Raw genomic sequence first — 72,089 nt, 5'->3', positions numbered from 1 at the left:
AAAATCCCAAAAGCACCCTGCCGACCCGGAACCGGCTTCCGGTATCGTAAGGGAATGAGCATCTGCGAGCCAGGTGGAATATCAACCGAAACTTCCGATAATGCCTGCACCTAGGCAACCGGAGCCGGTCGCCCCCAGGCGGACTGTAAGAACGCCAATTTCCGGCCCCCTGGTAGTTCAATGCAATTTTCATTGATTCTAATTAGAATGGGCATCTTAGCCAAAAAATCCGTACCCAACAGGCAAGGAACCGCCAGGGACCTTGAAATTAACACAACGCCCGAGGCCGAGACACCCCCGATAGAAATGTTAGCGTCCACCTGTCCCACAATGCCCATACTACCCCCGTTCGCAGCGATGCAGGAAGCGTAAGCCGGCCTCACGGCCCCCGGTGGGATGTTCAAAAGATGGAATATCACATCCGAAATAATGGTCGCGGACGCCCCGGAATCCACCAAAATACGTACGTCCACCCCTTGAATCGACCCCGGTACAGTGGACGACCCGGTAGCGGCCGCGACAACCCGCCGAGCCAGCTTACGCCACTGCGTTATCGAACGACAAGGCGCAGATACTGGCCTCCCGTATTTTACAACATCCGCGTCGCATACCAACGGCGATGAGTGAGGTGTCGGGCCTTGCCGGGTGTCTGGTGCGCACCGACTTGCCTGTGCCGGAGGGTCTTTCTTTGGGGCGTCCGCTGTCGAGGCCTCCTGCTGGGGCGGCCCCGGAACCCGGGCCCAGCAGTCCCTGGCATAGTGGCCCCGACGGCCGCAGCGGAAGCAGTCGACGTCGGGGCGGCGCGCAGCGGGCACCCCGTCCCGACGCGGCCGCACCGGCGGCGGAGCCCGCGGCCCCGGCCCGCTCCGGGCCGGCCACGGAGCAGAGGCAGCCGACAACTCCTTCTGGCCGGTCGCATCCGGCACGTACACGGCCTTCGTAGGGTCCCACCCTACGGCCCCCCCATCGACGACAGGACCGCCCGTCCACGCCGTCACCTGTTTCCAGCGGCGGAGATTGAACTGGGCGTCCAAACACTTGGCCGCGGTCCGGGACGTGAGTTTTTCGTGACCGCACGCCGGCATAGGAATGCCGAGATCTCGGGACAACTCCAACATCTTCCCCAAGATGAGTGGTTCCAGCAGGTCAGGCTCCGTCTCCGGGTAAGCGGCCATAGCGAGTTCCAACACGGCGCCCCTGTACGCTACAGGTGACTCTTCAGGTGCGCGTTGCCGCTGCACGAATCGGCGATGGGCGTCATCCGGTGGCTCGTACGCGTCCGCCATTTCATCGAACACCCCTCGCAGAGTTTTCTTCTTCGCAGCTTTTATAGAGCGAAAAAAACGAACGGACTCATCATCAAGAAGAGTCGGGAGCACCTCCAGTGCCTCAGCGTCCGTCCACCTTGCCGTACGTACCGCCGCCAAAAATCTACAGGCGAACGCACTCCAATCGCCCCCGATGGAGAACTCTTTGACGGTTGTAAGGTGACGACTGCGACTCCTTGGCTTGCTTCCGTCCGTCGCTGACTCTTCCGGCGGTAAGTTCAGCAAGGCGTCGCAACGCTGTGTCGCCAAGATGGCGGACGATCCTCGCGGCGGCCCCAAAATGGCGGCTTCCCGCCTTCCGTGGTGCGCCACGCCCAAGATGGCGTCTTCACGCCGCGTGGCCGATGGCGGCGCCATCGAAGACGACCCGGGCTCCTGCCGATCACCACCATCACCTTCCAACGCCGCCCTTGGCGTGACAAGGTCACACAACTCTGTGATGACGGTTTTTAGGGTTGCCAGTTGCTCCGCCATCCGGGTCCATCTTAAATCTTCGTCCTTCAACGCAGATGGGTCGGACAAAGGGGCCACCTCCTCGACGCCCGGGCCCTCACGGATCTCTCCCTCCGCCGAAGTGAAGCCGACCGCAGGAGGAAGATCGTCGTCGTCCGAAGATGAAGCCGACGCCGGGGATGGAATATTCTTTTTCCTCAGTTGTTTCGCCATGCCGTTTCACTTCTGACTCCAGTGTAATAAAAGGACTCAGACACTTCTTTCTGTCTTCGTGTCTTTTATTGGGTTCTTGTCTTCTCCCACACGGCACTCTGTTATAACTCTGTATTTGTAGCCCCCGGCTGTTCACTGCTATTATAGCTTCCTTTCCCTTCCCGCAGACTCTCTGCTTCGTCTACCGTAACCACCGTTCTCTCCCTGCAGACTCGCTGCTACCCCTATGCAGACTCCCGCTGCTACCCCTATGTGCAGACCCTCTGGCTGCTACCATATGCAGACCCGCTGCCGACTCTGTATGCAGCCCCGCTGCTGACTCTCTGTGCAGCCCCGCTGCTGACTGCAGCCTCCTCGCTGCTTCGGGTCGGTCACCGCTGGCCAACGGTGCCGATCCTCGTTCCCCCGTGTTCGTGGCGATCTCGCCACCCTCCGCTTCGCCCTTCGTGGCCTCTCTCTGTTCCTGGTTCCCCGTCACTCCCTATCCTCTTCCGGTTCCCCTCCTTCTATAGCCTAACCCCTCACCCCCCCACGTGACCTAACTCCTCCCCTCCTGACGTCACCTCCGGAGGGCCGTTTACGCCCGCATTACACAAGTATCAGAGCATTTATAGCTCGGGTTGAGCAGTTATACAGTTTACCAAAAGTACGTGTGGTTACTGGAGTTTTAATGCTTTGCTAAAGTTATTTATTTGGTATTTTAACATCTTAACACCTCCTGTTTTATTGCCAAAATGGGGAAACCCTATTTTTATTTCTCATACTTTTGATACTACCTAAAAAAGATCCCTTAGATAGAATGCTTCCAAAAGTCCATCCCCCGTCCACGTCGTAGAACCTGGGGAATAGATGGTGCGGAGCTCTGGCACAAGACTTGCAATGGCAGAACAGGCAGAAGTGGATACGTGTCATCCTCAATGGTTGGAGCAATCGGGCAGCAGCGGTGTCTCTAACATCTTAGGCAGAAGAATCTGCGCACTGGGTCAATGGCAAACGTGTTCTTTTTACGACACTCTGCGCCTCCCCTACCCAATGGAGGCAGAGTATTCTCGGTAACCCAAACGTGTAGTATAAAAATAAAACGTTACAGCACCAGGGTTTCAGGACCTAATTTAAACCGTGTCCATTACATACAACTAGCAGGCAATGTGCGGATGACTGGAATAACTGAAAGCCCTTCACTGGTGAAGGTTATGCCACGATGGAGTTGCCAGCAAGGACATCAAAACATTTCAAGCCAGACCTGCGAGCAACATTCCGGATTGGTGTCTGGAATGTGGTCACAATGAACGGGACAGGATACCAGGAGGCCATCGTAAACCAACTGGCCAAATATAATAGCATAATCGCCGATATCATGGAGGCAAGACTCACAAGAAGATATAAAGCCACTGTTGATGGCACAACCATCCTGCATTCCGGATGTCAACATCGCGTTTGTGGGGTCGCACTCATCAGCAGGTTACCTCTCAATCAATCGCTTGTATCATGGACACCCCTTTCACTACGAATCTTGCTGGCCAGGATACAGTATCGACATGGACATCTGTCGGTAATTGTTGTATATGCATCAACTGAACGGTCAAGCGCTGATGAAAGAGAACACTTCTATGATCAAAAAAGTGACTCGCTACTTTCTATCCCAAGACGTGACACAACCATGCTCCTTGGAGAGTTAAATGCCGTTACAGGCACCAACCGAAGCGGCTTCGAATCTTTCACGACAACATTGACAGACTTCTGTCCTTCTTTTTTCGGCTTATGGTATCGTAGATTAAACATTCACAAACAAACTTGGATCCCATACGATGGTCACACAACTAAATAAATAGATCATATCTTGACCAAGGACAGAATAATCTTGAAGTCATACCGGGTTTTCCGTGGAACAGAGGCACCTGCTAACATTGACCACAGGCTGGTTGTCGCACAAGTTACCCGTTCCCAACACCCACGAAATATGCAGGCGTTAAGCAGCATGATGTCAAGAGACTCAGGGACAGCCTCGATACCACAGATACATTATCCAGGGCAGTTGAGGCTTTCTTGGCAGCCTCAACCATCTCTCCAGAAGATTTTGATGTCGAATGTGCCTGGTCCCATGTACGAGACTCCATTGCACTGGCTGTTGAAGCTATGGTGGGCTTCCGAAAGCCAGTCTGTAAACCCTGGCTATCTGATGCCACCTTCCAGGCTGGTTACACCAAGGAACATCACAAGCTTCAGGGAATTTTCATAATTTGAACAACAGATGATCAACAGAAGTATCTGAACTCCCTGGCTGATTAAGTTGAGTTGGGACTGTTACACAATGACATGAGGACAGCTTTATCTGTCATCAAACGTCTCAGAGGAGGTGGAAAACATACTGACAATGCTCCTATCACTAAATCATACGGTTCTATTTGCTCATCGGTGGAAGAAGTCTTCACACGATGGACTGAACATTATGCAGCATGGCTGAACCACCAACCAGCAGATGCTTGTCCTGAATTGGCAGACACTGCAACTGCAAGCAATTTTGATTCAGACTATCAAACCAACACAGACATTCCTACATCAGAGAAAGTTTGGCATGCTGTCATGAAGCTTAAAAAATGCAAAGCAGCTGCACTAGATAGTATTTCTCCAGAACTTTTGAAAGGTGCTCTGCAGAGGGTAACATCAGCACTTCAGGAAGGTCCAAATGTCCAGCAATGTATCTGCTGATTGGAGAGACAGTATAATTGTTACTTTGTATACAGGGAAAGGATCCCGTATGGCATGCAGCAATCCTCTCGTTCTTCACCAAGCACCTGTTGTTGCCAAGATTGTCGTGGTCACAAACTAATTTTTGAAACTTTTATTAGCGCATCGTGTAGAGCTCGTCGAGAGGAATAGATTGCCGTATCGTTCGCCTTCAACAGACATAACATGTTCTTTGGTTATTTCGGTAAAGTCACGTAGAAATAAAATAAATTAAATAATAAAGTACGACGTTTCGATTGCAACACAAGCAATCGTCATCAGGTAAAACTAAATTTGAGAGAGAGACAAAATACAGACACGGAGACACACAGACAGACACACAAGCAGAGAGAGACAACACAGACACACACAGACAGACACACAACATAGACACACAGAGACCAAATGCCTCTGCAAACATATAAAGGTGTCAGTTTTTGTACCAGTTGAAAGGGTAAAAACCTATTACTACTAGGAATTGTATTATAAACAGGTTATAAACAAAAAAAAGGTGTCAGTTTTGTTGCTGGATAAAAGGGTAAAAAACAATTATCATATTTTTTCTTCTGGCAAATGAGGTTCCAATGGTGAGGTTATTCTATTGTTTAAGGCAGATGTGTATTTAAGGAACTCCCGGTCATCGCGGTGTCTGGGTGGTGGTCGTGCCCTGCATCTGCCGTGCGCTTTCAAGGAGGGAGCAGCTGATGTTGATGAACCTCCCAGGCCTCCACATTTCTGCAACCTAAAGTACCAGGGGTCTGAGGCTGTAAGCGGCTCACTGCATCAGAACCCAGAAGACCGAGGCTCTACGCTGCGCTGGTACAAGGCCAGAAGAGTTACCAGTCCTGAAGTGTCCTGACTTTATTACGCAGTTGGGTGATTCTTGGGGGTTTATTGTTTTGTGATTGTTTTTGTGTTGTGTTGAATATTAAAATGTCTGTTGTTAAAGTCAGTGGTTGTGACTGTGCTTGAGGAGTGGCTGTGCACCAAGAGCTCGGGTGGAGCGGATTTCTTCACGAGTTGGTTGGAGAGAAGTCCTGTGGGGACCCTGACGGACCCCAATCCAACTCTCATCCAGGTCCGGTTCAGACAATCTTCACTGGTGTCGGCCGTCAGTGGGAATCGAACTCGAGTCGCCAGGTTCGTCGCGCAGCGCACTAACCACTACACCACCGTTTCCCATGTGGTGAGAACACTCACATGATGACTCGAAATCGTCATATTTTCTCTGTGCTGACCCACTTTCCTGTAAAGTTAATCAGTACAAACCACACTGATTGGTGGGAATCTTTGTCAAGTGTGTCCTGGTGCTGCTGCTGCTGCGTTGGCTTTTATCTAAAAAAAATTCCGCCATTTATTGATGAGTTGTGTTATTAATTAGTATCATTATTCCCGACGAAGGAAACTGGAGCGCCAAAATGTCTCTAGATCAAAGAGCGCCATAGCGAATCAATGCTCTACGGATCTCGCTAAGCAAGATCTGCCTGCAGTGAAGCAAGATTGTCGACGCTATGATACAATCAAAAAGGACTGCAACTGAATCGCCTATCATGCAGATATTAGCTAATCAAAAAAGGGGGTGTGCCACGTGACGTTATACTAACCAATGGAATCACTCGATCCATGGATCGATTGGCAATGAATCTTCACAGCGATTAACTCACAAATTATCATTAACCTGGCATTTTTTATGTTTACTATATTCTTTTGCCCGTTTTTTATATTAATAAGGAGCAATGTATTCGGATGTCCGTTTATATATTAAACTTGAATCTGTGAGTGTATTCAAAACAAATTACTCTCCAGAACGTGTGCATATAGTTAGTTATATTTCTCTACTGCTGGATGAATGCTTCACTCTCCTAGACTTCTCCCCCCTCTCATCCACCATCAGCATCATCAGCCAGGGTCTCTCCACTGCTGAATGAATGACTCACTACCCTAGCCTTCTCCCCCCTCTAATGCACCATCGGTGTGGCACTCATCCACAAAGAACGACGCTCGGTGCTGCTCGACCAGGGAGCCGAATTCCCCCAGCGGAGCGTCCTCGTCCATGGAGACCGCCCCGTGTCTAGGAACGGTAGAGCGGACTGCTGCTGCAGGTCTCCCACCCAGTAGCTCTGCTGTTTTTACTCCATTGTCACTCAAACCATCAAACTGTCATTGTCGCCTCATCCATCACACACAACACACCCTATACCACGTGAAAAGCCACTTTGTTGAGTTATCATTTGTGGCCAGGTCGCTTCTGAAAAAGAGCTATATAGTTCAGTGGACCTTACCTGGTAAAAGAAAAAAAATATTTTAAGTTGACCCACGACCTCCTGCATACAAAGCGAGGTAGTTAACATCTCGCCACCGTGGCGCCCACAATTCTTGCCCCACAGAATGCTGATTCGTTACAGCACTGTTTGTCCTGGAGAAATTCGGGTGCTCCGGTTTCCTCACGCGTGAATAATAATAAACACAACTCCTCATTAAATGGCCGAGAACGTCTTAAGCTAAAAACCCAACGCAGCAGGACCCTGTTGACAAATATTCCTACAACACAGTGGAGCTTCCTGGATCAAAAAGGCAATTATCATTATTTAAATTCACCCAGTGAGTTGGTTTCATGAATTGAATATCACAACCTGCAGCTCTGGCCAACCATGAACTGCTGCTGCTCGTTCTGCTGACGTGGACACTAGTCGCGTGTGTAGAGTCAATATTAAACAAAGCAGATAAGTGGTGTTTCTCATAAATACCATGAATCAATGCTTTTACTGATGAACTTTACAGGAAAGTTGGTCAGCACAGAGAAAATATGACATCGTATGAGTGTTCTCAGCACATGGGGAGCGGTGGTGCAGCGGTTAGCATAATGCTCTCCAAACCTGGCGACCCGAGGTCGATTCCCTCTCACGGCCAACACCAGTGACAATTATCTAAACTGGCCCCGGGTCTCCCCTAAGTCGACTCAGTCTCAAATGAGTACCTGGTGCGTTGTGTAAAAAATCGCCACCAGGGAGACAAAGGTGGTCGGGCGTGGTGCTGACCACCCACTCCCTCGTGTGCTATGCCAGTCTTCGTAAGTGATCGCGAACAGCACTTGCCACAAAAGTCTGGGCAGGCTATATGGGGGATCTTTGTTTGGTTCTCAGCACGATTATCTGAACCGGGCCTCCCCTGGGTCAACTCGGCCTCAAATGAGTACCTGGTGCGATCTGTTAACAACGCCACTGGGGAAACAAAGACGGCTGGGCCTACGTCGTGCTGGTCAGCCCACCCCCTCGTGTACATCCCGGCTTTCGTAGGTGCTCGCTAACAACCTCTCACAGCCTGTTACGAGGCTATATGGTGGATCTTGTATTTGGCTGTTCCATGTTCGATCTGATTCACTGCATCACTAGATACTATTGCAGAGTCACTAGATACTACTGTAGAGTCAGTAGTTACTACTGTATAGTCGGTAGATACTACTGTAGTGTCAGTAGATATTACTGTACAATCTGTAGCTACTATAAAGTTAGTAGATACTACTGTAGATACTACTTATACGTGACTTTACCGAAAGAACCAAAGAGTAATTCCTGCAGTCACGAAAGCTCCAAATTAAGTTTTTACTACTGTAGAGTCGGTATATAATATTTTCGAGTCAGTAGATACTCATGTAGAGTCTAGATACTACTACAGAGTGAGTAGATACAGCTATAGAGTCCGTAGATACTACTTTAGTCAGTAGATACTACTGTAGAGTCAGCAGCTACTACTACAGTGAATAGTGACTATGATAGACTCATTAGTTACTATAGAGTCAGTATATACTACTACAGGCAGTAGATACCACTACAGTCAGTATATACTGCTGCAGAGTCAGTAGATATGGCTATGGTCAGTAGATACTGCTATAGAGTCAGCAGATACTACTATAGAGTTAATATATACTACTACATATTCAGTAGATACTGCTATAGTCATTAGACTACTGTAGAGTCAGTAGTTACTACTACAGAGTCGGTAGATGCTACCGTAGAGCTGGTAGATAGCTGATCAGTGATTTAGTCAGGTAATACAATCGTACACCCGGCAAAATCACTGATCAGAGATTTGCCAATTATAATATGATCGTACACCCGACGAAATCATCGATCAGAGATTTGCCAATTATAATATGATCGTACACCCGGCAAAATCACTGATCAGAAATTTGGCCAATTATAATAGATCATACACCCGACAAAATCACCGATCAGAGATTTGCCAATTATAACATGATCGTACACCCGGCAAATCACTGATCCGAAATGTGGCCAATTATAATAGATCATACACACGACAAAATCACCGATCAGAGATTGGCCATATCTGGAATAAAGTAGGCGTAGCATTGGGTAAAGGGGCGTGTCTTTGCCCATATATGGTGTTGTGGATTGTCAATATAAAAATGGGCATACGAATATCAATATATATTTACAGTGGAGGAATCCGATGAGCTTGAAAGCGCTTTTTCGCAGATTTCTAGTCGGGACGGGTAAGAAAGTTGCAACAAGAAAGTACACGAATGGCAAACAAATTACCCAAACACATACAAATACAACGAAACCATCCCATTATACCAGTCAACGCCCACTGAGGTATTAACTTATTTTTCATTTGGACATGTATAGCACCAAAATAATCTAAATAATGTTTAATAATTACAAAAATAATAATCTATAGAGTTAACGAACATGGATGGAGTAATTATGTGACACGCCCCCCTTCATTTGATGGGCTAATATCAGCAAGATGGGTTATTCCATCGCAAGTCTGCTTTTATTGTACCACAGCGGCGCCCAATACCGTTGCAGCGTGGTGCTGTGGTTTAAACGGTGAGAGGGTGCGTGAGTAGGTTGCTGTGTTTAGCGTTCGAATATTGATCTGCCCGTTGTTGTGCAATGTGTGTTTGTGTGCGTCAGTGTATGGGAGAGTGGTAGTGCAGAGATTGGCATGCTGCGTTACGAGCTCGGCGGCCCGAGTTCGATTCCCACTCACAGCCAACACCGGTGACGATTATCTAAACAGGCCCTGGGTCGACTGAGCCTGGTCCGATGTGTAAACATCGCCACTTGAGAGATAAAGGTGGCCGAGCATGGTGCTGGCGACCCACTCCTCGTGTGCCAAAGTGCTATCATTTGTGGCCAGGTTGCTTTTGAAAAAGAAGCGAATAGCTCAGTGTGCTTTACCTGGTAAGATAAAGCAAAAACAGATTAGCTTTATATTTTTTTAAGTGATTTGCTTACATACTCTTTGGTTCTTTCGCTAAAGTCACGTAGGTAGAAAAAAAAAGAGATCATGACGTTTCGATCGCAACACAAGCAATCGTCATCAGGTGGGACAACCACGGCAAGAAAAAACTGCTGAAGTAGGCGAAAGTTCTGCGGTGGCACGAGGTTATATAGGCCTCGGTAGTAGGGGGGGAGAGAGAGGAGGTGGGGGGAGAGAGGAGGTGGGAGGAGAGAGGGGGCGGGGCAGAAAGTGGACCCCGCGGAAGCACTTGGAGAGATCTGAGAGATCGGCTGCAGGGGGGTAGAGAGGAGTGGACCCCGCGGGAGCACCCGCATCACTAGAGTGAAGTGGACCCTGCGACAGCACTGGAGAGATCGGCTGCAGAGGGGAGAGAGAAGGGGGAGGGGAGGAGGCGGGGCAGAAAGTGTACCCCGCAGCAGCACCCTGGTCACTGGAGTACTGGAGTAGAGATCGGAGAGAGATGCACAGAGAGAGAGAGAAAGACACAGAGAGAGTCAGAAATAACAGCTGACATAGGCAGGTAGGATGGAAACATCAGTCAGTTGAGACTTTACCTGGTTAATAACGTCCTTCCAATGATTGCTCAGTTTGTACCCATCTTCTCGGTTGAAGTTGTGTCCGTGTTTATATATCTTGATGGCTTCATGAACAAATCTCTGATAATAGCCGGTGGGTTTGCAGAGTACCTTCGTCTTGGAAAAGTCAATTTCGTGTGAGCCCACAGCATTAAAACAAAGATCAGCAATGGCAGAGGTATTGGTCCTACCGTGTTTCAGATCTGCCTTGTGTTCGCGAACGCGGTCCGAGACATGTCGTTTCGTTTGCCCAATGTAACTGCTGCCGCAGCCACAACTCAGTTTATAGACACCTGGGTATTGCATATCAGGAATCGAGTAGGAATCGCATTCTTTACAGATGGGATCAAATCACGAATTTTGAGTACTGTGTTGAAACGAACCTGGATCTTGTGTTTGTTTAAGATTTTGGAAATCTTTTTGGTAACCCCTGCTATATTTGAAAAAATGATGGTATTGGTTGGATCCTCAGTTGGTTGTCTCCCCATGGCTGGGGAGACAGCTTTGTGGATTGTACGGTCAGAATATCCGTTCATCCTGAGGGCTTGGTGTACGTGCTCCAGCTCACTGGCTATGTGATACTGGTCGGAGATGTAACGGGCCCTATGGTGTAGTGCTTTGATGAGGGCATTCTTCTGGGATGGATGGTGGTGGGATTCAGGCTTTAGATAGGCATCCGTGTGTCTGACTTTCCTGTAGACAGAGTATCCCAACGAGCCATCAGGTCTCTTCTCGATCAAAACATCCAGGAATGGTAGCTTGCCATCCTTTTCCACTTCCATGGTGAATTTGATAGATGGTGTATGGAATTGATGTGGTTCAGAAATTGGTTCAATACTGGCAGGCCATGTGGCCAGTTGACGAATGTGTCATCTACATATCTCTTCCACAAGGAAGGACGTAGGGTGGATGTCTGGATGGCATCTGTCTCAAATTTCTCCATGAAAACATTCGCTACCACTGGCGATAAGGGATAACCCATTGTAGAATGTGTGGTGCCACAGCAACTGAACATGTCTGCCAGCGCTGCCATCCCCTCGCACCCCTCCACACAAATGCACGCACACCCCCACTGAACACACACATGCATAGGGTCTCGTGGGGGGGTCACCTGGTACCATGGGTTTTCACCCGAGGGGCCCCTAGTGGGGATGTCCCACGGTTTCCCAGTGCCAGGAGATTGGGTGACCCCCCCAGGCCAAATTGCATTGCCGACAGGCAACGGCCCCTCTGGAGCGCCCTGAGTCAAACTCCCCTGAGCTGAGAGAAAGTGCCGTGTGTGCCACAGAGGTCCCTGCAGAAGGAGCCAGGGACCCAGTGGACCGCCCGGCGGGCACGTAACCCACACCTCAGGGCCCGACGGGCCGCTCCGCCCGGTCGGATCCAAGAGGACGTCGGCTGTGCATTCCCGGGCCTGGATGACGAGCAGCTGAGGCAGGCCCAGCAGCGGGACCCGGACCTAGCGGCGGCAAGTGCTGTTGTGGGGTCCACTTCCTGCCCCGCCCCCTCTCTCCCCCCACCTCCTTTCTCCCCCACCTCCTCTCTCCCCCCACCTCCTTTATCTCCCCCCCCCCCTACTACCGAGGCCTATATAACCTCGTGCCACGGCAGATCTCTGGCCTACTTCAACAGTTTTATTCTTGCTGTGGTTGTCCCACCTGATTCCTGCAGTCACGAAAGCTTCAAATCAAGATTGATTTGCTTATCTTTGCTATTCTGAACTTTGCCCTCCTATCGTGTTTTGTGTTGTAACGTTCTGACCCGCGCCCCCGACTGGGCATCTGTGAACAAGAGCTTTATAGCTCATCGGATTCCTCCAGGATAAATATTGATTCTTAGGTGCTCCTCGCTAACAGCACTGGCCCCAACAGTCTGTTTAGGCTACACGGGTGGTCTTTGTCTTCGTGTTCGCGTGCGTGTGGCGGCCGAGCCCGGATAATGACAGTGCTGGGGCACAAAGCCCTTGCGAGCTGAAGATGACCCATCAAGGAATGTCTGTAAATTGTTGTCGTATCGGAATGAAAATATTTAGAATCTTCTTTTCCCATGATATCTCCTTTATTTTTCAACTTATTAAGTACAACTTTAAACTTCGTATTATGATGTTTTATTTGTATTTAGAGGCCCCCATGCACACAATGTGAGGCCCTAAGCTGTAGCATACTTCACTTCGGCCAACATTCGGCCCTGGGGTGAACGTAGTTCTTGTTGTGTGATTTGTAACGTTGACCCTTAACCCCCCGTGTTTCATACATAGTGCAGTATTAATGTGAAATGTTATTGAGGGAATGTTGTTGTCTTGGTGTGGTCTGAGACTGTTGTTGTTGCATTGCTGCCTTTCCCCAAGCTTGCATTTGTTGATGACAAATGTATACTTATGCAATTAATATAGTTATAAACTTCTGTAATTCATTTATATTTGTTTTGAGTAACTTTTGCACTCTAACTGCTTATTTGTGTATTGTGTTTGTAGTTGTAACTCGCCGACTGCGTCCCGCTACTGGACATCTGTGACAAAGAGCTTCATAGCTCTTCAGATTCCTTCTCCAGTCTACAGATTCTGATTGGCTGTGTCTCTGCGTGTCTACGTCTCCCTGTCTCCCCGTGTGTCTCTTTGTCTCACTGTCTCCCCGTGTCCCTGTGTTTCCCTGTGTCTCGCTGTGTCCCTGTGTACTGAACAAGGCCGTAATTATATATGTTGGGGGGGACACATCCCCCCAATAATCAAATATGCTAAAAATGTCCCACCAATATATTGCTATAAAAAATATTTTTAAAAATTCTAATTGCGATGCTATGTAAATAAAAACAACAATTTGCTAAACCTTGGCCACAATGTCTGGACTTGTCTTCATATAACAATGCACAGATTTATATTTATATGATTGTGTATATGATTGTACTTTATTAATCCCTAATCTCTGCCATGACATGAAACAAGAAAAGGTAAAAAATAAAAAAAAAACAGAGCACTGTAATACAATACGCTATTGGACATTATTGTTAAAAATAAATAAAAAGTCAATCCTATGTGTTAGTGAATGTTTTTATATTTTAGGCAGGAAATTCGTTTTCAAATGTAGATTTTTTTTTCTGGGGGGGGGGGGGACCCCCAGACCCCCTGGAATGTTTGGTCCCCCCCCCCCCAATGTTGACTCTGAACATCGGTGACAAAGAGCTTCACAGCGTGTCTCTCTGTCTCCCCGTGTCTCTCTGTCTCCCCGTGTCTCTCTGTCTCCCCGTGTCTCTCTGTCTCCCCGTGTCTCTCTGTCTCCCCGTGTCTCTCTGTTTCCCTGTCTCCCTATCTCCCCGTGTCTCCCTGTCTCCCCGTGTCTCCCCGTGTCTCTCTGTCTCCCCGTGTCTCTCTGTCTCCCCGTGTCTCTCTGTCTCCCCGTGTCTCTCTGTCTCCCCGTGTCTCTCTGTCTCCCCGTGTCTCTCTGTCTCCCCGTGTCTCTCTGTCTCCCCGTGTCTCTCTGTCTCCCTGTCTCCCCGTGTCTCCCTGTCTCCCCGTGTCTCCCCGTGTCTCTCTGTCTCCCCGTGTCTCCCTGTCTCCCCGTGTCTCTCTGTCTCCCCGTGTCTCTCTGTCTGTCTCCCTGTGTCTCTCTGTCTCCCTGTGTCTCTCTGTCTCCCCGTGTCTCTCTGTCTGTCTCCCTGTGTCTCCCCGTGTCTCCCTGTGTCTCCCCGTGTCTCCCCGTGTCTCCCTGTCTCCCCGTGTCTCTCTGTCTGTCTCCCTGTGTCTCCCCGTGTCTCTCTGTCTCCCCGTGTCTCCCTGTGTCTCCCCGTGTCTCTCTGTCTCCCCGTGTCTCTCTGTGTGTCTCCCTGTGTCTCCCCGTGTCTCTCTGTCTCCCTGTGTCTCCCCGTGTCTCTCTGTCTCCCCGTGTCTCTCTGTCTCCCCGTGTCTCTCTGTCTCCCTGTTTCCCCGTGTCTCTCTGTCTCCCCGTGTCTCTCTGTCTCCCTGTTTCCCCGTGTCTCTCTGTCTCCCCGTGTCTCTCTGTCTGTCTCCCTGTGTCTCCCCGTGTCTCTCTGTCTCCCCGTGTCTCTCTGTCTCCCTGTGTCTCCCTGTGTCTCTCTGTCTCCCTGTGTCTCTCTGTCTCCCTGTGTCTCCCTGTGTCTCTCTGTCTCCCTGTGTCTCTCTGTCTCCCTGTGTCTCCCCGTGTCTCTCCGACTCCCTGTGTCTCTCTGTCTCCCTGTGTCTCCCCGTGTCTCTCTGTCTCCCCGTCTCCCTCGGTCTCCCTGTGTCTCCCCGTGTCTCTCTGTCTCCCCGTCTCTCTCTGTCTCCCTGTGTCTCCCCGTGTCTCTCTGTCTCCCCGTCTCCCTCAGTCTCCCTGTGTCTCCCCGTGTCTCTCTGTCTCCCCGTGTCTCTCTGTCTGTCTCCCTGTGTCTCCCCGTGTCTCCCTGTGTCTCTCTGTCTGTCTCCCTGTGTCTCTCTGTCTCCCTGTGTCTCTCTGTCTCCCCGTGTCTCTCTGTCTGTCTCCCTGTGTCTCCCCGTGTCTCCCTGTGTCTCCCCGTGTCTCCCTGTCTCCCCGTGTCTCTCTGTCTGTCTCCCTGTGTCTCCCCGTGTCTCTCTGTCTCCCCGTGTCTCCCTGTGTCTCTCCGTGTCTCTCTGTCTCCCCGTGTCTCTCTGTCTGTCTCCCTGTGTCTCCCCGTGTCTCTCTGTCTCCCTGTGTCTCCCCGTGTCTCTCTGTCTCCCCGTGTCTCTCTGTCTCCCCGTGTCTCTCTGTCTCCCCGTGTCTCTCTGTCTCCCTGTTTCCCCGTGTCTCTCTGTCTCCCCGTGTCTCTCTGTCTCCCTGTTTCCCCGTGTCTCTCTGTCTCCCCGTGTCTCTCTGTCTGTCTCCCTGTGTCTCCCCGTGTCTCTCTGTCTCCCCGTGTCTCTCTGTCTCCCTGTGTCTCCCTGTGTCTCTCTGTCTCCCTGTGTCTCTCTGTCTCCCTGTGACTCCCTGTGTCTCTCTGTCTCCCCGTGTCTCTCTGTCTCCCCGTCTCCCCGTGTCTCTCTGTCTCCCCGTCTCCCTCTGTCTCCCTGTGTCTCCCCGTGTCTCTCTGTCTCCCTGTGTCTCCCCGTGTCTCTCTGTCTCCCCGTCTCCCTCGGTCTCCCTGTGTCTCCCCGTGTCTCTCTGTCTCCCCGTCTCTCTCTGTCTCCCTGTGTCTCCCCGTGTATCTCTGTCTCCCCGTGTCTCTGTCTCCCTGTGTCTCCCTGTGTCTCTCTGTCTACCTGTGTCTCTCTGTCTCCCTGTGTCTCCCCGTGTCTCTCTGTCTCCCTGTGTCTCTCTGTCTCCCTGTGTCTCCCCGTGTCTCTCTGTCTCCCTGTGTCTCCCCGTGTCTCTCTGTCTCCCCGTCTCCCTCTGTCTCCCTGTGTCTCCCCGTGTCTCTCTGTCTCCCCGTCTCTCTCTGTCTCCCTGTGTCTCCCCGTGTATCTCTGTCTCCCCGTGTCTCTGTCTCCCTGTGTCTCCCCGTGTATCTCTGTCTCCCCGTGTCTCTCTGTCTCCCTGTGTCTCCCCGTGTCTCTCTGTCTCCACGTGTCTCCCTGTCTCTCTCCCCGTGTATCCCTGTGTCTCCCCGTGTCTCTCTGTCTCCCCGTGTCTCTCTGTCTCCCTGTGTCTCTTTGTCTGTCTCCCTGTGTCTCCCCGTGTCTCCCTGTGTCTCCCCGTGTCTCTCTGTCTCCCTGTGTCTCCCCGTGTCTCTCTGTCTCCCCGTGTCTCTCTGTCTCCCCGTGTCTCTCTGTGTCTCTCTGTCTGTCTCCCCGTGTCTCTCTGTGTCTCTCTGTCTCCCCGTGTCTCTCTGTCTCCATGTGTCTCCCCGTGTCTCTCTGTCTCCCTGTGTCTCTCTGTCTGTCTCCCTGTGTCTCCCCGTGTCTCCCTGTGCCTCACCGTGTCTGTCTGTCTCCCCGTGTCTCTCTGTCTCCCTGTGTCTCCCCGTGTCTCTCTGTCTCCCCGTGTCTCTCTGTCTGTCTCCCTGTGTCTCCCCGTGTCTCTCTGTCTCCCCGTGTCTCTCTGTCTCCCTGTGTCTCCCTGTGTCTCTCTGTCTCCCTGTGTCTCTCTGTCTCCCTGTGACTCCCTGTGTCTCTCTGTCTCCCTGTGTCTCTCTGTCTCCCTGTGTCTCCCCGTGTCTCTCTGTCTCCCCGTCTCCCTCTGTCTCCCTGTGTCTCCCCGTGTCTCTCTGTCTCCCTGTGTCTCCCCGTGTCTCTCTGTCTCCCCGTCTCCCTCGGTCTCCCTGTGTCTCCCCGTGTCTCTCTGTCTCCCCGTCTCTCTCTGTCTCCCTGTGTCTCCCCGTGTATCTCTGTCTCCCCGTGTCTCTGTCTCCCTGTGTCTCCCTGTGTCTCTCTGTCTACCTGTGTCTCTCTGTCTCCCTGTGTCTCCCCGTGTCTCTCTGTCTCCCTGTGTCTCTCTGTCTCCCTGTGTCTCCCCGTGTCTCTCTGTCTCCCTGTGTCTCCCCGTGTCTCTCTGTCTCCCCGTCTCTCTCTGTCTCCCTGTGTCTCCCCGTGTATCTCTGTCTCCCCGTGTCTCTGTCTCCCTGTGTCTCCCCGTGTATCTCTGTCTCCCCGTGTCTCTCTGTCTCCCTGTGTCTCCCCGTGTCTCTCTGTCTCCACGTGTCTCCCTGTCTCTCTCCCCGTGTATCCCTGTGTCTCCCCGTGTCTCTCTGTCTCCCCGTGTCTCTCTGTCTCCCTGTGTCTCTTTGTCTGTCTCCCTGTGTCTCCCCGTGTCTCCCTGTGTCTCCCCGTGTCTCTCTGTCTCCCTGTGTCTCCCCGTGTCTCTCTGTCTCCCCGTGTCTCTCTGTCTCCCCGTGTCTCTCTGTGTCTCTCTGTCTGTCTCCCCGTGTCTCTCTGTGTCTCTCTGTCTCCCCGTGTCTCTCTGTCTCCATGTGTCTCCCCGTGTCTCTCTGTCTCCCTGTGTCTCTCTGTCTGTCTCCCTGTGTCTCCCCGTGTCTCCCTGTGCCTCACCGTGTCTGTCTGTCTCCCCGTGTCTCTCTGTCTCCCTGTGTCTCCCCGTGTCTCCCTGTCTCCCCGTGTCTCTCTGTCTCCCTGTGTCTCTCTGTCTCCCCGTGTCTCTCTGTCTCCCTGTGTCTCCCCGTGTCTCTCTGTCTCCCCGTGTCTCTCTGTCTCCATGTGTCTCCCCGTGTCTCCCTGTGCCTCACCGTGTCTGTCTGTCTCCCCGTGTCTCTCTGTTTCCTTGTGTCTCCCCGTGTCTCCCTGTCTCCGTGTCTCCCCGTGTCTCTCTGTCTCACCGTGTCTCTCTGTCTCCCTGTGTCTCCCCGTGTCTCTCTGTCTCCCTGTGTCTCCCTGTCTGTCTCCCTGTGTCTCCCTGTGCCTCACCGTGTCTCTGTCTCCCCGTGTCTCTCTGTTTCCTTGTGTCTCCCCATGTCTCTCTGTCTCCCTGTGTCTCCCCGTGTTTCCCTGTGTCTCTCTGTCTCTTGACGCATCCCATCAGCCCCCAAAGGACTTCTTTATACGGGGGGTGCGGTTCCTCCTCGTGACGTCGGCGCGGTCACGCGCCGCGGTTACGTCACCCGCAATGTACGGGGGAACACCCCGTGACGTCACCATCATCACGCGCCCCGGTGACGTAACCCCCGTCACGCGCGCTAGTGACGTAATCCTTGCACCCCCCCCCCCCCCCCCGTTGCGCAATCCATCATCAATATATTCCGAATGGTCGATAGCTGTTTCCCATTGGCTCCCTGGCCACACGTGATAACCACAACATAAATTAGCATATTATTATCTCGCGACCACATCTTGAGCTCTGGTTGGCGGCTCTGAGTATAAATTAACATAATGATGTTGCATGGAGCCAATCACGACACGAGCTCCGCGAATAAATTAATCATCACACACGCGCGACCAATCGGATGTCCGCAAATAAATTAACATAAAATTAACGCCTCGACCAATCACATCGCGCCGTGGTCTGCTACTGTCTGAGCTCTGGATGCGAACTGTAAGCGGCGAGTCCAGAGTCGTGAGTTCGTAGTTGTTGAGTCCAGAGTCGTGAGTTCGTAGTTGTTGAGTCCAGAGTCGTGAGTCCAGAGTCGTGAGTTCGTAGTTGTTGAGTCCAGAGTCGCTAGACGAGGTTGACGAGCGGACTTCTCTCACGACAAAGCGAGGAGCAGCAGCAGCAGCAACAAGCAGCGACATCGTTATGTCGGCGGCCATGGAGAGTATCCTGCCTCTGCTGCGGAAGTAGCGGCGCCCAGGCCTCAACAACAACACCCACAACAACTACCACCACTACAACAACAACTACCACCACTACACTACAACAACTACCACCACTACAACAACTACCACCACTACAACTACCACCACTACACTACAACAACCACCACTACAACAACAACTACCACCACTACAACAACAACACCCACAACAACTACCACTACACTACAACAACTACCACCACTACAACAAACAACACTACAACAACAACTACCACCACTACAACAACCAACACTACAAAAACAACTACCACCACTACAACAACCAACACTACAACAACCAACACTACAACAACAACTACCACTACTACAACCACTACCACAACCACATCAACAACCACTACTACTACAACCACTACTACTACAACAACTACCACCACTACAACTACCACTACAACAACCAACACTACAACAACAACTACCACCACTACAACAACCAACACTACAACAACTACCACCACTACAACAACTACCACCACTACAACAACTACCACTACTACAACAACTACCACTACTACAACAACTACCACTACTACAACTACCACTACAACAACTACCACTACAACAACCACTACTACAACAACTACCACTACAACCACTACTACTACAACCACTTACTACTACAACAACTACCACCACTACAACTACCACTACAACAACAACTACCACCACTACAACAACTACCACCACTACAACAACTACCACCACCACTACAACAACTACCACCACTACTACAACAGCTACCACCACTACAACAACTACCACCACTACAACAACTACCACCACTACAACAAATACCACCACTACAACAACTACCACCACTACAACAACTACCACCACTATAACAACTACCACCACTACTACAACAACTACCACCACTACAACAACTACCACCACTACAACAACTACCACCACTACAACAACTACCACCACTACAACAACTACCACCACTACTACAACTACCACCACTACAACAACTACAACAACTACCACTACAACAACCAACACTACAACAACAACTACCACCACTACAACAACTACCACCACTACAACAACTACCACCACTACAACAACTACCACCACTACTACAACTACCACCACTACAACAACTACCACCACTACAACAACTACCACTACTACAACAACTACCACTGCTACCACTACTACACTACTACACTGCTACAACAACTACCACTACTACAACAACTACCACCACTACAACAACTACCACCACTACAACAACCACCACTATAACTACCACCACTACAACAACCACCACTACAACTACCACCACTACAACAACTACCATTACTACAACAACTACCACTACTACAACAACTACCACCACTACAACAACTACCACCACTACAACAACTTTCGAGGGTCACAATGGCCAGCGCGATGGGTGGTGGTGATGATGCTGGTGGTGATGATGATGGTGGGTGGTGGTGATGATGATTATGGTGGTGGTGATGGTGATGATGGTGGTGGTGATGGTGGTGGTGGTGATGATGGTGGGTGGTGGTGGTGATGATGATGATGGTGGTGGTGATGATGGTGGTGGTGATGGTGGTGGTGATGATGGTGGTGGTGATGATGGTGGGTGGTGGTGGTGATGATGATGATGGTGGTGGTGATGATGGTGGGTAGTGGTGGTGATGATGATGATGGTGATGATGTCAGTCGGTGGAGCGGTAGTGTAGAGGTTGTCAGCGCGCTGCGTTACAAACCTGGCAACCCGAGTTCGATTTCCGATAACGAACACCAGACACGACGATTATCTGAATGGGTCCTGGACCTCCCCTAGGTTGACTCAGCCTCAAATGAGTACTTGGTGCGGTGTATAAATATCGCCACTAGGGAGACAAAGGCGGCCGGGCGTGGTGGTGGCCACCCACGTCCTTGTGTGCCGTGCCGGCCTTAATAGGTGCTCGCTAACAGCACTTCCTCCAACAGCCTGTTCAGGTTATACGGGGAACTTTTGTCTTTAGTGGTGTCGGTGACGGTGTCGATGATGGTGTTGATGCTGTGAGGTGCAGTGGTTAGCGTGCTGCACTACGAACCCGGCGACCGGTGCTGGGCCTCCCGTAGGTTGACTCGGCCTTAAATTAATACCTGGTTCGATGTTTAAACCTGGCCACGCGGGAGACAAAGGCGGTCTGGCGTGGTCCTATCCACACCACCCCCTCATGTTCCGTGCCGGCCTTCATAGGTGCTCGCTAACCAGCCCCAGCCATTTGTTAAGGCTCCACGGGGGATCTTTGGTGATGTGAGTGAAGTATTTTGAATGCTTACTGTGGAGAAGCTGCCATTCCTCTGTTGGGAGCTTAGTTTATTGTTTTTACCCTGTGAGCCAAGATGCTCTTAAATCGGGTTTCATCAACAAAAAACTTCACCGCCTGGAATACAGGAGGTCCCGTGGACTGGTTCTGGCTCCAGTCACTGAGTGGTCAACACCAGTCCTCCTCAGGGTAGGGAATCGCCAAACAACAGGGAGTGGCTCTGCTTCTGAACAAAAGAATGAAGGGAGTGTGGGAGCATGGGTGTGAGGTGGGAAGCTGTACATCTCGGGCTGCTGTGGGCTCGTGTTCCCATCAACAAAAGGTAGGGAGGGTGCCATGGTGGCGAGATGTTAACTACCTCGCTTCGTATACAGAAGGTCATGGGTTCGATCCCGACTCTGACACCTGTTTATTTTAAGTTTGCGTGTCTCTCCCCGTGGTGGTTTTTTTCTCCACATTTAGAAACATGCGTTTTAGAGTATTTGGCTGATGCTATGCATTGCCACAAGATTGGCCACTTCATTGAGCTGTCAATTGTGGTCATATCGCTTCTGAAAAAGAGCAAATAGCTTAAGTGGGCCTTACCTGGTAAAATAAAAAATTGTTAAGTTTAAAATAGTTCTAAAGTGACTTAACAGCGGATGCAGGTCCATGTCCTTAACACCAGGACTTACCGTGGGAACTGATCTGCCCAATTACCATCAGATTGTCATCTGTGCCTGCCTTTCTTCCACTGTGGTGGTGGGCGTCCACCTAGGACCCCATTCAAACCCACAGTGGGCTGGTTTCAGCTCGCTGGTGAAGGTTGTCAATGATATTTGTTTTCATTTACTTGCAGATGCTACCCCCTCAACTCAATATTGGTGAAGGAGCAGTTGTGGAGAGCTTTCCATACCTGAGCAGTGTGCTTATGACCAACTCCAGTTTCACAGCAGAGGTCTCACTCAGAAAATGAAGCAAGTTTGCACAGTAGGGGGCACGGGTGATGCATCTGTCGGTCATCTTAGTCAACCCATGGCACCTGGGTCTGTCCCGTCATCTCCTGTCAGTGAGCCTTCAACACTTCACGTGGCCTCAAAGTGCTCCTTGTCTGGCAACAAGCGCCGTGATGACGTCGCCGCCACTTAGTGGCGAATGGTGGCTGTTGTGGTTGTGCTGGTGTGAGCTCCATGACTGTGATGGATGGGAGTTGTGATGATGGTCGTGGTCGCTGTGGTCGTTGTGGTGGCTCTGGTGGTTGTTGCGGCTGTGGTGGTGATGGTTGTGGTGGTGGCTGTTGTGTTGACTGTGGTGGTGGTGGTTGTGGTTAGAGCGATGGTCTTGCTGATGACCGTTGACCCCTTGACCGTGACCTCAGAGCACCTTTTCAATCTGAAGTTCGCGGCGAAGGAGCTGACCCGGAGCTCCAAGAAGTGCGACAAGGAGGAGAAGACTGAAAAGGCTAAAGTGAAAAGGGTGAGGGAGTGTGCACCTAGCCTGGCATGGGATGTGGGGGGGCGGAGAGGGAGACCATGCCCCTAGCCTGGCACAAGGGCGTGTCTGTGAGTGATTTGGCGAGCAGCGTGCTGCACTACGAACCCCAAAAATTAGTACCTGGTGTAGCGGTGTGTAGAGATAATATCACCAGCAGGGAAACAAATGGGGCCAAACGTGGTGCTGGCCACCCACACCGCCGTGTACTGTTCTGGCCTTCATAGGCGCTATTCTGTCATAGCACTTGCCCCAAAAGTCTGTCAAGGCTATACGGGGAGATCTTTGCGTTGTGCACCTAGGCTGTGAGTATGTGAGCTTTCTCTTAGCCTGGCAGACACATGCGTGTCTGTGAGTGAGTGAGTGAGTGGGAGTGAGTGTGCACCTTGATGTCCTACTGGACATCTGTGAAAAAGAGCTTTATAGGTCATCGGATTCCTCTCGGATAAACAAACTTTCTGAAAGATTCAGATTCTGACCTAGCATGGCACACACGCATGTCTGTGAATGAGCGTCACCTAGACTGTCACACATGTATGCATATCTGTGTGCGAGTGTGAACATGTTACCTATCCTGGTGCACACATGAGTATATGTGAGTATCTGAATGAGTGTGCACCTAGCCTGGCGCGTGCGTGTTGTGTAGGCGATCGCGAAGGGCAACATGGAGGTGGCGCGGATCCACGCGGAGAATGCGATCCGACAGAAGAACCAATCGCTCAACTACTTGCGCATGAGCGCTCGTGTGGATGCCGTGTCGGCCCGCGTGCAGACAGCCGTCACCATGGGCAAGGTGCCAAACCCATGGACACTGCGCATGCACGCTACGTGCACGTAGAGACACATGTTCACTTACAGACACGCACTCGCGTACATACATGCACACTCACACAAAGACGCATGGAGGCACACAAAGACACATGTACAGACGCAACAACAATCGCCATTCGCCACTAAGTGGCGGTGTCGTCACCACTGCGATTGTGCCAGGCTATGTGCATGTTAAGGCCACGTGAAGTGTCGAATGCCTGCTGGCAGGAGGTCAAGGGACAGACCCAGGTGCCATGGATTAACTGACTGAGATCACTGGCAGATGCACCAGCTGCACTCAACTCCAGCCCGTGCCGTGCCCGTTTAGCCTCCTCTATCCAGCCAAACAAGCTGCTTGGGCATGCAGCAGCTGGGCATGCAGCCTACATGACCCAGCCAACACAGCCTCATCTGCAAGAGGAGCTCAATAATGGGACTGTGTCCATATCTTTCAAAGAATTGCGGGCTCCTCACACCATCGAGCCTGGTTAATACAAGGATGAATTGTTGGCGAGCCAACCTGAATGTTTCAAACCAGCAGAGAGGTTTGTTGAAAGGGGTCCACGTTTTGCAAGCATAGACAAAGGAGAGGGTATAACTGTGGCCGAGAAGACCCGGAGCTTCGTATGGAGCGACAGACCAGGTAGCTTCGACACAGCAGCGTTACGCAGCCGATGAAAAGATAATGCCGCTCGTCTGATTTGGAGTGAGACCTGCACTGCCACACCGCAATTGGTCATAAGCACACTGCCCAGCTGCAGGAACTTCTCCACTCTCCCCAAAACTGCCCCCACCACTCATGGGGAGTGGAGGGTGTGGAGTGTTTGACATAACATACCCAGGCAAGTGCTTTGTTTTGGTCAGGTTCGATGGTAAGGCCCTAACCTCTTAGTGACACTCCAGATTCGTCTGTAGAATCTCCAACTCCTCAGAATTAGCAGCAATTACCAATTCATCAGCATACATAAAATGAGTCGACCTCGGTGAGCGGGGAATTAAACTCGGGTCGTTGGGTTTGTGGCACAGTGCAATAACCACTGCACTACTTCTCCCCACACAACAAAGCAAACAATAGCCGGCACTCGCCACTAAGTGGCGGTGACATCACCATGGCTTTTGTGCCAGGCCAGGTGCATTCCGGGCCAGGTGCTCCACATATATTGATAAAGATCCTCCATTAACAAATTTTTGGGGCAAGCACTCGTGAAGGCCTGCACTGTGACACACGAGGGGGTTGGTGGCTAGCACCACACCCGGCGGCCTTTGTCTCCCAAGTGGCGATGTTTACTACACACTGCACCAGGTACTCCTTTGAGGATTTGACCTCGGAGAGGGCCAGGACCGGTTCAGATAATTGCTGTTACTGCTGTTGATCGTGAACGGGAATCGAACCCGGCTCGTCAAGTTCGTAGCGCAGCGTGCCACCCGCTACGCCACTACTCCCCACATTCAGACAATCACTCATGGCTCTGTGTCTCTCTCTGTGTATCTCTCTACCTCTCTCAGGTCACGAAGTCTATGGCTGGGGTAGTAAAGAGCATGGACGCTGCTCTGAAGAGCATGAACCTAGAGAAGGTGAGACTGCCTCCCCATGTCTCTGACTGCCTAACCATGTCTCTCACCATGTCTCTCACCGTGTCTCTCACCGTGTCTCTCACCGTGTCTCTCACCGTGTCTCTCACCGCGTCTCTCACCGCGTCTCTCACCGCGTCTCTCACCGCGTCTCTCACCGCGTCTCTCACCGCGTCTCTCACCGCGTCTCTCACCGCGTCCATCACCGTGTCTCTCCCTGTGTCTTTCCCTGTGTCTCTCACCGTGTCTCTCACCGTGTCTCTCACCGTGTCTCTCACCGTGTCTCTCACCGTGTCTCTCCCCGTGTCTCTCACCGTGTCTCTCACCGTGTCTCTCACCGTGTCTCTCACCGTGTCTCTCACCGTGTCTCTCACCGTGTCTCTCACCGTGTCTCTCACCGTGTCTCTCACCGTGTCTCTCACCGTGTCTCTCAACCGTCTCTTATCACGTCTCTCTCACCATGTCTCTTCCTGTGTCTCTCCCTGTTCCACACCGTGTCTCTCACTGTGCCTAACCATGTCTCCCCGTGTCTCTTACCGTATCTCTTACCATATCTCTTACCATATCTCTCCCCGTGTCTCTCACTGTGCCTCACCGTGTCTCACTGTGTCTCTCACCGTGTTTCTCACCGACTCTCTCACCGTGTCTCTCACCGTGTCTCTCCCTGTGTCTCTCCCTGTTCCACACCGTGTCTCTCACTGTGCCTAACCATGTCTCCCCGTATCTCTTACCATATCTCTCCCCGTGTCTCTCACTGTGCCTCACCGTGTCTCACTGTGTCTCTCACCGTGTTTCTCACCGACTCTCTCACCGTGTCTCTCACCGTGTCTCTCCCTGTTCCACACCGTGTCTCTCACTGTGCCTAACCATGTCTCCCCGTATCTCTTACCATATCTCTCCCCGTGTCTCTCACTGTGCCTCACCGTGTCTCACTGTGTCTCTCACCGTGTTTCTCACCGACTCTCTCACCGTGTCTCTCACCGTGTCTCTCCCTGTTCCACACCGTGTCTCTCACTGTGCCTAACCATGTCTCCCCGTATCTCTTACCATATCTCTCCCCGTGTCTCTCACTGTGCCTCACCGTGTCGCACTGTGTCTCTCACCGTGTCTCTCACCGTGTCTCTCACCGTGTCTCTCACCGTGTCTCTCACCGTGTCTATCACATTCACGATTGAGGGTCTCTCAAGTCAACAAGCATGATGGACAGTGTCAAAGACTTTGCTGAAGTCCAGGCAGATGACACAAACCTACTTGTTTGTGGCGACGAGGGCAGCAGTGGTGGAGCCTGAAGGGTGGAAAACAAATTTATCAGAGAAAGTCCAGGAGGGTGGCGGGTTGCGCAGACTGGGATAGATGAATGTCCTTACAGCAATCATTTCAAGCATCCTAGATAACTAGATCAAACAAGTGATGGATATTGGTCTGAAGTCAGAAAGGCTGGAAGGGGTGGACATCTTCGTTATAGGATTGATGGATTGATGGAGGCTCGCTTCAACTAGCCAGGAATAGTCGAGGAGGAGAGAGACCAATGAAATAGCTGCGCAATGGGCCGGCAAAATATCGAGGGACCAAAACAGAGAAACTGGGCTGGGGGGTTGTCGGGGCCAGTGGCTGTGTGGCAAAGCTTGTCCAGAATGGTGAATATCTCCTGCTCAGAGATGTGGTGGTTTGGGTTGGCAGCTGAAGCTGGGGACTTCCTACTGGTGAGAGTGTATGGGTGATCATGGGAAATAGTGGCATAATGGGCATTAATGGTGTGCGCAGTGATGGATGCGGTTACTTCACGTGAGTACTCATGGCGAGAGAGGCGCCGAACATTAGCCCACATCCCCTTCGCATCCAGTCCAGGATCTGCCGTGACAAGTTGCAGTGGTATTGCGACTGGTAATGTTTCTGCCGATGCGAGTTGCAAGTGCAATGGCTTCCTCAAGTGGGCCTACTCGCATCAATTTATTCTTGAGTCGCAGGTCAGCTTTCATTTCAGGTGGAACAAAAGATGGATCACGTGCGGTGAGGGTTGAAGAGCCTTCTGGGCGGAATTCATTGAGGGTAGCGAGTGCGGCGGTGTAAAAATGGTCGAAGGCTGCTTGAGTGTCGGATTCGGATGACAGGAGGAGCTGCGTTTCAAGTTTATCAGCGTTGGCAAGAAACCTGCCATGTTGAGTGGGGCCCCTTTTCCGGAAGGTGTAGGGAAATCTGGTTTTGTTGGCTGGCATTTGCGTGGGGCCAGAATGCGCGATTACTGTCAGATGGTCAGTTTTGATTACAGGCTTCACGACCTTCACGTGGCCATGATGTTTCCTGGAAACAAAGATGTAGTCGAGGATGTTTGGGCCTCTAGAAGGCTGGGTAACAATGGGTCACAAACCAGTGCACTCGGAGTTGTCTAGGGGTGAAACAAATTTCAAATCGACAGCCAGAACAATAAATGCTCGAGGATGAAGTTTACCGATGTCTGTCATGGACTTCTCGGCCACCTTGGGGGTTTAGGGTCGCTGTGTCTCCCCATACCTCCCCATTTCTCTCATTGTCTCCCCGTATGTCCTCCCTGAATCTCACTGTGTCAACTCACTATGTCTCCTCCCCGTGTCCCAGATCTCGGCACTCATGGATAAGTTTGAATCTCAGTTTGAGACCCTGGACGTTCAAACTGCACAGATGGAGGACACGATGAGCAGCTCTACCACACTCACCACTCCACAGGTACTTGCCACTCGCTCACCGCTCACCCACCAATCACTCATCACTGTCTTCGCACTCACCACATACTCACTAACCACTCACTCACCACTCACTCACTGCTCACTTACCAAATATCACTCGCCACGAATCACTCACCACTCACACACTCATCACTCTAGGACTGGTTTCGACATTCAGTGACTCATCAGCAGGGCCAGTCTGTGCCTGAGCCAGGCCAGAGCTGCACCTCTGATAGATGCGGCTCCTGGTTCAACCCTGAACTCTGCTGAGTCAAGTGGTTTCTTGTAATGGGACGACTGAAGGTGTTCGTGATGCTGTCGTGGTGCTGTAGTGGGATACTGTAGTGATGTTATAGTGATGCTGTAGTGATGTTATAGTGATGCTGTAGTTATGTTATAGTGATGCTGTAGTGATGTTATAGTGATGCTGTGTAATGTTGTGTGTGATGCTGTGTGTGATGCTTTATGTAATGCTGTAGGGATGCAGTGTGCTATGCTTTAGTGATGCTGGAGTGATGCCCTCGGGATGCTGTGTGTTATGCTGTAGTCAGGTGCATGATGATCGTGATGTAGCTGCTTTTACTAATGGTGATGTTTTGTCATTTCACAGCATGAAGTTGAAGGGCTTATGCACCAAATGGCGGACGAGGCTGGGTAACGCCATCAACACCATCATCACTAAAATTACCATCATCACCATCACTACTACCATCACCAATATTTCCACTATCGCCATCAATCTCACCATCATCACCATATTTACCACCATCATTACCATCATCATCATCATTACCACCACGATCACCGTCATCATTACCACTATCGTCATCACCAGCACCATCATCAACACCATCACCAGCACCATCATAACCACCATCTTCATCATCTCACCACCATCATCAGCAACAACAGCCGCCATTCACCACCAAGTGGCAGTGACATCACTACGGCACTTGTGCCAGACTAGGTGTGACAGTGGGTGAGCAGGGAATGGCTCTGACTCCGGGACTTCGGGCCACGTAGCTTTACCCGGGCCTGCCCATCATCCTGAAGGTTCTTAATGATCGTGAGCAGAGAGTCAGGGATCCCGAAAGCACAGAGCCCTGGCCTATTGATAGTATCATAGGCCTTGACCAGGTTAATAAAGCAAAGATGTAGGACCTACTGAAATTCCCTACACCTCTGCTGTAGCAGACGGAGATGGAAAATGGCGTCTGTGCAGGATTGCCCTGACCTGAAGCCACATTGAGGCTCTGCAAGCCTCTCCTCAGTGTGCCTGGAAAGGCGATGTTGAATAAAATATAATCCTGGCCGGGACCTTTCCCAGCACACTGAGGAGGTAGCTGCCCTGGTAGTTATTGCAATCAGTGCGGTTACCTTTTTTTTAAAATAGAGAACACCTGGGCATCCTTCCAATTATGTGGAACCCGTCCATTGGTCCAGACTGTTGTAATGATGTCATATAGGGCAGTCTGCACACAAAAGCCATCCTCCGCAGTTTGAAGCCATCTTTTCCCAGTACTTTACCAAGTCTTAGACTCTGGATATCCTTTCATACTTCCTCAACAGTTTGCACATGAAACAACTAATCGCAGGAAGCGGCTACTTTTAGGTTTTGAGGCACAGCAGCCCCAGCAGGGTCATCCCTGCTTGCCCCCATGATTTGATCTGAACTGAGGGGTTCCCTTCTCCCAAGACTTCACAGAAATCCTCAGAAAACCAGCAAACTTACCCCTAGGGGTTGGAGATCGGATCACCATTATTTCCCCTAAGATAAGTGTGGCACTGCGAGTTACTTTTTTGATGGAATCAGAGTGATATGTGATCACGAGCTACTGAGGCAGATTCCATCTCCTCTGCAACCCGCAACCCCCACTCATCCTTGCAGCATCGCATGGCTCTCCGAACCTCGGAGTGGAGGCTACGATAAACCTTATTGCAGCTGCTTGAGCCAGTCCTGAACCTCGCCCATATCCCTTCGGCATCGGGAGGAGTGGAGGACAATGCCAATCTCAGCTGCAAACGCTATTGAGTGTTTGATTGGGGTCCTATGTGAACACCCACTACTGCAGTAGAAGAATGGCAGGCACTTCTTCATACAAATGACAAGTCGATGGTCAATAGGCAGATATCTCCTCGCTGTGGAGGAGAGGCTGCCACTCCTCTGTCGGGAGCTGGACCGGTACCACCTGGACCTCTGGATTAAAAGAGGTCCGGTGGACCGGCTCTGCCTCCAGTTACTGTGAGGGGTGGACAGTCCTCCAATCGGGACAGAAAACTGACAAACAATCGGTTGTGGCTCTGCTTCTGAATAAAATAATTAATGGGAGGCGTGGAAGCGTGGAGGTGAGGTGTGGGAAGCTGTGAGTGCCAGGCGACTGAGCTCTCCTCGCCATCAGCAGGAGGTGAGGAATGATGGTGGTGGTGGTTGTCTTTGCTTACGACCCCACTGAAGATGAACATCAGTGGATGGATGCAGGCAAAGCTGATGAGTCGGATGCTTTCTATGATCTGTTGGGATAGAGGCATCCTCTTGGGTAACTTTAGTGCCGGTTTGGGTTTTGATGCAGACACCTGGGCTAGAGTGATTGAGAGGCATGGGCCAGATCGGCTCAATAACAATGGTTAGCAGGAGGCTGCAAGACTTCTGTGTAGCCCATGAGCTTGTAATCATCATCATCTTTACCATCACCATGATCACCACCACTATCACGAACCCCATCACCACCACTCCAATCACCACCGCTGCCACCAGCCATGGCAATGCAGCTGCGGCTCCGTGACTCGGTGTCAACTGTCGTTTCAGGTTGGATCTCAACATGGAGCTGCCTCAGGGTCAGGCCGGGTCCATTGGGTCAAGTGTGGCTTCCACAGAGCAGGTGAGAGTTACTAACCCACTGACCCACCCACCCACCCACTCAACCACTCGCCCACTCACCAACTCACCCACCCATGCACTAACTCACCATTCACTCACCCTCATACTCGCTCACCTACCCACTCGCTCACATGCTCACTCTCACCGATCCATTCACCCAGCCACTCATCCACCCACTCTCCCACCTACTCACCCACGTGTTAACTTGCAAACTGACCCACTCGCTCACTCACCCACCCACTCACTCAACCACCCACTCGCTTATCCATTCACGAACTCGCCCACTCACCCAACTACTCCATCACCTACTCACCCAAAGACTTACTCATCCACTCACCAACCCACTCACTAACGCACTCACTCACCCACTCATGCACTCACCCACTCATCCCCCGACTCACCCACTCACCCCCCTGACTCACTCACCAACTCATTCACCAACTCATTCACCCACTCCCTCACTAACTTATCCACTCACCCACCTACTCACCCAGTCACTTATGCGCTTAAACACTCTCTCACCCACTCACCAGCTTACTCAGGCACCCACCCACTCATGCACTCACCCACTCATTCACCCACCCACTCACCCATTTAGCCACTCACCCATTTAGCCACTCACCCACTCTCTTACCCACCCACTCACCAACTCAGTCGCATGCCCACCCACTCACTAACTTACCCATTCACGCACTCACTTATGCACTTAACCCCCCACTCTCAACCTCTCATTCAGCTACTCACCAACTCACCCGCCCACTCAACCACCTACTCACCCATTCACCCACTCTCTCAGACACTCATCCACTCAGTCACCAAGCCACTTACTCACCAACCTTCACAACCATTCACCCAATGTCACTCACTCTCTCACTCACCCATCCACTCACCCACTGTCTCTCGCTCACTAACCATATTTTTTCATTTCTGTGTCTTCAGGATGAATTGTCTCAACGTTTGGCAAAACTGCGAGACCAAGTCTGAGACACGGGGAACACACACACGGGGAACACACATACACAGGGACACACATACACAGGGACACACATACACAGGGACACACATACACAGGGACACATATGCGGAGATGGAGACATGGAGACACAGAGACATGAGAGCAAGAAAACACGAGGACTGGGAGACGGTAGACAGGGACCCAAAGCTATGGGGGCATCTATTTTATTTTTAGTTTAGAGTTATTGATTTAAAAAAAAAACTCAATATAATCTGCATGTGAATACAGAGACATGCACACACCATGTCTGTATCTGTGCATCACTTTTCTCACCGTATCTCTGTCCGTCGCTCTTGCTGTCTCTGTATCTTTGTGTGTCTCTGTGGTAGTAGTAGATGGTATTGCTGCTGCTTGAAGCGGTTGTATTTATGAGTGGGGCTTCTCTTGTACAAAAAAAATGTATGATGATGATGAAGATTATTAAAGGTCTCATCAGACTAACAGAACACCACTGGCTTGTGTCTGTGTGTGCAAGTCTGTGTGTGGTGTGTGGATATATATATATATTTACATGGTTGAGCCAGGAGACTAATTCCTTACCCTCGGGGTTTCTTCAGAAACATCAAAAAGCCACTACGGGTGGCCATGTGGAATGTTTGAATGCTCACTGCGGAGGAGAGGCTGTCACTCCTCTGTCAGGAGCTGGACTGGTACCACCTGGATCTCTGCGGTATTCAGGAGATCTGGTGGACTGGCTCTGGCTCCAGCCAGAGGTGGGCAGTCCTCTACTCGGGGCAATAAACTGCCAAACAACAGCGAGTGGTTCTTCTGACCCAAAGAATGAAGGGGGCGGCAGTGTGGCGGTGAGGTGTGGGAAGCTGGAAGCCCCAGGTTACTGTGGGCTCGCCTTCCCATCAACCAGTGTCAAGGGGTGGTAGTGGTTGTTACTTATGCCCCCACCGAAGATGAACATCAGTGGAAGGATCCAGGCAAGGCCGATGAGTCAGAAAGTGGGTGGGGCTAGAAAGGCATTGGTTTTCTGCTCCTAGCCCCGCCCTCTTCCCCCTCCCATCCAGAAGCATTCCACGCAACGCCCCCCCTTCCCTTGCTCCTCCCCCCTCTAACTTATATAACCCCTTACCACAGCGTCTCTCCCACTTCAGCTAAAATTGTCTTGCTGTAGTTTTCACACCTGATGTTGATTGCTTGTGTTGCAATCGAAACGTGAGAATTTTTCATTTTTATTATTTTATTATTTCCCTTCTACGTGACTTTACCGAAAGAACCAAGAATATGAATCCCTGCAGTCACGAAAGCTTTAAATCGAAATCTATCAGGTGTGCGCTAAAGTGGCCCCTCGGGATAGAATCATGCTGTTGGGTGACTTTAATGCCCGCGTGGGGTCATGATGCTGGCACCTAGGCTGGTGTTATGGAAGGCATGGGCCAGATCAGCTCAATAACAATGGTAGGAGGCTGCTAGACTTCTGTGCAGCCCATGGGCCTGTAATTACCAACACGCTGTTCTGGCATCGGTGCATCCACACAACATCATGGATGCATACCAGGTCCAAGCAAGAACATTTGCTGGACTAGTGACACAACAGCGGATGTGGGTCCTTGACACCAGGACCTAACGTGGAGCTGATCTGCCCACTGACCACAAGCTTGTCATCTGTAAAATGCGCCTGCCATTCTTCCATTCCGGTGGTGGGTGTACATCCAGGACCTCATTGAAACAGTGGTCTGATCTCAGCTCGCTGTGGAAGGTTGCAAGCGATAATTTTATTATTGTGGCCAGGTCGATTCTGAAAAAGAAGCTAACCCAGTTCCCTGTGATAAAGAGGTTTATAGCTCATCGGATTCCTCCAGTATAAATATTCAGATTTTGAGATTATTTAGCTGCTACTATAAATTTACATACGATAAAGCCACGTCGTTGAGCGATCATTTGTGGCCTCGTCACTTATGAAAAATAGCTAATTGCTCAGTGGGCCTTACCTGGTCAAATGAAGGAGTAAAGTTTTTAGTTTAGTCTGGATCTCTGTGTGGTCAGTCTGGTTCTCTGTGTGTTCAGTCTCGTTCTCTGGTGAGTCTGGGACCTCTGGGTCTCTGTGTAGTGAGTCTATTGGTGTGTGATGAGTCTGTGGGTCTCTCTGTAATGTGTATATAGGTCTATGTGGTGAGTCTATGGATCTCTTTGGTGAGTCTATTGATCTGTATAATGAATCTGGGTCTGTGTGGTGAGTCTATGGATCTCAGTGTCAATATATGGCTGTGTGGGAGTCTATGGGCCTCTGTGCAGTGAGTATATTAGTGTGTGATGAGTCTCTGTGTGATGCGTCTATAGGTCGACGTCCTGAGTTTATGAATCAGTGTTATTTTATTGCTGTGTGAGTCTATGGGTCTCTGTGTGATGAGTCTATGGGTATATGTGGTGAGTCTATGGGTCTGTGTGGTGAGTGTTTGGATCAGTTTGGTGAGTCTCTGGATCTCAGTGTCAGTGTATGGCTCTGTGTGAGTATATGGGTCCGTGTGTGGCGAGTCTATGGGTCTCTGTGCAGTGAGGTTATTCGTGTGTGTGATGAGTGTATGGGTCTCTGCGTGGTGAGTCCATGGATCTCTGTGGTGAGTCAGGATTGATGTGAGTATGAATGTCTGCGTGGTGAATTTAGATAAATTGGCTGGTGCTATAAATTCTAAAACATCGGCCACTCCGTTGAGCTCTTTCTGGTCAGGTCGCTTCTGAAACAGCTTCATAGGCTCAGTGGGAATTCGGGGCCGTCCATAAATGACATCACGTGATTTTGGACCATTTTTGACCCCCCCCCCCCCCCCCCCCATTCGTCACACGGCGTCACAAAAAGTCAGACCCCCCCCTCAAATATGACGTCACAAAGCTCTGCACCCCCCCCCCCCCCACAAAAAAAAACATGCTTCAAATCGCTTTAAACTATTGTCATTGTAGTGCATATTTAATGCGGCGCTGCACTCTGATGTTGTAGGAGAAAACATTAAAAAGTCTATTTAATTAGGTAGAACGTGTTGTCTATTTATTTAAAGTTGCGCATTTTTATGTGACGTCACATTTCTCACCCCCCCCCCTCGTCACACATCGTCACAAATGTCTGCCCCCCCCCCCAAATAGGTGCGTGACGTCATTATTGGACGGCCGCTTATCTCGTAAAATAAGAGTTTAACAAGTTTTGCAGTGCTGTGGGACCTCACTCAATGCAACGTAAATCCATTTGGATGCTGCCACTGGTGTCGCGGTTTAATGCTGCAATGTACCTGAGTCGGTGGGTTTATTTCAGAAACTGTTTTTCTTGCAATCTTGAAATCTGCAATTGTAACGTTGCAAAATCGGTGCAAGATTCTTAGAGTTGTGGCGCCGAGGCTGTGCATGCCGAAGTCAGGTTTCATGCATTAAATACACACGGCAGACGCGGTACCAGATGGCCTCTCCCCCAGGGAGTTTTCATCCCTAAAACTAAAATGTTTTATTTTACCAGGTAAAGCCCACTTAGCTATATGCTACTTTTCAGACGCGATCTGACAAGTGATATCTCAACCGAAGTGGCTTATCATGTGGAAATGTATACTAGTAGCCAAATAAATTTGGTTCTTTCGGTAAAGTCACGTAGAATTATTTTATACCTACGTGACTTTAATGAAAGAACCAGTCACGAAAGCTTCAAATCTAAACGCACTTTGATTCTAAATGTGGAGGTAAAAAATGGAGGACTCCCAGACAAACCCACGTGACCAAAACGGAGAGGGAGACGCAGAAACTCCAAAAATGTAGCAGCAGTCATCGTGTCGGGATGAATCCCACGACCTCCTGCATGCCAGGTAAGAGATAACATCTCGCCAAAGGGAGGGGGGTGGGGATGCAATACATCCGAGATGGTGGGGTAATCACGCATCAATCCCAATAACGGAGTGCTGAGCCATGACTCAACCACAGACCCCTGAGAGTCGAACCATTGTGAAGGTTTATTTAGTAACGCGATTGGCCTGTGGAATTCTGGGACAATGGTGGAAGGATTCATGATTGCAGGTCTGTTTGCTCCGGGGAATGCCACCAGCTGAGTATCAATGAGACACCGAGTCCACGGTACATTTACATATTAATAAAAATATACTTTTCAGGGATGGAAGTTTGCAAACGAAAGGGAGTTAAATTTCGATGGCGGTTACGCCTAAACACTACTCATCCCAGCTGGCAGCTTTGCTTCGTGGAGCTCACCAATGGGACTGTGTCCAGTTATTAAGGGTAACTGCCTCCGACTGCCCAGGAGCGTCCTTCACGAGCCTCCTCCTCCAGAGGCCATTCTTGACACTGCTTGTACCGGCTCGTGCAATGCCCGTTTAACCCCCTATTATGCCAAACAAAAGCTGCTTTGGGCATGCGGGCTTCATGATCCAGCCAACGCAACCTCACCTGTCAAGCAGAAAACGAGTTCCTCACAAAACCCAGCCTGGTTAAGCCCAGGATAGTAGGCAGACCAGCCTGAATATTTATAACCGGTGCAGATGTTGCATTCGTGATTCAAGTTTTTTGGAAGCATGGAGGGAATGACTGCTGTAGCCGAGAAGATCCGGAGCTTCGTGTAGAGCGACAGGCCAGGTAGCTTTCATAAAGCATTAAGCAGCTGATGAAAATATACTGAATCAGACGGGCAGTGACACCTCTGCTGTCAAACTAGTACTGGTCATAAGTACATTGCCCAGGTATAGAAAACTCTCCACTGTCTCCACAACTGCCCCATCACCAATGGGGAGATGAGGGGTGGAGTGTTTCATTACATAAAATACTCAGGCAGGTGCTTCGTTTTGGTGGGGCTGATGGTAAGGACCCCCTCTCTTAGTGGCACGCTCCAGGGTTCATTAGCGGAAACGTCCAACCCATCCTGAGTGAGCAAATCAAACCGTCAGCATAGACACTCTCACTTGATCAAAGCATTCATAGGAGATTCACTCAAGAACTCAAACTTGTTTATTTTCAACAAAACAAATCAACCCCCTGGTGATGGTAACTCCATGATGTTCACTCTGTGGAGGGGTGTTTTTGAGGGATGTCCTCCCCCCCCACTTCAGCGTTTGCCCCCAACTCTGGGAGCTGCCGACTTCATCGTCTTGGCGATTTTCTGCTTGGGGGCAGCCTTAACTGCAGCCTGTTGGCAGAAAGAGGGAGGGGGAGAGAGGGTTGGCTCCACGAATATCTCGGAGTGTGAGTGCGTGAGAATATGAGTGAGCAAGTACATGAGAGAGTGTGTGTGAGAGTGTGTGTGAGAGTGTGTGTGAGAGTGTGTGAGAGTGTGTGAGAGTGTGTGTGAGTGTGTGTGAGAGTGTGTGAGAGTGTGTGAGAGTGTGTGTGAGAGTGTGTGTGAGAGTGTGTGTGAGAGTGTGTGTGAGAGTGTGTGAGAGCGAGTGTGTGAGTAAATGCGGCGGCTAAAACGCAGAAAGTTGGCACAGGTGGTGCATTTGACAGTCATCTCACAGTCAGTTAACCCATGGCATCTGGGTCTGTCCCGTGACCTCCTGCCAGCGGGTGTTCGACACTTCACGTTGCCTTAAAGTGCATATGGCCTGGCACAGGCGCCATGGTGATGTCTCCGTCACTTAGTGGTGAATAGCGGTTGTTGTGTGGATGTGTTTAGGGTGGTGAGTGTCGTGTGTATGTAAGGATGTGTATCAACACATCCTTACATACACACTGGGTGGTGTGTGTAAGTGTAGTGCAACGGTTAGCGCACTTCAAGTGCATAGCATGGCACAAGCGCCATGGTGACATCACCGTCACATAGTGGTGAATGGCAGTTGTTGGAGCAGTCCTGTAGTGGTCAGCGCTACGCTACGAACCCGGCGCCTGGAGTTCAATTTCCGCTCATGGCCACCAACACCAGTGATAACCCTACAGGAGCCTCGCCAATTTACACTGAACCCTATGGGAGCCTCGGCAATTAGCACTGAACCCTATGAGTCTCAGTGACTAACACTGAACCCTATGGGAGCCTCGGCAATTAACACAACCCCATGGGGAGCCTCGGTGATTAACACTGAAGCCTCATGGAGGCCGACGTGGCCAATGTGAGCCTCACCTTGGCAGGAGCTGTGGCCGACTTCTTGGTTCCAGTCTTCACCTTCTTAGCCTCCTTCGCAGCTCTGAGAGAACGCGACAGATAGGAGATATAAGTTCAACGCGTTGTTCCGTAACACCAGGCGCACGTTAGGAATGCAAGAGGCAACGTTTCGGGCGATGGCCCTACTTTAGAGTTGGCACGGCGAGGTCAGAGAGCGTGCGTGGGAGACTTCAGTCCGTGGCGTGGGGGATGGGGGTCCGAATTTGAACGCGACGCTGGGCCCCCAGCCACTGCATCTCTATTTAGACTGGAGGAATCCAATGAGCTATGATGCTCTGTCACCGATGTCAAGTATCAGAATCTTAAAAAGAATCTGTATTTAGAATCCAATTAGCTATGAAGATATTTTTCACCCACAGATGTCCACCAGTAGGATTAACAATCTGAATCGTTCACCACCATCACCTCCTCCACAGGGCTCTCTCTCAACAGAAACTACATCGAAGCGTTTATTCTACACATCCCTTCAGCCGCGCGCGCACGACATCGGTTCAAGAGGAGCAGACCTCCGGTGGACCGGTCTCAAGACACCACATGTCCGCCTCCGCTGATGAGGCAATGAATGTCAAAACCGGTCCAGTGTCGCTCGTCTTGAGGCAACTAACGCCACTGACATTACGCACTCCTACAAGACCAAGCTTGCGGATGTAGCTTGGGCAGTGCAGTGGCTAGGAGACGTTAACCACCTCGCTTGGTATACAGGGGGTCGTGGGTTCAATCCTAACCCTGACCACATGCTGTAAATTTGGAGTATGCGTGTCTCTCCCGATGGTCGCGTGGATTTTTCTCCGGGTCCTCCAGTGTTTCCCTCCACATTTAGAAAGCACGTTTAGAGTATTTTTGGCCGATATACATTTCCACGTAAGCCACTTCTCGTTCGTTGGGCTATCATTTGTTATCGCCGGATGTCTTGTGAAAAAGATCTCGACAGCTCAGTGGGCCTTACCTGGTAAACTACAAAGTTGAGTTCTCGTAAGCGCTACGCTGCGCTACAAACTCGGTACCCGGCAAAGATCCGAGTTCGATTCCCGCTCGTGGCCACCATCAACACCAGCAACGATTATCTGAACCAGTCTCGGACCTCCCCACTAGGTCGACTCAGCCTCAAATGAGTACCTGGTGCGGTAAGTAAACATCGCCACTAGGGGGACAAAGGCAGCCGGGCATGGTGCTGGCCATCTTGTGTACCGTGTCAGCATTCATAGATGCTCGCTGCTATTGCTCCCTCTCTCCCCTCCCACTCTCCCCTTCCTCCAGTACCTCCCTCCCCCCTCTTTACTGGACATGTGAAAAAGAGCAATACAGCTCACCAGATTCCTCCAATATAAATAAAGTGATTCTCTCCCCTCCCATCCCTCCCAAACTCCCTCCCCGCTTGCTCCACCCCCTCCCTTCTCTCACCTCCCTCCATCCTCTCTCTCCCTCGCCTCCCTCCCTACTTTTTTGTAAATACAAGACGTAATGGATCCCGTTGCGTGCTGTGTTCACAGACACGACAAAAAAACACCCCTCCAATCCCACCGGATGGCTTGCTCGCGCTGAGCCTTGCGGATCTCGGGCTTCTGGTTGCGCTTGGCGAGGATGTCGGAGAGCGTGGCGCCTGTGATGGCGCGCTGAGCCTTCACGGCACGGCGAGACCTCTTCTTAGACACCTCCTCCTGCTCACACACACACAGACACACACAGATATAGGACAGATACACACAGACACACATAGACAAGGAGATATAGACAGAGACACAGACACAAATAGATTTAGACACACAGACACGCAGAGACAGAGAGAGACTGACACAGATATAGACAAAGACACGTAGATAGACACACGCACATATAGACAGAGATACACACAGACATGTATAAATAAACACGCAGACACAAGTAGATTTAGACACACAGTCACGTAGATATAGGAACACACAGAGACATACCAAGACACAGGGAGATTCGATGAAACACGGAAAGACAAAGTGAGACACAGAGAGACAGACGGGGGGGGGGACAGCGAGACACGGCGAGACAGAGAGACGGCCACTTCACCTGTTGGCCCTTCTTGTGCTTGCGTCGGTAGAGGACCGTCCAGTTGATTTGCCGCGGATTGCGCTTGGAGAGGAACGCAGACTCGCACTTGGCATTGAGGAACTGGAAAACCTGGGGACAGAGCAAAACGGAGACTCAGGCTCGCACAGAGAGACGCAGACTCAAGGGACAAAGACTCACAGGGTTCACTTGCACAGAATAACACTCACAGACAGATTTGCAGACTCACACGCACAAAGACACAGACTCGGTGACAGAGAGGCACATTCAAACAAAGACCCACTCACGCACACTTGTGCAAGAAACTTAATTTAATATTAATTATTAAACTATTCTTATACCAGGTAAAGCCCACTGGAGCTATGTATCTCTTTATCAGAATGGACTTGGCCACAAATGATGGCTCAATAAAGTGGCTTATCTGGAAATTTAGAGCAGCCAAATAACTCTAAATGCACGTTGATTCTAAATGTGAATGGAAAAATCAGAGGACCCGTAGAACAATCCACGCGACCATGGGGAGAACATTCAAACTCCAAATATACAGGTGTAAGGATCAGAATGGAATCCACAACCTCCTGAATATCAAGCGAGGTAGTTAACATCTCACCACCATGGTACCAGATACACAAAGACTCAAATAAACAGACACACAGAGAGTCATAGGGCTCATAGGCTCACACAGCTGCAGAGACAGGCTTACAAAGACACAAGATTCGCAGAGACAAAATGGTTACGCATAAACTTAGACACATACAGACACAGACTCGTGCTGAGACAGTCGTATAGAGACCCATAAACGTATTTTTACAGGCACACAAAATTCAGTGACAAAAGACTCGTACATAGATTCATATAATCACAAAGACACTTGCATAGATACACACCGCAGACCCACAAGGAGACACTCACAGAGATAGTCACAGACTCATACGGACTCTCACACGGCAGTAACACGAGTGGTGAGGTATGGTTTCTGACCTTGCCGTCCACGCGGGCGAATCTGACCCCATGACCTGGGTAGATCTTGTAGCCACTGAAACTGCACAGTTCGAGCCTGCGCAGACACACACATGGTTAGTCACCCCGTGTCTCTCATCTCTTGCTACCAGTACTCACACACGCACAGCCAGTCATCTCTGTCTCTTTTCTATAGCTACTACCATCACCACTCATTCACCCACACGCTCATCCAATCACCATCACTGAACCGTATAACAAAGCTCTCACGAGTAGCCCACAGACCGTTGTTAGTGGTCTGGTCAAAACAATGTGCGGCCGCCCAGTAGTAATTATGTTTATTGCACACCGCACCAGGCTCTGTAAACCTCGCGGAAGTCAAGGAGAGGTTCAGATTGTTGCTCTCAAACTTGGGGGTATGCCGAATTGATAGCGTAGTGCGGCACTAACCACTCGCTCATCTTATAATTTATATCGTGGCTTACCCAAGGCGCTTTACACAATTAACAAAAGTACATATGAACGTACTGGTGGAGATGAGGTGAATGAAATAGACGAGAGGAAGCAATGGGCAAATCTGTGATGCTTGAAATCGGTGAGAGCGAAATTGATAACAAGTGATGATGGATTGAATGGTGAATGAAGGATCCAGAAACACTCCAATGGCCATCCGGCATCTTACCGTGCCGTGTTGCTTCTTACAAATCTATACATACAGTACTGTTACCACTGTATACTGTACTACTGTATACTGTACTACTCTAAAAGGCCCCACACTGGTTCTGTACAATCTACTTAGAATACTCTTAAACTTGTGAGTACCTCTGTAAAATAATATATATTTTTTTACATCGTAGTTAAACCATAGGCTTTATTTCTTGAAAAGTGTTCATGTACTTGAATAATGTGGTGAACCATAAGCATGACTTTCGGATAACCGGCACATTTGGTTAACCGGCACCCCCCATTACCCATGGATGCCAGCTGAGAGCTGTTGCTGTACTTTGTATATCAAGGCATCACTGTACAGGGAATTTCACTTACGAACATTTGACTTACGAACTTTGTAAGATACGAACAGACCTGCCGTATATCCAGTTGCCTGTTCGGACCAAGTGTCGTAAGTTCAACCGCCACGCAACAGATGGATGGTGGTGTGGCATCTACATCTGCAGAACATGAAGAACCAGTGGCATCTACATCTGCAGAACATGAAGAACCAGTGGCATCTACATCTACAGTAGAGTATACAACTTTTAAAGCCATTACCTGTGTTTAGTGTATCGATAGGAGTAAAGTTGGACTTCAACTTACGAACAGACCTCTGGAACCCAACACGTTCGTAAGTAGAGGAGTCCCTGTACAGGATATTCCCTCGTTATTCACGAACTCGCTATCAGCGATGTTGGCTATCCACGAATTGCATCTGGAACTCTGCACTACTACATCGAGAGAAATAAAGTGATGAAATTATGTGAGAAAATGTGATGATAAACTGAGATAAAGTTATAAGATGCAAATTTTATAGCGATGAGATAAAATGATGCGCATTATAATTAAAGGTAAGTTCCGTGTTACACCGGTTCCCTTCAACGTGTCGCGTGTGGAACACGTGTACGGATATTTTTATTTTACCAGTTAAGGCCCATACTCTTCGGTTCTTTCGGTAAAGTCACGTAGTTAGAAATAAAATAAAACAAATCGTCATTGCCCGATGACGACCGCTTGTGTGTGTACACACTACAGCACAGATACAACTCATACACTAATACTCATGTAGATACACTAACTCACACTGCAGTACACTCACAGATACAAACTCGTACACTAATACTCATGGAGATACACTAACTCACACTGCAGTACACTCAGATACAACTCATACACTACTACTCATGTAGACACACTAACTCACACTACAGTACACTCAGATACAAACTCATACACTACTACTCATGTAGACACACTAACTTACACTGCAGTACACTCAGATACAAACTAAATACACTCATACTCACGTAAATACACTAACTCACACTACACTCACAGATACAAACTCATACACTACTACTCATGTAGACACACTAACTCACACTACAGTACACTCAGATACAAACTCATACACTAATACTCATTTAGATTCACTAACTCACACTACAGTACACTCAGATACAAACTCATACACTAATACTCATGTAGACACACTAACTCACACTACAGTACACTCAGATACAAACTCATACACTAATACTCACGTAGACACACTAAATGCTATACCGTACTGACACTGTACACTCAATACAAAGATCCCCGTGTAAGACTGCTCGCCCCCAAGTGCTGCTAGCGAGCGCCTATTGAAGGCCGGCACAGTGGCACACGAGGGGGTGGGTGGCCAACACCGCGCCCGGCCGCCTTTGTCTCCCCAGCACTTTTGTTACACCGCACCAGGTACTCATTTGAGGCCGAGTCGACCTAGGGGAGGCGGCCCAGGACCGGTTCAGACAATCGTCACCGGTGTTTGCCGTGAGCGCGAATCGAACTCCGATCGCCGGGTTCGTAGCGCTATCCGCCCCCCACACACTCAGAGAGAGACACGAGAGTGTTGGCACAGAGAGACAAGTCGCCATCACACAGAGACACTGTACACGGCACGCCGGGAGGCAGCGCACACTCGCTCATCCCTCAACACAAGCCCCGAAATAACTCCCCCGCGCCGCCAACATCGCGCGTCCACGACCCGCCGCGCCGCATCGCGGCCCCCTCGCGCGTCCCCTGCGCGCCGCGGCGGCCTCGCGGGGGAGGCGGCAGGGCGAGGATGCGGGCGGATTGCGCGGGAGCTCTCACTTCATGGCGCCTGCGAGACGAGATGGCCGCGTCGAGAGAGAGAGACGAAGGGGGAGGGGCGAGCGAGGGGGCGGGGCGAGCGAGGGGGAGGGGCGAGCGAGGGGGAGGGGCGAGCGAGGGGGCGGGGCGAGCGAGGGGGAGGGGCGAGGCCGCGGGTTCGCGCGCGCGCTGATTCGGCAACGCCCCTTGCCCCCACCCCTCCCCCCAGCCCTCGTTGAAATGTGTTAGGAACGGCGAATCGGCTGTCGCCGTTTGACCGACGCGAATTGTTCATCTTAAAAAAATAATGTTACTACACGCCGCGCAGCGAGGTGTAACCGATGGTAAAAAAAGACATGTGACGCGTTCAAAGTATTTAATTAATAAATATAAAGTCGAAGCGGAGGACGCAGTCGCTTATCCCGCCCACGCTGATTCGCGATGACGACACTCCCCGCATTCAAGTGCACGAGAAAGGGGACGCAGTCTCGAGATTCGCGACCATCGAATCTGTAGTTTACTACACAATCTCTAAATGACACATTACAATTATGAAACACTTTTACGAGTAAATAACGACCTCTACACGACTATAATAATGTTAAATTATATTTATAATGTATGAATTGTTTTAAATGTATACATAATACAGCTACAACGTGAGGGACACAGTCGAGATTTCGTAACCATTGATTCGCGATGACGTCATCACAACTCACATTACAAAAATTGAAGTACGCAGATTCCCGGCATTTCAAATGTCCAGACTCGAGAATATTGGCTCACTGAGGGATGTTTATTGACGATATCGAATGGAGTACATTAACGAAAACGTACATACGAGCGCGTACGGCACGTTTTATTTGTATTGAAACAAAAAATGTGCAATAAAAACAACTGATTAATAAGACGAACGGGATAGGTGGAGGAAACGCAGTCACTGTTTCTCGCCCGCCCTGATTCGCCGTGGCGTCACAATCAGCAAGCTATAACAAACATTCCTGCGGAGGGAGCTGGTAGGAACGTTGGGTTGCTCGGTGAATGTCCAGGGTCAACGGCGGCGTGGTGTATTCCGCAAATATGCCCGACTGTGAGGGCGGGCACAAGCCTGCGTGAGTAGGTTAAACGTTGAGTTTTATAAGGGCACCACGGGGTGACCAGCCCCTCCCCACCCAGCCCTACCCCTCCCACCCCCACCCAGCCCCACCCTACCCACCCAGCCCCTCCCCACCCTCCGAACCCAGCCCCTCCCCACCCTCCCCACCCAGCCCCTCCCCACCCTCCCCTCCCCACCCAGCCCCACCCTCCCCACCCAGCCCCTCCCCACCCAGCCCCTCCCTCCCCACCCAGCCCCTCCCTGCACGACGGACGGACGGACACAATAATCCCCTGTGGACTGGTGTAACCAGGAGGTTCCAACCCGTAACAATACACAGACACACGGTTGGAGTGCAACAATAGTGAAATCTGGTAAGCAAGTCACTAAATATGAATACACATTGTACACGTCCCACTGGGCGAAGACCCCGGGGCAAACCCAGGACACGCTGGGAATACCCCTGGAAGGCCTAGAGTCTGTATATAGTAGTGTATAGTGTAGTCTATAGTAGTGTATAGAGTAGTGTATAGTAGTGTAGTGAGTCCAACTGAGTCACAGACGTTGTTCTTTAGAGGCAACACTTTTATTGTAAGATCAACCCGTTAACACAAAGGGGTAACTGCCCCTTCACCAGATACAGCCTAGCGTGGTGACTACCCAGCTAACTACTCTATACGTAGGAGTTACAACTACGAAGGGTCAGACCCTCACTCGGGTCCCGACCACGTGTTGATGCCTCGTAGGACGAAGAGCTTCCAGCTTGTAGACTGCAGCGACCCCGGTCCCTCTCAGGGACCCACCTTTTATCCTCCCGGGTCGGGGCCGCTCTGCCCTTGGCCCCGCCCACCTTCTCGAGCGTTCTAACTTTTTCTCGATCCCTCTCGAGAGCTCTCCCGGACACGTGATCACCCCCCCCCCCCCCCCCCCCCCCACCACCTGGGGCCCTCTCTGGACACTCCGGATCACGTGTCTACGGGGTCAACCAGAGTGCCATGGCCCAGGGCAACCCTGCCCCTGGGCTGACACTCTCCCACTCCCCCTTGTGGGAGCTCGCAATACACGCAATGCGTGGTGCCCGCGCTATCCCAGCGCTCACCAAGCCCCGCTAGGGCTGGTACTACACCCGCCTACGGGGTGTACGCGATGACGGTGCATCGCACGCCGTGCTGTGCTAGAGCCGGCATCACACAGCAACCCACACGGTGCTGTCCGCGATGTTGGGACATCGCACGCCACGGCCCTCTCAAACTGGCACCATGCAGTGACATCCCTAATGTCACTACAGTAGTATATAGTGTAGTGTATAGTGTAGTCTATAGTAGTGTCGTGTATAGTAGTGTATAGTAGTGTATATTGTAGTGTATAGTAGTGTATGGTAGTGTATAATGTAGTGTATAGTGTAGTGTATAGTAGTGTATATTGTAGTGTATAGTAGTGTGTAATGCAGTGTATAGTGTAGTGTATAGTGTCGTGTATAGTGTAGTAGTGGGGAGCGATGGCGCAGTGGATAGCGCGGTGACACTACGAACCTGGCGAGCTGAGTTCGATTCCGGTCACGGCCAACGCCGGAGACGATTATCTGAACCGGTCCGAGGGTCTTCCCTAGGTCGACTCAGCCTCAAATGAGTACCTAGTGCGGTGTGTAAACATCGCCACTGGGGAATCAAAAGCGGCCGGGCGTGGTGTTGGCCACCCACACCCTCGTGTGCCGTACCGAAAGTTGAATGTTGCCGACTGGACCCCTGGGTGTGACAAGGTCCTGGAAAACTTGATAAGTGGCCTAGTGGACTGCGCAGTGTTGGCTCACCCAGATTTCGACAAACCGTTGTATCAGTGGATGCGTCTGGATGTAGTACTGTCACAAGCTCAGGAGAGGTGTGACAAGGCACGCCCAATAGTGTTTGCCTCCAAGACTCTCAGTGGTGCCCAGAAGTGATATCCTGCCCATAGGCTGGAGTTCTTGGCACTTAAATGGAGTGTTTGTTCACTGTGTGGACGGACAACAAACCGCTGACATATGTTCTCACGGAGTCTAAGCTGGATGCTTGTGAGCAGAGATGGACTGGGAAGCTTGCACCTGATGATTTTGATCTCAATCGTATTGCAGGTCGGGAAAATGTGGTGGCAGATGTGCTCAGTCGTTGGTATGGGTCACTGCATTTTTTTTTACTCCGTGAATCCATACAGTAATAAAAACTATTACATTATAAATAGGCAATATCACTCTTAATATATGTTTTTGAAAAGGCATATATACAACAGCTCAATTGCTTCATTAGGGAATGAAGAGCCTTTTGAGCGCACAATATCGTAGGTGCTGCAGAATACTGGAGATTGGACTACTCAGGATTCTCAGGATTTGTGATTGGTTCGAGGTTCTGTGGATCCGGGAGATGTGAATGCTCAAGAAAAATTGAAGTGGGAACTTGAGTTGCTCTGGATAATACTCGACAAAATGAGACCCGTGTCTTGTCGCCCACCTCTGGCAGGGACTTGGGTACTAGTTGCAATGTAGCTCGAGTGACACAAGTTGTGGGAACAGATGGAAATGACAATGCGCCAGGGGGTTCATATAGAACAAGGGCTGGAAGGGAAGTGCGAACAATAACCCGACTAATTTGGTAAGATGGGTTTGTGGCAAAGGAAATCGCAATCAATGCTAAATATGGGTAGCCATTATCATATTTGTTGAGGATTTCATGAGTTTTATTAATTTACTATCCACATTTTTAATTGTTCTTCCCCTATTGCCTGTTCGGAGGGGTAGGCTATTTTGGTGAAGCAAAAAGCATCAGGAGGCTCAGGCAGAAGAGTGACCAAGTTCAGTGGGGTGTATAAGGCACTACATTCAACTTAGGAGACAACAGGGACTGATCATCCTCTATGTTTTCCTTACTTGTAAATCGAATAGCTACTAAGCTGTGATAAGGAGACCAAGTCCTAGAGGTATACTTGGGTCCAGATGCTGGGTCGTCTAGTGGCCTCTGTCGTAAGAGATGCTGATGGGTTCTACTTTTTTACACGCTTTTATTTATCTCACTCTGTTGTTGTCGTTGTTGTATCTTAAAATGTTGTAACTCAATTTTAACCCACTTCCCAATGTGGTATCGAATGCAAACTTGATATACTTATGTCATACTGATGACACTACTATATTCTATCATACAAAATACAAATATATATTTTTAAACATTCTTTTTTACATGTGTTGAGTAGTTCCGACGGACGTACTCGGAGACGGAGGTAAGTTAAGGGCTTTCGCCAGGGTTTATTAAAGCTTATCAATATTACACAGGGTACCCAACTCCCAGGGGCTAGGGGTCCTACTCTGAGTCCGGGTCCCTGCCGGCTAGCTCCGGTCTCTCTCTCTCGTGTCAGATCGTGGACTCTGCCGACTCCACCGAGCGGAGAGAGAAGCACCTCTACGGCTACCACCGGCTTCTCCCCAGACTCCCTATTCGATCCCTCTCTCTACCCCTGGTTCCCTCTTCACCCTGTTTACTTTACCCGTTCCCACAGTGACCCCGCTTACGTCACGGGGTATCCCTTAAGTACCCTAGGAGACGTGACGTCATGTACACTGTCCAGCGCGCGTGACCCCACGTCCCGTGAAGTCATCGCACTGGACAGCGCACACGACGGCACTACTCTCCTCTACTCCTCTACACATGTTATGTTTTAGCTTGGGTCTAATTGTCCACAGTCGTTGGCTGTAATTTGCCTTGCCACGGTCCCTTACGTTATGGCAAGCTTCGGAGCCACTTCCTGGAGTCGTGTGGAATTCTTCCATTACTACATTACATTAATGTTTACGATGTGACGATCGATCTACTGCTGGATGGCTGCTATGAATCTCTACACGATGTGCTACTTCGTTGAGCTATCGTTTGTGGCCAGGTAGGTTCTGCAAAAAGAAGCTAAAAGCGGGTTTAAAAAATGTTTTTTAAAATAGATATTTTTTTATTTAAAACGGGAGTGCTGCAATTGTAGTGTGGTCGAGGAAAGAGGGGGAAGGGGTGAATGTAGCCAGTATGAGCTTAATGTAATGAATCACATGTATAATTATCCATGGAGTTAATCATGACCATGGATTGTACCAATAGACTGACGTGACTGCACGGTAGGCCACGTCCACCAGTGCAGTCATCAATTCAAGGTTACCAGGTATCTATTCAGATTCACATGGACGCTGTCCAGGGATTGAGCAGTGAGGTGTTGTGTAACCTGGGGTCGATTGGTGTGCATCTGGTCATAATTACATTTGCAGGAATGCTCCTCAGAACACTTTGAAATAAAGAGTTGCAGTTCCGCAACCCTTTGGTGTTCCTCGGTGGTGGAGTCGCTCGATCCGAAAGTGGAGGGCAGAAGACAATGCAGACTATCCACGTGACTTTACCGAAAGAACCAAAGAATATGGTATATTATTGTTGTCTTTATTAACCGGCCTGTCCCTTCGTTATGAACATGGGAGGAGAGGGATATGACAAGCTGGTTACACTAGCATGACAATGTCATTAGCAAAGAGATTTAATTCTGAGCGGCTGAAGTTTTGTCCAAGATTGTTTAAATATAAGGAAAACAATTGGACCCAGCACGGAACCTTGTGGAACACCCTTTGTTATTTTAACATGTGTAATGACAGAACAGTCAACTTACAGTGCAAGTGGACTATATATGGACGAGATTTTATCACAATGTAACTTTTTTAGAACGGTCTGAGAGATAGCTCTTAAACAATTTGATTGTACCTTCTTGGTTCTTTCGGTAAAGTCACGTAGAAGGGAAATAATAAAATAATAAAAATTAAACATAAAATACAATTCTCACGACGTTTCGGCCACAACGCAAGCAGCCATCCTCAGGTGAAGAACAGGGACTTTACCGAAAGAACCAAGAAGATGAATCCCTGCACTCACGAAAGCTTTAAATCGAAATTTAATTTGATTGTACTGTCTGAACATTTCAGTTGACCAAGTCTTGTGAGTAGAGCACCATGGTCAACAGTTTCAAAGGCTTCTGACAAGTCAAGGAATAGTGCCCGTTTTTCCAGGTTACTGAAGAAAAAATGTTTTAATACATCCATCATAGCTGTGGTGAAGCAGTAATCTGCTCGAAAATCGACTGTTTACTTTTTAGACATCAGTTTATCCGTGATTTACATATTTTTTCGATATCGAGACCCATACTCACCACACAGATCAACAGACTCGCATATAAACCCATAGGTTCACCGCAGAGACCCATACATAGACTTATCACAGAGACCCATAGACTTACCACACAGACCCATAGACTCACATCGAGCCGACCCAAAGAGGAGATTCATCTTTTTTCTTGTTGTGTTGTTCTTTTTTATTTCAAACTTCTTAACGATTCAAATTGAATTGTTTCAAAGCACGCAGATGGGCTAAAACGGACTACTTTTTGTTGTGTGCTTCCCCTGTTGCTGCAACATTCAGCCTGAACTTGTCTTGTGGTACAGCAATAGTAGTGTAATGCGGGCGTAAACGGCCCTCCGGAAGTGACGTCATGAGGGGAGGAGTTAGGTCACGTGGGGGAGAGGGGTCAGGTCTATAGAGGGAGGGGAACCGGAAGAGGAAGAGGAGTGACGGGAGACCAGGAACGAGTAAGGCCACGTAGGGCGAGAGCGGAGGGTGGCGAGATCGCCACGGACACGGGGAGCGAGGATCGGCACCGTCGGCCAGCGGTGACCGACCCGAAGCAGCGAGGAGGCTGCAGTCAGCAGCGGGTCTGCATACGGAGTCAGCAGCGGGTCTGCATACGGAGTTAGCAGCCAAGAGAGTCTGCATATAGAGTTAGCAGCGGGGGTCTGCACAAGGAGTCAGCAGCGAGTCTGCAGGGAGAGGAAGGGGGCTACAATAGCGATAGCAGCGAGTCTGCAGGGAGAGGAAGGAGGCTACAATAGCGATAGCAGCCGGGGGCTACAAATAGAGTGTCTATAAGAGAGTGCCGTGAGGGAAAAGACAAGAACCCAATAAAGGACACGAAGTCAGAGAGAAGCGTCCGAGTCCTTTATTACACTGGAGTCAGAAGTGAAACGGCATGGCGAAACAACTGAGGAAAAAGAATATTCCATCTCCGGCGTCGGCTTCATCTTCCGACGACGACGATCTTCCTCCTGCAGTCGGCCTGACTCTGGCAGAGGAAGAGATCCGTGATGGGACGAGTGCAGGTCCGGGAGTCCAAGAGGTCGCTGTGTCGGCGGACCCGTCTGCTCCAAAGGACGCGGATTCAAGATGGACCCAGATGGCGGAGCAACTGGTAACTCTTAAAAACGTCATTACACAGTTGTGTGACCTTGTCACGCCAAGGGCGGCGTTGGAAGGAGATGTTGGTGATCAGCAGGAGCCCGGGTCGTCTTCGATGGCGCCGCCATCGGCCACGCGGCACGAAGACGCCATCTTGGGCGTGGCGCACGACAAAAAGCGGGAAGCCGCCATTTTGGGACCGCCGCGACGGTCGGCCGCCATCTTGTCGACACCGCGTTGCGACGCCATGTTAAATTTACCACCGGAGGAGTCAGCGGCTGACGGAAGCAAGTCGCAGTCGTCATTTAACAACTGTCAAGGAATTCTCCATCGGGGGCGATTGGAGTGCGTTCGCCTGTAGATTTCTGGCAGCGGTACGTACAGCGAGGTGGACGGACTCCGAGGCACTGGAGGTGCTTCCGACTCTTCTTGATGATGAGTCCGTTCGTTTTTTTCGCTCTATAAAAGCCGCGAAGAAGAAGACTCTGCGAGGGGTGTTCGACGAAATGGCGGACGCGTACGAGCCGCCGGATGATGCCCATCGCCGGTTTGTGCAACGACAACGCGCACCCGAGGAGTCACCGGTAGCGTATAGGGGCGCGGTGTTGGAACTTGCTATGGCCGCTTACCCGGAGACGGAGCCTGACCTGCTGGAACCTCTCATCCTTGGGAAAATGTTGGAGTTGTCCCGGGATCTCGGCATTCCTATGCCGGTGTGCGGTCATGAAAAGCTCACGTCCCGGGCCGCGGCGAAGTGTCTGGACGCCCAGTTCAACCTTCGCCGCTGGAAACAAGTTACAGCGTGGACGGGTGGTCCTGTCGTCGAGGGGGGTGCCTTAGGGTGGGACCCTAAACAGGCCGTGTACGTGCCGGATGGGAGCAGCCAGCAGGAGCTGTCCGCGGCCGCTGCTCCGTGGCCGGGCCGGGGTGGGCCGGGGCCGCGGTCTGCGCCGCCGGTATGGCCGCGTCGGGACGGGGTGCCCGCTGCGCGCCGCAACGAGATCGAGTGCTTCCGCTGCGGGCGTCGGGGCCATTATGCCAGGGACTGCTGGGCCCGCGTTCCGGGTCCGCCCCAGCAGGAGGCCTCGACAGCGGACGCTCCCAAGAAAAGTTCTACAGCACAGGCAAGTCGGTGCGCACCAGACACCCGGCAAGGCCTGACACCTCACTCATCGCCGTTGTTGTGCGACGCGGATGTTGTTAAAAACGCAAGGCCATTATCTGCGCCTTGTCGCTCGGTAACGCAGTGGCGTAAGCTGGCTCGGCGGGTTGTCTCGGCCGCTACCGGTTCGTCCACGGTACCCGGCTCCATCCAAGGGGTGGACGTACGTATTTTGGTGGATTCCGGTGCGTCCGCGACCATCATTTCGGATGTCATATTCCATCTTTTGAACATCCCACCAGGGGCCGTGAGGCCGGCTTACGCTTCCTGCGTCGCTGCGAACGGGGGTAGCATGGGCATCGTGGGCCAGGTGGACGCTAACATATCTATCGGGGGAGTCTCGGCCTCGGGAATTGTGTTAATTTCGAGGTCCCTTGCGGTTCCCTGCCTGTTGGGTACTGATTTTTTGGCTAAGATGCCCATTCTAATTCGAATCAATGAAAACTGCATTGAATTACCGGGGGGCCGGAAATTGGCATTTTTACCGTCCGCCTGGGGGCGACCGGCTCCTGTCGCCCAGGTGCAGGCGTTATCGGAAGTTTCGGTTGATATTCCACCTGGCTCGCAGATGCTCATTCCCTTACGATATCGGAAACCGGTGCCGGGTCGGCAGGGAGCTTTTGGGGTTTTGCTGTCGCCGTCCGCCGCTGTTACGGGCGGATTGGCGCTAGTGGGGGCGCAAACTATTGTCCGGCCAGATCAGCGGCCATTTTTGCAGGTGCTTAATGCGAGTACTGAAAGTGTGTGTGTGCCGGCTGGTACCGTTGTGGCACATGCCACTACGGCGTTTACGGCTCAGAGTGATCTGCCCGACGGGGGGCTGGTGGGTGGTGTTTCACACGATGGAGCGGTGGATGATCGTTGGATCGCTGAATTGTGTGGGGAGAATTCAGCCCTTTCCGGCGAACAGCGTTGTGCGATTCATAAATTATTATCGAGTTATTCGGATGTGTTCAGCTCCGACGATTTGGACTTGGGACGCACCTCGCTGCTTTATCATCACATCGACACAGGGGACGCTGCCCCTATTCGCCTGAACTCGCGTCGGATGAGTCCGGCTGAGCGTGAGCATGTTCGAGGGGCAGTGGATGACATGTTGAAAGCGGACATTATATCTCCGTCTAACAGCCCGTGGGGCGCGCCGGTTGTGTTGGTTAAAAAGAAGGATGGCAAATTGCGATTTTGTGTTGATTTTCGTAAGTTGAATAAAGTGTCGGTAGCAGATGCGTATCCCCTGCCGCGTATGGACGATTCTCTCGATGCCTTGTCGGGGGCTAAGTTCTTTTCAACGCTAGATCTCTCTTCGGGCTTCTGGCAGCTCCCCCTTGACGAGCCCTCGCGAGAAAAGACTGCTTTCCGTATGCCGCAGGGGTTATTCCAATTTAACTGTCTTCCGATGGGGTTGAATGCGGCCCCTGCCACTTTTCAGAGGTTGATGGAGTTGGTATTAACGGGGTTGCAGTGGGAGACATGTCTGATATATTTAGACGATATTATCGTCTTCAGCCGCACATTTGATGAGCATTTACTGCGGTTGGAGGCAGTATTCACCAGAATGCGTTCTGCTAATTTGAAATTCAAGCCAAAGAAATGTCACCTACTGCAACACTCCGTTCGATACTTGGGACATATTGTTAGTGCGGACGGGGTGGCCACGGATCCGGAGAAGACAGCGTGTGTCCGTGATTGGCCAACCCCAGCCACGGTGGGTGATGTGCGTCGGTTTTTGGGGTTTGCCTCTTATTATCGGAGGTTTGTTCCGAACTTTGCTACTATCGCGAGGCCTTTGCATCTCCTTACGGGGAAGGGACACAAATTTGCTTGGGGACCGCCGGAGGAGGCGGCGTTTCGGAGCCTGCGCGATTTATTGGCTACTGCACCGACGTTGGATTATCCGGATTTTGAACATCCTTTTATTCTGGATACGGATGCGAGTGACACTGGTATTGGGGCGGTGTTGTCTCAGTCAAAAGGTGGAGTTGAACGCATGGTGGCGTATGGTAGTCGGGTTTTGTCTCCCGCGGAAACCCGCTACTGCGTCACTCGCAGGGAACTTTTGGCCATTGTGTTTTTTCTACGCCAATTTCGACCGTATCTGTACGGTCGGTCGTTTATTGTCCGCACGGACCATGCGGCTTTGCAGTATGCTCTTAAGATGGACCAGCCATCCGGACAATTGGCGAGGTGGCTGGACACGCTGCAAGAATTTTCCTTCCAAATTCACCATCGGAAGGGTGTGCGTCACGCTAATGCGGACGCACTTTCCAGGTTGCCGCAAAAATCCCCTTGCGCGTGTGCGTCGGGGACGCATAGGTGTGGCCCGATCCAGCTCCCCCCTCAGCCTGTCGCGCTGGCAGTTGATGTGCCTGAAGCTCCGCTTAAGCCGGGACCGGTTGACGGGGGACCGGCTGATGGGATTTTGCGTCTCCCGAGGTCTGTGTGGATTCGGGAGCAAATGCTGGATGAATCCTTGGTAACGTTACGAAAGCGGCCGGAGAAGTCGAGTGGGGAACTCGGTGCGGGTGGTGTACCGGAAACCGCTCTCCGAGATGGGTTGCTGATGTGGAGGGAAGGGATACAGGAACGCTGGCGTCTTGTTGTACCGGCATCATTGCGATACGAATTGATTAGGACTCTGCATTGTGACACACTTTTACATCTGGGGGTGCAGAAGACCTTATTGACGCTGCAGCGAGATTATTATTGGCACGGCATGACGACAGACGTCGTCGGTCACGTTCGCGCGTGTCCCGATTGTGCCCGCCGGAAGCCACCTAAACATCCATATGTGCCGCCGATACAATCTATTCAGGTATCTCGAGTTAATGAATTGGTGGCGTTAGATATTTTGGGACCCTTTCCGCCATCCGCTAGGGGAAATAAATATTTGCTGGTGGGGGTGGAGTACCTCTCCCGCTGGCCGATGGCCTGGCCTTTGCCTGACCAGTCAGCGGCGTCTATCACAGACGCCTTTCTATTTGGGTATGTTATGGACAAGGGGGCGCCGGAGCGGCTCCTTACAGACCAAGGCCGGAATTTTTCGTCTAAATTGTTGGGGGAGGTGTGTGCGGCTCTTGGATCTAAAAAGGTACGGACATCCCCCTACCACCCACAAACGGATGGTATGGTGGAACGGTTAAATCGGACCCTGTCCGCCATGCTGTGCCATACAGTCAGTGAAAAACAATCAGATTGGGATTTGCATATCCCTGGGGTGCTTTCGGCGTATCGCATGACGCCGCACGCGGCTACTGGATACTCGCCGTTCTTTCTCATGTACGGCCGTGAAAACGTGCCGCCGATTAATGAGCAGTTGGGAACCGGAGCGAGGGGACCTGTTAAGCCTCTTCCTGATTATATTCAGGACAACGTTCGCCGTGTCACTGAGGCGAGAGAAGGAGCCCGCATGGCTACGGCCAAAGCCCAGGCCCGGAACGAGCGGTGTGCTCGACGTTCAAAGGGGGAGTGCCCCTGGAAAACGGGGGACCTGGCCTGGCTTCATTGCCCACAGGTGCGGCCAGGTACCTCTCCTAAATTACATAAACCATGGCAAGGACCGGTCCGCCTTATTGAGGTTCCCAACCCACAGTCGGCACGTGTTCGGGTTGGTTCGCGGCGCTGGTTCGTGCATACATCCCGGTTGAAGCCGTACGTTGCCCCGCGACCCGATGCGTCATCTCCTGAGGTTGCCTTGCCGGGGTCTGTTGCTGCCGACTCGCCCTTGCTGTGCCTGCTGACCTTGCAAGAGCGCCTGTCGTACCCCTTACAGACAAGCCGGCCGTGACGCCGCAGGAGGGAGGGCGTTCCGCTCGTGGGATGCCGACCGGGGCCGCGGAAGCTACGGGACCTGCAGCCCTTCCTACCCCTCCGCGGACGCGATTACGGGACGTCTCTGAACGTGATCGGGACGGTGGCAGGCCTCCAATGGCGACGGACGAACTTGCTCCTGTCGCCCTTAAAACCCTGCCACGTTCCCGCTCGGAGGGTGGGCTGCCGACCGTCCGGGACGGCCCGGCTACCCGTACTCGCTCGAAATCCCTCACGTTTCGTTAACTTGTGTTGTGATAATTGGTTCTTTACCCTTCTATCTGGCAACAAAACTGACACCTTTTTACAATGAGTCATGTTTGCATATACCGCAATACCTGCAGTCATAAATACAAACAAAAGACATAACTCTGATAATGTGCACTGTCCCTGAAGTTGATTGGTCCACACCAATCAACTTCAGGGACAGTGCACATTATCAGAGTTATGTCTTTTGTTTGTATTTATGACTGCAGGTATTGCGGTCTATGCAAACATGACTCCTTGTAAAAAGGTGTCAGTTTTGTTGCCAGATAGAAGGGTAAAGAACCAATTATCATATTTTTACTGGCAAATGAGGTCCCCATAGTGTAGAAACTTGTGTTGTGTTCTTGTTATATTGTTGTTGCATGCTTCGTGTCTTTTAACGTGTTGGTCCTTTACACCCGCATTGCTTGTCAAGTTGTAGTTCAGCCGAGGTCGGCTGGATTTTCTCTACGGGGGAGGGTGATGTAATGCAGGCGTAAACGGCCCTCCGGAAGTGACGTCATGAGGGGAGGAGTTAGGTCACGTGGGGGAGAGGGGTCAGGTCTATAGAGGGAGGGGAACCGGAAGAGGAAGAGGAGTGACGGGAGACCAGGAACGAGTAAGGCCACGTAGGGCGAGAGCGGAGGGTGGCGAGATCGCCACGGACACGGGGAGCGAGGATCGGCACCGTCGGCCAGCGGTGACCGACCCGAAGCAGCGAGGAGGCTGCAGTCAGCAGCGGGTCTGCATACGGAGTCAGCAGCGGGTCTGCATACGGAGTTAGCAGCCAAGAGAGTCTGCATATAGAGTTAGCAGCGGGGGTCTGCACAAGGAGTCAGCAGCGAGTCTGCAGGGAGAGGAAGGGGGCTACAATAGCGATAGCAGCGAGTCTGCAGGGAGAGGAAGGAGGCTACAATAGCGATAGCAGCCGGGGGCTACAAATAGAGTGTCTATAAGAGAGTGCCGTGAGGGAAAAGACAAGAACCCAATAAAGGACACGAAGTCAGAGAGAAGCGTCCGAGTCCTTTATTACAGTAGTAATGACAGCAACAGCGTTAGCAACAAAAGCTGCATAAGGGACCATAAATGACGTCACGCACCTGGGGGGGGGGTCAGACATTTGTGACGAGGGGGTGGGTTTGAGAAATGTGACGTCACATCAAAATGCGCAACTTTAAATAAATACACACGACAATGACAATAGTTTAAAGCGATTTGAAGCATGTTTTATTTTCAAAATGAAAATATGGTTTGGGGGGGGCAGAGCTTTGTGACGTCATATTTGAGGGGGGGGGGTCTGATTTTTGTGACGCTGTGTGACGGGGGGGGGGTCAAAAAACGTCAAAAATTTCGTGACGTCATTTATGGACGGCCCTAAAGCAGCAGTAAAGGCAGTAACAGTAACAACAGCAGCAATAGCAACAACAACAGCAAAAACAGAATCAACAACTAAAATAACAACAGCAGTAAGAACAGCAGCAACATTAGCAACAGCAGCAACACCTTGCGATGGTGACGCTGCTACTTATGCTGCTGCTTGCCGGTCGCCTTGCTCTTTGCAGCGACTCCAACTGAGCGAGCCGAGCGGTTTGGTCAAGCAATGCCCCCCCCCCCTCTTCCCCGGACAATGGGGGGGCCATACCCAGAATTTATCTTGGTCTGGATCGACAAACCAATTCTATCTCGTCTAAACATCGCCGATACTGTGGTGGGACTCGCCAGCAGCCTTGGCCCAGCATCCAACGTCCAGAAGGGAGTGCTGATCGGCCGACTATGCTACAATCTGCTGCGGAAATGCCGACCCTACCCGACCAGTTGTTCTGCAGATTTTGTCAGTTCTTCCTCTGCCCTACATCCAGACGATCATGTAAGAACACCTTAATTGCCATACTGTTAAATTTCGATTTAAAGCTTTCATGACTGCAGGGATTCATCTTCTTGGTTCTTTCGGTAAAGTCACGTAGAAGGGAAGTAATAAAAAAATAAAAATAAAACATAATAAAATAATTCTCACGACGTTTCGGCCACAACGCAAGCAGCCGTCCTCAGGTGAAGAACATGTCTGTCGATAAGACAGCGTCTGAATGACACGTCCTAGGCTTGGAGCATCTATTTAACCTGGGAGGGAGGAGGAAGAGCGCCTTGACAAAAGAATTTGCATATGAAGAGGAATTTAGCATATTTATGGGAAATGCAGGAATGCGACTAGTGCTACTTGTGAAATGCGTAGGAGGTGGGCGGGGGGTTTTCAAACTCATATTATGCCCATGCATTATGCAGGATTTGCAGCATCAAAGGGAGGGGGTAGGGGTAGCATTAATAAAGGGAAGGAATGTTAATAGTATGTAGCTGCAGTAACTAAACAACATTCCTTCCCTTTATTAATGCTACCCATACCCCCTCCCTTTGATGCTGCTAATCCTGCATAATGCATGGGCATAATATGACCTTGAAAACCCCCCGCCCACCTCCTACGTATTTCACAAGTAGCACTAGTCGCATTCCTGCATTTCCCATAAATATGCTAAAGTCCTCTTCATATGCAAATTCTTTTGTCAAGGCGCTCTTCCTCCTCCCTCCCAGCTTAAATAGACGCTCCAAGCCTAGGACGTGTCATTCAGACTCTGTCTTATCGACAGACATGTTCTTCACCTGAGGACGGCTGCTTGCGTTGTGGCCGAAACGTCGTGAGAATTATTTTATTATGTTTTATTTGTATTATTTTATTACTTCCCTTCTACGTGACTTTACCGAAAGAACCAAGAAGATGCCATACTGTTGCTAATATCGGGTATCGAGCCATACCCTGGACCTTAACGTTGAATTGGTCAAGGTTGATCCAGGATCTGATCAATGATTGTGGACTCGACATTGGCCGCTTCCAAAACCTGGGTATATGACAACTCACCGACCCACCCAACCACTCGCTCACCCACCCAACCACTCGCTCACCCACCCAACCACTCGCCCACCCACCCACCCAACCACTCGCCCACCCACCCACCCAACCACTCGCCCACCCACCCAACCACTCGCCCACCCACCCAACCACTCGCCCACCCATCCAACCACTCGCCCACCCATCCAACCACTCGCCCACCCACTCACTCACCCAATCATTCACCCACTCCGCCACGAACTCACCCACTCCGCCACTTACCTACCCACTCACCCAATTGTTCACCCACTTACCCACTAATGGAGACACTCATCCTCACACTCACCTAATCATCCACTCGCTCATTTACTCACCAATTTACTCACCCATCCACAGTACACCACATTCTACAACTTCCCCAAATTGTGGTTTAGTATTTCCAGGAAGTTACATGCTACTTATGCAACTCAGCACTATCTTAAATATATATTTAATATGAATATAATAAAAAATATTATAATCACGGAACATTTGAATTAAATATTTATTTTATTCACCAAATGTACCAGGCCTATATATATAGCTATTGTAATCACAACCATAGAATAGTCCAGGAGTTTTCCACATTCAGTGTCTCAACAGCACTAAAGTTGGGGAAATGGAGGTGATTTTGGTGCAAGCCATTATGTTACTAGCATTGGCGTCCATCTACCCAGGTAAGGTTAATAAAAACTCACCCACTCACACATCCACCCACTCATTCACTCACTCACCATTAACCCACCCACTAATCCACTCACAAACCCCACTCACTCCCCCACTCACCACGCTCCTGGGGACCAGTGATGGAGGCTATGTATGAGGTAAAGAACCTCACCCACTCACTCACCTGCCTACTCACCCCCCACTCACCACCCCCAGGGGGGCCAGTGGTGAGTTCTAGGTACAAGGTGAGGACTCTCACGAGCGACTGGATGGGTGCTGGGACCGGCGCTGAGATCAGCGTGAAGATTAGAGGAGCGTGTGACACCCTAAGTGCCACCCTCTCCGCATCTACCACAGGACTCACTCCCTTCCTATACGGACAGGTACCAAGCGTTACTCCATGTCGGCGAGTGAGTTTGTGAGTCCGTGTGTATGAGTGTGAGCCCGTGTATATGAATGTGAGTCCTTGTGTATGTTAGTCCGTGAGTCCGTGAGTGAGACTGTGAGTCCATGTGTATAAATGTGAGTCCGTGAATCCACGAGTCTTTGTGTGTGAGTCAGCATGTGAGTGAGTCTGTGAGCCCGTGCGTGAGTCTGTGTCTGTGTGAGTCTGTAAGTCCATAAGTGAGTGTGTATGAGTGGGGAGTGGTGGCCCAGCGGTTAGCATGCTGCGCTGCGATCCCGGCAACTGAAGTTCGAGTCCCTCTCACGACCAACACTACCAGTGACAGTGATCTGAACCGGTCTTGTGCCTGCCTTGGTAGACTCAGACTCAAATGAGTACCTGGTGTGGTGTATCGTAAATATCGCCACTGGGGAGATGAAGGCGATCGGACATGATGCTGACCGCCTCACCCCCTCATGTGTTGTTCCGGCCTTCATATGCGCTACTCGCTAACAGCACTTACCCCAACAGTCTGTTAAGGCTACACAGGGCAGCTTAGTCTTTTGTAGTGGTGTATGTTTGTATGTGTTATGAGACTACTGTGGCTTGGGTGGAGGCAAGGCCTTGACTAGGCTTCATGCTTTATATAGATCTATGGGCACTATGGTGTGTAGGTCTCTGTGAGTATGGGACTCTATGGGTCCCTATTGGTCTATGGGTCTCTGGGGGTCTATGGGTCTCTTATGAGAATGGGTCTGTAAGGGTCTCTGTGGGTTTCTATGAGTATGGGTTTATGTGGGTCTATGGATCTCTGATAGAATGGGTCTCAGTCGGTCTCTGTGAGTGTAGAAACATGTTTAGATTATTTGGCCGCTATACATTCCCACACGATGATGATCATATCAGCCACCTGGTTGAGCTTGCATTTGTGATAGCCTGGTCGCTTTTGAAAAACATCTATATAGCTCAGTGGGCCTTACCTGGAAAAAATAATTTCGGAAAAATATATAATTATTGCAATTGTAATTTTTAATAAATTATGTTTCATTTCACTTGTGTATGAAAAAAAAGTCAAATTTAAATCTCATTTATGTTATTGTTAAGTTGTGTAGATCAACCACTCACTCACCCACCCATCCACTCACACCCACGCACTCATTCACCCACCCGTAATCGCCTTCTCCTACTCAGACAGACGAGTTCCACGTGACTGGGGACCACGTGGGGCCCCTCTTTGACGTCACAGTTTGGCACGACGGCTCTGGGTATTACTCAGCATGGCACCTCGAACGGGTGGAGGTTGATGAATCTCCTGGAGTCACCGTTGAGTTCCCGTGCAATTGCTGGGTCTATGGCAACACCCCCATCACGCTGAAGCCCCAGGTGAGGTGTGGCGAGTGTGTGGGTGAGCAGGTGGCTGGAGTGGGTGGGTGAGTGAGCGTGCAAGAGGAGCTGTAGCTTAGCTCATTGAGTCACCCACCCACTCATCCACCCATCCACTCACTCATCCATCCACCAACCCACTCACCCACCCACTCACCCACCCATCCACTTACTCATCCATCCACAAACCCACTCACCCACCCACTCAGCCGCCCATCAACCCACCAACCCACTCACCCACTCACCCATTCACTCACCCACTCAACTGCCCACCCACTCACCTACTCACTCACTCAGCCACTCAACCACCCACCCACTTACCCACCCATTCACCCACACACTCACTCGCCCACCCACTCGTCCACTCACCCACTCACCTCTCTTCTACCACTAGGTACCGCAGGGGACATCTGGCTGCCTGCGAAATACAACTCTGGGGTGCGGTGAGCCTCCTCCTAACCCTTCACTTTTATCCATCACCCTAGCCTGGCTCACTCACTCACTCATCCGCCCACCCACCACATCGTGATTGAGTGAGTGGGTGAGTAAGTGGGTGGGTGAGTGGGTGAGTGTGTTTGTATGTATGCTGAACTTCTTTCGCACCGTACGAGGCGAACCTTGCTAATCGGAGTGAGTTGGTGACTGTGTGTGTCGGTGAGTGGGTGAATGTGTGTATATATATGAGTGGGTGTGTGTATGTATGTTACTATTTGAACTTCTTTGGCACTGTATGTACTGTAGTCACCCATGCTAATCAGAGGTGCGGGAGAAGGACAAAACTAAACACAACAAGCAGTTCTAAAGAAAGGAGTTTTCAATCTGGACGATTTCAAGTGGATAACTCCATTGGTGTCCTGATAGGAAAAGGAAGAACATTCCAGATGGCTGCAAAAGCAATTCTGAAAGCACGCGATGCAATTATCGTTTTTGCTCTGTTAGCCAAAAGCTACTGCAATGATGAGTTTGCGTCATGGTTTATGCTCCTTGATGAGATCAGCAAGTTATTGTGGTTCATTTGTGACAAACATTTTCTGTGTAATGAGTGTGACCTTATAATGTATTCGTTCGTTCATCAACTGGAAGCCAACGCAGCTCGGTGAGCACTGGATGGACATCGTCGGATCACGCAAATCGTGCCAGCGAATTGTGCAGACGCTGCAGCTTGGGAATGCTTTTTCCAGACATCCCATAGCTAGTTGCAATAATCAAGCCTTGTCGATACTACACTACACGCCACCGTGTTGGCTATTTCACGGCTCAAAAGTGGTTGAATGTGTCTTAGAGCCCTGAAATGAAAATTGCAGGACCTGACGAGATTTTTAACCTGGTGATCAGAGGGCATATTCTGGTTGAGTATGGTGCCGATGCTCAAGATGAGTAGTAAACTGAATCATGGAGTCTGCAACCACCACACCTGTTCCTTCCACATACCAACCAACAGGACCTCCGATTTTTCTGGATTAAGTAACATTTTGCTTCGTGCAAACCACACGTGCACCACTCGCGTGCAATCTTTGAGGTACCGAGTCTCTCCATATCTAACTTTCCCTTCACTGCAGCGTACACTTGTGTATCATCAGCATATTTATGGGATGACATTGGTGATGGGAGAGACGTATTTTGAAAATAGGAAGGGCCTGATGACGGACCCCTGTGGTACGCCAACTAGGCATGGCATCGGCAATGAGTGTTCGTCGCCCAGCTTGACGAACTGTGATCGACCATGTAGGTATGCTTGAATCCACTTCATGTGCCGAACCCCATACACTGAACCTTGACCTTAGCTGCCCAATATGTATATCATGGTCGATATTGTCGAAGGCATCTGAGAGATCGCAGCCAACCAACACTGCGACATGATCTTGTAGAGGTCATCAGTGATTTCTAATAGAGCTGTCGCAGTGCTGTGGGTCTTCCAGTATGCCGACTTCAATATGCTGAATCTGCCCGTTGTAGCGATGTGGAGAAGACACCGCCTCGGACACAGGTGCTTTGAAATCATACTCAGGTTTGAGATTGTGCGATAGTCTCCAGGATCACTATCGCTCAAACCAATTATTTTCAGGAGTGGTGTCTGGGAAACAATCAGTGGCGCAAGTGCATCTGAGCATGATTTGAGAATCAATGTGTGGATGTAGTCGAGCGGCGATGTTTTATTTGGCAGCCGTTGGATGAATATCGACACCTCTACCATCGACATTAGTGCCAGGGTCTCGAGTTTTGCATCAATTCCAGGTTGATAGAACTCAGATGGCAGACCGGGAGAATCCGTTTCCTTCCAGTTGAAAACTGCCGTCTTAATCGTTACTATTTTATTGGCAATGAACGTCGCAAGTGCTGTGCACAGACCGGGTTGACTCGCTGATGGGTGGTTGGAGTGCACCAGGACCCTTCACGACGCACCACAGAGCAAGGGGCGCACGAGTCGAATCATTGATGCTCAGAGCCATAGAACAATCTGCGAGACTCAATAACAAGTTGTTAGGCAGATCTGCAGGCGACTCTGTAAGTGTGTATATATGAGTGGGTGACTGAGTGGGTGTGTGGGTGAGTGTGTGTATATATGAGTGGGTGAGTGGGTAACTGAGTGGGTGAGTGGGTATATATGAGTAGGTAAGTGTGTGCATATATGAGTGGGTGAGAGATTGAGTGAGTTGATGAGTTGATGAGTCAATGAGTGTGTGAGTGAGTGTGTACAGGTGCTGCTGCTACTACTCGCTGCTCACAGCACTTGCCCCACCAGCCTATGAGAAGCTACTTAGGAGAGAAGGGAAACTTTTTATTGTTTTTATTTCAACTCAGCTCGAGCCCGGCACACAGCACCCATCACAGAACAAGAATGAGGTGTGGGGCATAAATTCTGCAAGCAAAAGTCTCGAGATCGACGGCATGGCAGGGTTTGGTGGATAGGGGCGGGTTGGGCACACCGCATATTAAGCTTCGAACTCTCCGCCCTCTGTATTGAAGCTCGTGGCTTAAGTGTTCGATGTATGCAAGGGCGAGGAGGGAGCTATGCCACTGCTTCCACGAGAGGACAGTTCGTGGTCTTTCCAATTTGGTCAAAATAATCAGAACCACAGGTGTCAGGCTCCACAGCGTGGTTTCGACTGAAGGGGAGAGATCGGTGCCACAGCGAGGGGGCGAACTTTAACCTTTACCTATGTCACGTGTGTCCCCTCCCCCCACACCCCTCCCCTCCCCCCGCAACCCCCACTTCACAGGACAAGCCCCCCACAATCCCCGGAGTCAGCCCCCCACAACCCACGCAGTCAACCCCCCACAATCTACAAAATTAGCCCCCCACAATCCAAGGGGTCAGCCCCCCACAATCCACGGAGTCAGCCCTCCAAAATCCACAGGGCCGACCCCTACTGCACAGTGTCAGTGATGGCATTAGCCCTGGTGAGCAGCGCGTGCATCTGCCTGGCCTCGCTCACCGCGCTCACCGCGCTGCTCACCGTACGACCGCAGCGAGCGCCCTGACTCACTCCTCACCTGCTCACCACCTACTCATTCATTAATATACTCGCTCACTCAACTACACACTCACTCACTCACGTACCCACTCACTCACCTACCCACTCGTTCACTCATTAATATTCGCATCCACCCAATGACCTACTCACCCGCTCACTCACCCACTCATTAATTTACTCACTGACCCACCCACTCACTCACGCACTAACCCACCCACTCACCCACCCAGCCATCCACTGGCCCACTTACTCACCCATCCAACCACTTACCAACCCACTCACAGCACCTGCCCCTACAACCCTACTAGAGGCTACCAACTCACTCACCTACTCAGTCACCCATCCACTCATTCACTGATTGTTAACAGTTCGCCAGATTTAACGCACAATTTGGGATCAAAAACAGTAAATTTTGCTTCCCCAAAGTGATTGGAACGCCTACGATGTTCACTCTCTTGACATCTCCATCATTCTGCAATCTAAACTAAAACAAACTGTAAACTTTGTTTATTTGACCAGGTAAGACCCACTGAGCTATGTAGCTCTTTCAGCGAATTGGTTATCAGAAATGATAGCTCTACGAAGTGGCTATCATCATCGTGTGCGAATGTGTAGTGAGTTCAACCGAGTCGCAGACGTACTCTTTGGAGGCAACACATTTCTTAATACCAACGAACGGGGTAACTGCCCCTTAACAGAATAATAATGTATGGTGGTGACCACCAGGCTAACTACACTAATTACAACGTAACTAGCTACAACGGACCGGACCGCAGCTTGGGTCCAGGTCTTCGTGTTGGAGACTCTGTAGGACGTAGAACGTAGAGGAAGGTTTCTTCAGGATGAACAACACCAGCCGGTCCCTCAGGGAGACCCGGCTGACATTCTCTGCGGCGGGGCCGGCTCCGCCCCTGGCCACGACCACCTTCCAGAACCCTCTAGCAGAATCTCGGCCCAGACCACGTGACCACCACCCAGCCCCCACTTTGGGCCCTTCTGTAGACTTGACCGGTCACGTGTCCTCTTGGGTCAACCAGAGTGCACGGCCTCCAGTAACCCCTTCCCTATGGCCAGCACTCGCACACCTGATCCTCTAGGGCTGGCATTGCACGCCAGACGTGATGGCATTCAGCGCTGTCAATCAGCGCTGACCGAGCCCCTCTAGGGCTGGTACTGCACCCACATCATAGTGGTGTCCGCGATGTCAAGACACCGCACGCCGTGCTTCTCTAGGGCCGGCATACACAGTGACATCCTGCGATGTCACTACACATGTATAACAGCCAAATTTAGTAATCCCTCTCCTTTCTATCCGCAAGTTCTGAATTCGTGAGTTTCTTATATTCGCGAGCTACTAAACGGTACAGTATACTAATTCCTTATTCGCAACTCGCCGGACTCCAGTATTCGCGAGTGTACGTAGTGCCAGACCAGAACGTTTTGTCCTCAGTCTCACAGTAATCCCGCTCTCAACGCGCTTATTGTGCACTAGTTGTTTGGGGGCGCCTCCGAACAAGTAAAATCAACACCGAATCGCTTCGTTCTGCAGATCGATTCCAACGTAATTGAACGTCTGTCCGTGTGCCGCCGTCGTTCATACCTACGCGCCCCTGCATGATAAGGACGGGAAGTGCAGCATTCATCACAGATAAAGTTTATATATAGATTGTTACTTTACACGTACTTACGACGGTCGACTCGTTTATACGCTTTGGTATAAACGAGTCGACTGCGAGGTCCATTATTAAGAGCGTGAATGCAATCGGGGAATGTGTCGCGGGGAGCTCTCCCCACAGTGCTGGAATGATAACAGCTGCGTGGCGTTGTTATCAAGCGCCTGCATCTCCTGAGGAGTTGTCCTGAATTCCTCACCATCGCCAATACCACCATAGTCAAATCATCATTATCATCACAGCTAATTAAAAAACATTGTTGCGAACAATGTATTATTTATTATCGTCTATGTTATTAAACGTTTACCATTTCCCCCCTATGTTCACTCATACCAGGAACGTAACCAATGTTTTACCATTAGGTTTCTGCATTTGCAAATTCTGTATTCGCAAGCATTTTCAAGAATGTAGCCCTCGTTGATAGAGAGGGTTTACTGTGCTCGAAATGCGTGACGTCGATTCTAAGTGCGGAGGGTAAAATCGGAGGACCCGGAGAAAAATCCACTCGACCACCACGGGGAGAGAGATAGAGAAAACATGCAAACTCCAAATATACAACAGGTGTCGCCAGGGTCGGAATCGAACCCATGGTCCTCCTGTATACCAGGCAAGAGAGATATGTTGTATATATGCCTTTAAAATATATATTACGTATTATATTGTCTATTTTAAATGTCATGGCTCCAGGGAGACAAATATGGGTCCGATGCATGCCGAAAGTCGGAAAAACAGATAATGAAGCCAAACCAGCACTATAATGAGCAGCAGGTAAACAATACAAGAGACATCGATCAGATGTGCATGATGAGAATAACCAGAGCTCAGGAGGACCTTGAAGCTTAAGTATATTTAACCTCACTCATGTAGCACAGGAGGAACACGTTCATGACCGGCAATACAGGAATGACCCTTGCATGGGCAACGAGTGACCCAGGGGATTTCTGAGAGAGCAAATACAGGGCAAAGAGACAAGAATGTCTCTTGCCATTTCACTCTCTGAATTAACAAACGCCGGTGCCTGGAAAGTTGAAACGGTCAAATGCCAACCACTGCGTATGAATATTCTTAAACGTTAAGATATTAAACGTTAACTTTTGTGATAGGATATATTTTTACATGACAATACAGCACATAGTCAGGGGTTTTGAATACGACTAGTTGCATGTTTTATTAACATCCATATGCCGTGGGTCCAACTGAGTCACAGACGTTGTTCTATTTAGAGGCAACACTTTTATTGTAACACCGTAATACACAGGGGTAACTGTCCCTCTTCCAGACTACACCCTACACGGAGGAGTTGCAGCTACAAAGGGTCGAACCCTCACTCGGGTCTCTGACCACGCGGTTGCTTCGTAAGACGAAGAGCTTCAGCTTGAGACATAGGGCTTCCCGCTGTAGGTGTTGAGCTTCCAGCTTGTAGATGTTGAGCTTCCAGCTTGTAGATGTTGAGCTTCCAGCTTGTAGATGTTGAGCTTCCAGCTTGTAGATGTTGATCTTCCAGCTTGTAGATGTTGATCTTCCAGCTTGTAGATGTTGAGCTTCCAGCTTGTAGATGTTGAGCTTCCAGATTGTAGATGTTGAGTTTCCAGCTTGTAGGTGTTGAGCTTCCAGCTTGTAGATGTTGATCTTCCAGCTTGTAGATGTTGAGCTTCCAGCTTGTAGATGTTGAGCTTCCAGCTTGTAGATGTTGATCTTCTAGCTTGTAGATGTTGATCTTCCAGCTTGTAGATGTTGAGCTTCCAGCTTGTAGATGTTGAGCTTCCAGCTTGTAGATGTTGAGTTTCCAGCTTGTAGGTGTTGAGCTTCCAGCTTGTAGATGTTGAGCTTCCAGCTTGTAGATGTTGAGCTTCCAGCTTGTAGATGTTGAGCTTCCAGCTTGTAGATGTTGATCTTCCAGCTTGTAGATGTTGATCTTCCAGCTTGTAGATGTTGAGCTTCCAGCTTGTGGTTATTGATCTTCCAGCTTGTAGATTGGAGCTTCCAGCTTGTAGATGTTGAGCTTCCAGCTTGTAGATGTTGAGTTTCCAGCTTGTAGGTGTTGAGCTTCCAGCTTGTATAATGCAGCGACCCCGGTCCCTCTCAGGGACCCACCTTATATCCCCTACGGTCGGGGCCGCTCCGACCCTCGGCCCCACCCGCCTTCTCGAGCATTCTCGTTCCCTCTCGATCCCCCTCAAGAGCGCCCCCCGGACACGTGATCACCCACTAGCCCCCCCACCTGGGCCCCCTGTGTGGACACTGGATCACGTGTCTATGGGGTCAACCAGAGTGCCATGGCCCGGGGCAACCCTACCCCTGGGCTGACACTCACCCCCGTCCTCCTCGGGGGAGCCCCCACCACACGCTGCGTGTGGTGCCCGCACTATCCCAGTGCTCGCCAAGCCCCGCAAGGGCTGGTATTACACACCGCCACCCACGGTGCTGTCCACGATGTAGGAACATCGAACGGCACGGCCCTTCCGGCCCTGCACCGTACAGTGACATCCCCGATGTCACTACACATAAATGAGTGCTTATTCTTTGGTTCTTTCGGTAAAGTCACGTACAAAGATAAAATAATAAATTAAATAATAGCATACTACGACGTTTCGATTGAAACACATGCTAATTTATTATTTTATCTTTGTACGTGACTTTACCGAAAGAACCAAAGAATAATTCCTGCAGTCACGAAAGCTCCAAAATTAGGATAAATTAGTGCATTGAGATCTGGGCGAAGCATATAAACTTGATAACGAATTATGGAAGTTTTGTATTGAAGTATTGAACCAAAGGATAATTCAGAAAATATACATAATACGATTTATCTAAATTCTACACGACCAAAATAATATGTACTCCAGGAGTATAACCAGAGACTGCCCGACCGCCTTTGCCTTCCCTGTGGCTGTCATTACATACTGCAGCAGGAATACAGACTAAGGATAAGTCGACCTAAAGAGGGAGGAAGGCCGTTTCACAATAAACAAGGCAACAGACACACACCACGCCTAGGGGCGATGAAGTGGGTGTGTGCCCACACAAGTCGTGGGATGACCTCCAGAGGGGGAAGTTTGATCGGGGTTATGACATCAGGCCGCAGAATGCCTATGGAGCCAGAAGCAGGAATGAACTCAGGGTGATCCGATGGATGCACCACGCGCGCAAAGATGGGAGGAGAACTTTGACCCGTAAAGTTGTCTTAGGTAATTAATCACATGAGCTATAACTTCTATATAAACAGCACCCAAAATCATACAAGTCAGTCTTGCAGAGGCAACTCCGGGGTATGGTCCTCATAAGCGACCAGAGTCTCGAGTCTTGCAGAGGCAAACCCCGGGGGCACCCGTAACCAGCCAAGTGTCAAGAGTTTTGCAAAGGCAAAGGCTCTGTGTCGTTCAGTGTAGAGTTCTGCGTTGGCGTTTTTGCGTCACTTGCAGAGTCAAGGACTTCGATAAGTTTTAGCTAAGAGTTGTGAGAAGCTAAGACGTATGCGAATGCAATTTAATATAATACTGTGATCAGCTAAGACGTGTGAGAAGTTAAGTGGAGATTTGAGTTATACACCAACATCGAATGAGCATGAAATATTGTCCAAGGCTGGAAAAGTTGTATTGTCTAGGTGACTGATGTTCTATGAGCCTAATGAGTTTTGTAGAGTGAGCGAGGAGCAGGATTCCTCCTGAGGGTGGGGGGAGAGGCAATGGTGCTCGTGCTAAGCAGGCAGCTGCTGACAAGAAATTAGCAGCGTGGCCACAGAGCACTCCAACTGCGGATCGAGCCTGGCGTGCAGATCACCTGCAAACGTGCAGAGCAGCAGCTGACGGCTGACCACGAGCGTGCTGACTCGGTAGCCCCGAGCACCCTCCAGCTGTGGGTCGAGCACGATGCACAGACAAGAGTGCGAAGCAGCAGCGAGCAGCAGGGCCACGCGCGCACTATAACTGTGAACCAAGCTTGCTGTTCTACACATCGTTGTGGGACTTGCGCTATTGTTCAGAAAGAAGAAAGAAGGAGAAACATTAACCATACACTCACTATTTTTTAACGGTAACTTGTACAGATTGTGGGCCAAGAAGAATCTCAGCTTGCATGCCTCACACACCATAACGAGGGAATTGTGTATGGTCACATTGCCATGAGACAGCCTATTGTTTTATCTGAATCGCGTGATTGTGAGCTTCGATCGTTGATGTTTTCTAACTATTTGATACGTATTCGATGACAACGCATTCTGTGCTAATATTGACACTTTGAGCTTCTGCCTATTGTTCTGGTTTATTCTAGATTTGAAGCTTTCGTGACTGCAATGATTCATATTCTTAGGTTTTTTCGGTAAAGTCACGTAGGTAAAAAACATTAAAAAGTAAAATAAAATAAAAATCACGACGTTTCGGAGGCAACACAAGCTTCCGTCTTCAGGTGGTACCGTCACAGCCACGACAGCTGAATCAAGTAAATGAGAGATTGCAGAAGCCACCACTCCGTTTATATAATGGTTGGAGGAGGTGGTGGAGCAAGGGCCGCATACTTTTATTAATATGGTAAGGTGAGGCTTAAGACTAAGAATAGACTGCATAACAAAGGCTGAGTCTTTGTTATGAGCCTTTGTTATGGAGAGGTGCAGTTTGTGACTCAACCTGTAACAGGGAGACCACCACTAGACATGGTAAAACTGTGATGGTTGTCTGTCAAATAAGATTGGCAAATAAGTGTAGTTAAATCTTTTTTCCATGGTTAATCACATCTTTCCAATGATTACTCAGTTTGTAACCGTCATCACGGTTGAAATTTTATTTTATTTTACTTTTTAATGTTTTTTACCTACGTGACTTTACCGAAAAAACCTAAGAATATGTTCTGGTTTAACCACGTGATCGTGAGATTTGACCATTGATGATTTTATAATCCAGTACGGAATGATAAGTACGTATTTTTTGCATGGGTACTGTAGTCGCTATTTTTTATAAGAATTTGATGTTAGGGTAAGTTGAGATGAAAGTTACTGAAATCCGTGCTTCATTGCCGTAATAACGAACTGTATCCTGCGGTGAGATCTGCATCCAGAGACCTGACATAATTAAACACAATTGTTAAAGTGAGAATCATAAATGTTGAAGCAAGAATCATTGACATTATCACGATTGGTGATACATACCCCCTAGACAACGAGAGAGCCATTAATAATTATAATCGCACCACATAATAACTGCACACACACAAACACACAATCACATATACATACCTCTAGACACGAGATCACACACACATAATCGCACATACCTACCCCTAGACAACATATTTTATTAACATTTTTAAAATCACAATATATACACCTTGGCACCCCCATTTAAACTTACTCTTATCATTAAAATGTCAAAAAAAGTCAAAAAGTGCGAATGTCATTTTTAGTCGGTCCTTGACTTACGATCATTATTCATTTCTGAGACCCGCTCGTAAGTGGAACGCTTCGTAAGTCGGAACACAGCAATGTACGGTATTTAAATGCTCATACGGTCACTGTTATTGAATGTTTTACGGTTCAACAAAAATAAAGCATTGTTAAACTCATAAATAAGAAATATTGTACATTTGCATTAACACTGTGAAAG

At 50.1% G+C, this 72,089-nt stretch overlaps 2 protein-coding genes across 2 annotated transcripts; one reads left to right on the top strand and one right to left on the bottom strand.

Moving 5' to 3' along the window:
* The first annotated feature begins 18,445 nt into the window (after positions 1-18,445).
* Positions 18,446-31,950, top strand: LOC133360787 (charged multivesicular body protein 1B1). The gene is made up of 8 exons (XM_061579665.1): positions 18,446-18,718; positions 22,415-22,512; positions 23,174-23,320; positions 24,844-24,912; positions 27,505-27,612; positions 28,222-28,265; positions 30,418-30,490; positions 31,429-31,950. Exons 1-8 carry the CDS (start codon positions 18,700-18,702, stop codon positions 31,471-31,473), a joined length of 603 nt encoding a protein of 200 aa, XP_061435649.1. The 5' UTR covers positions 18,446-18,699; the 3' UTR covers positions 31,474-31,950.
* A 4,474-nt stretch (positions 31,951-36,424) lies between these two features.
* LOC133360792 (large ribosomal subunit protein eL24-like) lies at positions 36,425-43,518 on the bottom strand. Its single transcript, XM_061579669.1, has 6 exons — positions 43,434-43,518; positions 40,611-40,686; positions 39,630-39,740; positions 39,111-39,247; positions 37,548-37,611; positions 36,425-36,620 (listed from the first exon to the last, which is right to left on the bottom strand). Exons 1-6 carry the CDS (start codon positions 43,436-43,438, stop codon positions 36,540-36,542), a joined length of 474 nt encoding a protein of 157 aa, XP_061435653.1. The 5' UTR covers positions 43,439-43,518; the 3' UTR covers positions 36,425-36,539.
* Between the last annotated feature and the right edge of the window lie 28,571 nt (positions 43,519-72,089).

The sequence above is a fragment of the Lethenteron reissneri genome, chromosome 69 (genome assembly GCF_015708825.2).
Source record: "Lethenteron reissneri isolate LAM-NWPU_2019-01 chromosome 69, ASM1570882v1, whole genome shotgun sequence".
NCBI lineage: Eukaryota > Metazoa > Chordata > Hyperoartia > Petromyzontiformes > Petromyzontidae > Lethenteron > Lethenteron reissneri.
The sequence above is the reverse complement of the archived record's forward strand: the minus strand, read 5'-3'. Positions and strand labels throughout refer to the sequence as shown.

Excerpts from the sequence above, each read along its gene's own strand:
- LOC133360787 (XM_061579665.1), top strand. Across the intron at positions 23,321-24,843 it reads CAGCCGTCACCATGGGCAAG|GTCACGAAGTCTATGGCTGG; the intron begins GTGCCAAACCCA and ends TACCTCTCTCAG. Across the intron at positions 27,613-28,221 it reads CCACACTCACCACTCCACAG|CATGAAGTTGAAGGGCTTAT; the intron begins GTACTTGCCACT and ends GTCATTTCACAG.
- LOC133360792 (XM_061579669.1), bottom strand. Across the intron at positions 39,741-40,610 it reads TCGCCCGCGTGGACGGCAAG|GTTTTCCAGTTCCTCAATGC; the intron begins GTCAGAAACCAT and ends CTCTGTCCCCAG. Across the intron at positions 36,621-37,547 it reads CGGCCACAGCTCCTGCCAAG|GCTGCAGTTAAGGCTGCCCC; the intron begins GTGAGGCTCACA and ends TTCTGCCAACAG.